The sequence below is a fragment of the Vidua macroura genome, chromosome 12, assembly GCF_024509145.1.
Source record: "Vidua macroura isolate BioBank_ID:100142 chromosome 12, ASM2450914v1, whole genome shotgun sequence".
Lineage (NCBI taxonomy): Eukaryota > Metazoa > Chordata > Aves > Passeriformes > Viduidae > Vidua > Vidua macroura.
This window is the reverse complement of record NC_071582.1, coordinates 11979896-12033584: the sequence shown is the minus strand read 5'-3', so window position 1 is coordinate 12033584 and position 53689 is coordinate 11979896. Positions and strand designations below refer to the sequence as shown.

Below are 53689 nucleotides of genomic sequence, written 5' to 3'. Positions count from 1 at the left end.
AACTGTTGATAGCACTTGCCACAAAACATGTGTGGGTAAATGCAATATTTTTGAGGAAAAGTGTTAAAAGCACATCCAGAAGCATGCTGGTTGAATTTGACAATGTACAGAAGTAATCACTAGTCCTACAAAATATTAAATATATTTTTTTTTCCCATAAAACCCAATGTCTTGGCACCCAAAGAATGGCTGTAGAGCTTACTGCTTGCCCTGGGTAAAAGTCTTATATGAGTTTATAATCTACAGCTATTCCTCTTAGAGACATTTGTAATACACTGACAAAAACTGATGATGCTTTCTGAAATGCCTCCTTTGGTGGACTGATAACATTTTTGTTTATTTGTGCTTAAAGATGCAAGCAAGACAAGCAAGATGCAAGCAATATGGAAATCCTATTAGCACTTCTTCACACAGTTTTGGCACAGCTTAGGATCAGTGCTTGCCTCCTAGATCATGTTAGTCCAATGTCTTCATCTACTTTTTTAATAGTGGTTATTTGCAATATTTCTGTTCTTACATATTTTTTATTATGTTGTAGATTTAATACAACAGGTGTGACCGGATGCCTTAGTAATTTTGTATCAAACAAAAAACATTTTTGTGGTTTAAACTTTAGATGTTTAGACTTTTAGTTTTAGGTTTACTGAAAATTGAAAAGAAAAATCAGTAATAGGCTGAGAGACTTGCAGGTATCTGGCAAATGCAAATCAATCCCTGTATTTTGACAGCCTGATGTTGAGAATACCCAAAGAAGCTGCTTTTGTTTCTCTCAGTAAAAGCTAAACATTCCCCCTGCAAGTTTTTCCCTTCAGTACTTCTGCAAGCTGAAAGAAGTTCCTATATGCTTGTGGAGCATGTTTCAAATTAAAATCCTTGTATGTTTTACCTTTGTCTAGTTGTGATTTGCTTTGTGGTTTTAGGAGTTTTAAATCCCTGCATTCATTGTACTGAATATTTTTTTGTTTTGATAGAAAATTGTTCTCCAAGTCTGGAGAAGTCTGTTTCTCCCAGAATAATCTATTGCAGTGCTTCAGGATTCTTTGTGGTCATGGTTTCTCCAGAAGTTTAACATATAAATTAATTTCAAGTGTTCTTATAGCTGTTATTATCAAACAAAAAATCTGCATATGCCACAAGTAGAAAAATGCAAGTATTTTACTCATGCAGCTCAAGTGCATCAGCTGTAGGCCCAAGATTACCTTTTCATGTAACTTTAAGGAGCTGTAGTTGAGTGTATGAAGAATTAGTTTAGTTAGCAGGTTTATATCATGAAGCTCAAAATAAACTTTTAGATTAAATTGACTGTTTATTTTACTTTGCTTACTTTGTGTAATGGTGCTAAAATTTATAAAAGGTATGAGTTTGGAATATTTAGGTTAAGAGCATAAATCAAAAGTGTGTGGGTTCTGTTGCCTCAGATGATCACTATGTTCTTTATTAAGAAGAGGAGGAAAATATTCCTGTGGCAGGAGGCTGTGATTATGTGCACTGGCTTTAGTTCAGTGCATCACTTAGATTCTGTCTTAATTGTTGGCTGATAAACTTAACAAATGCTTCAGATAATGCATGTTTTTCAATGCTGTTCTGAATCAGGAACTACTTCAATATACTCAAAAGTGATTAAACACTTAGAAGTTGTTAAAATGTTTAGAAGAAGGATGTGTTGGAGTAAGAGAGGGCACTAATTGAGGAATATGTGTTTTGGTGCTGCTCCTTTGTGTTGGCAGTGCCTCACCTCAGATAACTGTGAGTTTGACAATGTTGTGCATCACTATTTTGCTCACAGCCGTGTCTGAATTTATGTAGGTATCTTTGCCCTGATTTTTCCCCCTTTGAAGCCTAACCAAGAGCACTTGTTTGACAGAATGGCAGATTTTGTGGCACATTTTCTTCTTGTTCCCAGACATGCTAAAGATGCTTTTTCTCAGGTAAGAGTACCAGTAGCATTTTCATTGATACATGGTAGCTGCTGCATTTTGGCACATGAAAGTATTAATGTGACACATAAGCCAATGTACCTGCATCCAGATTGGCAGCTTTTGGCTCCAGAAGACAGAATATAAGTACCTGAGAAAGAGAACAACTAGAACTGGTGATGAAAAGCTAGAAGTTATCATGGGTGGTCATTAAAGAGATTCTTTTTTTGCTCGTGTGAGTATGTGAATAGCAAAATGAAATTATTAAATGATGTGATTTTTAAAAACTTTTTTTCCTCTAACTGAAGTTCATTGCAATTGTGACAGTTCACTTCAATATTTTTATATTAATTTAAAAAATTACAATATGAAATCTTCATAGACTTTTTAGATATGGTGTTATTTTGTCAGGTGTATCCTGATTGGTTGTCACAAGTCATTATGTTGCTTTTTGGGCAGTATTTCCTGAATCTATTAAATATTTTGATGATGACTTTAAGGAGGGATTGGTAGAGTTAGTTTTTCAGTGGGTATCAGGCTAGTTTTTTTTTCCTTTCCCTAAGGCATATTTTGTCCAGAGTACCAGCTGTGCATTTCAGTGAGAATCTGTTGCCTTATGTGTGTAATGCCATACATGTATACATACACAGAAAATGCAGAACTAGAAATACTGATGTCAAAGCTAGCTTTTTCTGCTCAGTAATAATAATTACGATGATTTCTTAATACTGATTGTAGGTATATAAATATGAATAAATATTTTAAAACAGTACCCTGGAAAAGAATCTGAACAAACTATCCATGGCATTATTTCTCCTTAAGAAAAACAAAACTGAATCAAACATCTCAAATTTTTTTGCAAAAGCAACTGTTTGTAGGTGGCCTTGAAGGTATCTCTCTATAAAAAAAAGCCACCTTTTACAAATATTCCTACAGAATTCAGACTATACCTGTCCTAGAAATTTCTATGGGAAGTAGTATTATATTACCATTAAAGGAAGTAGTATTATATTACCATTAAATACCTGCATGTTTTGACAGTAAAAGTTTATGATTTTTAGATTGCATATGTCATTTGATATCCATTCCAAAACTTAGATTTAGAGCAGATTTCTATCTTTAGTGCTCATTTATTTAGATTTCATGACAATGTGGATTTCATTATCTTATATGTTGAAACTGATTGACAAATGCAAAAGAAATATGTTTTTGAAGTAAATGTAAAATACAGAAATATTTTCTCAAAACCCTTCTCTGTGTCAGTCACCGTGTGTTGGGCAGAATTTTCTTTTTAGTTACAGACAGAGAAAATTGTATGTAGAAAAAGATCACCCTGAAAAATTTAATTTAGAGAAGGTTTATATACATCAAAGTTATACATGCTCCAAACTCCTAAAGGGCCTTTAACTTGGAAGAGCTGGATAAGCCCACAGCATTCTCTGTAATGTGTAACCACTATAAACAGATAATGGAAGGATTTAAGTGAAATTTAGTCAGACCAGAAAAAATCCCAGAACTCTAGGAGACCACTGCTGTGGCACAGAGTCTGTGTCTGCATGAAACTTACGGTGTGGGAGCTGTGTAAAATTCGAGTGGAATGAAGACTGAAAACCACAGAAGAAAGTAAATTAAGAATTGCTGCGAGAATAATTCCCAACCTCAACAAAACATATGCAAATGTATTAAATTACCAGAACTGGAACAACCACAAAGTAAGGATATTCACCCATGTGCAAACCCAAGCAGAAGCAGAAGGGAGATAGCAAAAACTGTTCTGGTTGACTTTAAGTATATGAATGTAATTATTTCAGTTAACAGACTTGGATCTCATGCTTAAAGTTGACAGTGGCATAAAAACTTGTACATTTGAGACAGGAAATAAAGCAATTTTAATTTAATTTGGGGATATTCACAGGGTGGTTTTCAAAATTCACATAAACATTTTTCTAAATTAATTTTTTTTTTAATTTTAGGTCTAAAACCAAGGAAATGTGTGTGGAATAAATGGAATCTCAAAAGACTTAAGGCTGCCACAATAATTTATACTAGTAAAGATGCTACTGCTAAAATACAAGCTGGTGCATCTGCCAGTTCTGCAGCAGCCAGTCAGTATTGTAAATATTTTAAACACATAATCCATGTGACCATAGACTTGGAATGAAGCTTATGGTACACTGCAAAGTCTTAATTGTCAACATAAATTGTTACTAATACTTTCAGTTTGTTTTGCACAAACCCAAAATGTTAAAGCAATTAAAAATTAAGTGTGAACTTTGATCAACTCTAAACATATATCTTGCTAATATATTGATAAGTCAATTTGATTAAGCTGTGAACAGTATTACAAGGTATTTAAAGGAGCTGCTGATAATCCATCTTGGTTTGATTTGTCAATTTTCTTATACTAATGACAGCCACTCTTTTTCTACTCCTTTCTCTGGTATCTGGATCCCATTTTCAGTATGTCTTGTATTGTAGCCTCTTTTACCCCCTTGTTTTTGCTGTCCCGATGGATCAGACCTTGAATTTTATTCTTTCGGTCTAGCCGTCTCTTCTTTCTCATGGCCAGTGTTTTAACTTTTCTTTTCAACCTTCTTGTGTTGATGTTGCTTCTAACTTGCTCTCTTTCTGAATGTTACCCAGCATTTTTTTCCTTCAGGGTAGCCAGTTTCTTCTCTCTTCTCCCTTTCTGAAATTACTGTTTTCCTTCAAGCATCTACAGCCACAATTTTATGCAACCAATATTCTCTTAATCCTTCTTGTCAGTCTGCACCAACCACAACCATAACTTTTCCTATCCTTGCCTTTTTTCCTCCTTAATTTGTTTTGTTTTCATGGGCTCATGTGCTTTTTCTGGATTTAGGTCGTTCCCCATTCATCAAGGTAGGAAAACCTTATTTTTGTTGTGAAATAATTCAGAGGAAAATAACTGAGCAAAAACTTGAAAGTTTGCATTCCCAGTTTTCAGTGACACCACTCTGATATATTTTTCTCTACAATTAGTTTAAATGCTTAGGAAAAGATGGTGGGCTGTCTCTTGTGTCTGTTAACATTAAGGAGAGGAGGTTTGGAACATGCTGTACTCAGAATCCTGAATTAATGAGGTACTGCAGACACATCAGAGGATGGGAACAGTTCTGTCACGTGCCATGATTTCCACAAAGCTTTCTCTTGTAATGTGGATGTGAAAGAGCTGTGTGAGTCTATCTAAGCAAAGAGGAGAGTTCCTCTTGAGACCTAGCTGAGGGATTTAGTGTCTACAAATGGGTATGGCTGTATAGAATCTTTGTATAGATGGCCTGTGCACAGTTCACTTAATAAAGTGAACTATCTTACTGTCATTGTGTGTTGCCTGTTAGCTTTCCTGAGTAATTTTCCTTTTTTACTTTAGTGTTTCTTTATAAGGACAATTAATGTGGTTTCTTTAAAATTGAAAGTCTGTGTTACTCTCATCAAGTTACAGTCTTGAAAGTAGATTCTTGTTTACAGAATCCATTTTTTATGTGTTGCTCAGTTTGAAGTACAGTGTTTAGAAATAGAAATGTATCTGTGTTTTTGAACACAGGAATGTTTGGGTATTTTTTTAAATCCAAAAATCTAAACCCAGTGGAAACATTTGCCTGATTTTTATAAAATCTAGTGGTTCCATTCCAGTATAATCATATTTCCTTTTAGAGTTTGGTACTTTATTAGTATATAGAAACAAGAATATGAAAACAAGTAGAAAGTGATTATTTGTGAAGCAGGGACAATAAATCACCTCAGCTGTTGATTAACACTTCTGATCTCAGGGAGCCTGTTTTAATGACAATAATTTTGAAGTCACTGCAGCTGTTACCTTGATTTTTTTTTTTGCCAAGATATGATTTTTTTTTTCCTGTGACAATATAACAAAAGGGAGAGGCCTTACTATTATAGCCCTTCCAGTAGTGATCTACCTTAGTCTTTCAAAGTGCTCACAATTTTGTATAATAATCACTTATTCTCTTTCATGGCCACTGAGAAGTTAGTTACTTGTTAAGATCCACTTTTGTGCCTCGGTTTTGGTGAAGTCAATAGGAATGAGGTGCACAGGCAAGTTAGCTGAACTCTTAATGTATCTTACAGAGCAATTGAGTGTCCATGGCTTTCAAATGTTCCCTTTCCACTCCAGTCTCATCCCATTTTTCTGTACTGTGGAGTAACATCAGAGTAACTCAAGAAGATATAAACAGGCTCACCCTGTTTGCTGGGGTGAGCAGAGACACTGATCTGCCTGTGGCACAGGGGTGTTCTGGTAGCAGCAGAAGTCACTGTGAATGTGGGTGCAGACATCTGCAGCTCCTCTGCTGCCCTGGTGAGATTAGTCAGGTAATTTCCTAAACCAGGTATTTTGTGTATGTTTGATGTTTTAGCAGTGCATACCAGACTCAAACTTGTTCATCTTTCTTATCAAATAGGACATTGAAAGTGGCTTGCTGAAAGTTATATAAGAAATCTGCAGCAGAGTAAAGTTTCAAAGGCCAGTAGATGAACCCTGAAAACTCAGCAGTCACTAACTGAGGACTGAATTCTTGTCCATCAAAACTGGTGCTGTCCAAGGTAATAGTGAATTTTGTTTATGTTTGGACAGCCAGTTGTAATTGTAAAGGGAATTAGTCCTGAATTCTGATTAAAATTATATGATATAACATTATAAAGAACATTTCTAGGGGTAGTAAAGAAATTACTAGATTAGCTGGAGGAAAATGAGGTGAATCTTCTGTTCTACTCAGTGCTGGTGACACCACACCTGGAGTACTGTGTTCAGTTCTGGGCTCTCAGTACAGGAGAGACATGAACAGAAGAGAGCCCAGGGAGTGGCACGAAGGTGACTGGGGGCTGGTGCATGTCTCCCATGAGGAGGGATGGGGAGCTGGGACTGGTTAGCCTGGGGATGGAAGGCTTAGGGGGAAACTTAGCAATGTATATAAATTCCTGAAGGGAGGGGTGCAAAGAGACCCGAGCCAGGCTAACTTCTGTGACACTAACCCTTATGTGACAAATTTAGGCATCTTCATTCTAATTCCTCTGCTTTTCTGGTTAGCACTGAAGTAAAAGAATTATTTTCATGGGAAAGTAATTTCATCTGAAGTGAGTAATTTTGTTTTTCCTTTTGTATTGGGTCAATCTTTTCAAGTGCCAGGCCTCTAAATAAAAGAGTTTCCCTAATGAAACAACCAATCTTGGTGATCTAGGATTGGCCTTCCAGGCAGAATGGAAGAAAATCTCCCTTTTTAGGCCTGGAATGTAAGCAATTATGGAATTTTAGTGTCTGGAATGCTTAAGATTTACAAGCTAGCTTTCCTCAGACAGGTATTGGGAAGTTATTTACAGAGCTCAAGACTTCAAAATTAAATGCGAATTGTTAGTTTTAATACTATATTAAGTCCCCAACCCCCAAATATTGAAAATTAAATTTTGCTGATTTATGAATTTCAGTCTGTGGTGTTAAAAAGCTTTTTTAGAAATTTTGCTGGGACAATATTTATAAAGTCAGTATAAATGTAATGCTAAAAACCTTGTGCAACTTTTTGAATATTTTTCCCATCTAGTTTCTGCTTTGAGTACAGTCCTAATCTTCAAAATTATCAGCATAGAGAATTTAGCATCTTTTCCTCTAGTAAATTCTCCTTCTCTGTTGTATTAAGTAAATGTGCGATTTAAATAAATGTTACCATTTAAAACTCATATAGTGATATAAACAATTGTACTTTTTTTTTTTTTTTCTTATTAAATGTTAGTTAAAAAGACTTATTTCTAAGTGTGGATCTCACCTCTGATGATGACTTTTCCTACTTTGTGGAAAATCATCTAATGTCACTTCCTTTGTCTACATGTTAAATGTTACTAAATCATTGTGGTATTTGAAAAATTAGTAGTGAGGAGATAGATTTCATAGTCTTATGAAATATTTAGACTACTCAGATACTGGTCACTGAGTGCAATGAAATACTGATGTTTTTATTACTTTATTGATTTAATGTCAACTTACATCTTGCTTCAGCTTATTAAAAGAGAATATACATATTTTCTTCAAAAAGTAATTTAAAACACAGACAAGTGTATTTTAATAGTCAATTGATCAACCATTTAGTAACGTGATTATTACAGATGCTATGCAGAGCCATGTTTTAAGGTACCTGCAACAGAACTAGAAGTGAGACTGTATTGTACCATATAATATATTTTAAAGGTCATGGATATTGTCCAGTTGTCATTTTTATTGTGTATGAAATGTATTTACACCATTTTGTATACCTTTAAAGACTCACAAGTTATGAGACAAATGTGTAAGTATCTCCCTAATAAGGAAATGTGTTTTGTGTAGTCGTTTGAAGGGATTGTTTCAAGAAAAATAGCTTTGTTGTGGAATCCTAGACTCATTAAAATAGGAAGAGTAGTACTGCAGGTCTCTTGTCCAATCTCCTGCTAAAATTAGGGCCCACACTGCTTGTACTGGGCTTTGTATTTTAAAACCCTCCAAGAATGGAGATTCTGCAGTCTCCTCTGAGATTCCTCAGTTGAGGTTTGCTCATTTGTGTCCCAGAGTGTTTATCAGCAGTAATACCAAAGTAAATAAGTAAAACCTTTCTAATTACAGCTGCTGTGTAGTGGAGCAGTTTCTGTGAGATGTGGGTGGCTGCTGTGACCACAGGAGTTGTGTTTCCCTTCTAAGCCCCAGTCTGGACACACTGTGTAGTGTCAGTGGGAAACAAAGAAAAAAGCTCCAGCAAAGCCAATGCCTCTGAAGGGAAGGCAAAGAAATTACACTTGAGGTTGGCTTTTATTACCCATTTTGCTTGGGTCTTCTTGAACTTTTAGTATTATACAGGTTAGAAATGAGCCGTTTCCAGACTTGTGTATCAGTTTCTTTATGTATAAGCATATTTCCCTCTGACATGGTATGTTGTATGTTGGTGTTAAGATTGCATTGGATTGCGATGTAATTGATGTAAGAGGCTTTTGTGAAGATTTCTGACATCTTTCTGAATTGCTGTTAAAATCTAATAGATTCTTATTATCCTTGTCTTGTAATAGTTTGCTACTGGAGATCATCACTGTAAATTTTCTGATTTTATTCTCTGGTTTTAGCACTAAACTGATTTTTTTTCGAGTCAGTATTTGAGAATAGATTTTCTAAGATAAAGATACATTGACAATTGCTCAGTTGTAAAGACATATGAGTGTGGTACTGATGAATTGCAGCATTTGCAGTCAGGTGTCTTTCTGGGAACAATTCCCTCACAGAACACATTTCAGCTGTGACAGCTGTAAAACATGAAGCAGCCTTGGCTTACCTGAAAATGGTGGTAACATTGTGATTCATTATAAAGCATTTAGCAGTAAGGGCTAATTACAATTTGGATTCAGGATTTGTTCGACTGTATTTCTATGTTCTTGAATTACATAATCAAAAGATTGTTTAAAAGAGCCTGTCTGCATCTGGTTTTAAGATTTTTACACATATATTTATATATTAACGTGCATACATACATTTTAATTAAAACTTCAGTAAAGCTTTTAAGCACAAACAATCCTAATGGGGTTTTGTTATTTTCATTTTTATTTCAAAGCTTCTGCTAACCTAGTTTAGATATAGAAACTTCTGCTAGTATGTTAATGTTGATCATAAGTGTGAGCTTTGTTTCACTGTTACATATTCACAGAAAGTAGTGCAGGGAGGTATCAGCAAAAAAAGCTTCCTTTATAGTAAACTCAGTTGTGTTCAGTGAACAAGTAATAAATAAACTAGCAAAAGCACAGTGAAGGTTTACTGAAAGAGCTGTACTGACACATTTTTTTGCATGGATCTGTTTATATCTTCTTTGATTTTTGATTTGCTAATATCATAATTGATTTTCAAATGGCACTATTTGTTAAACAAGATATTTTTTTTTTAAAGAAGTATTTGTCAAAGGAAATTGTTGCCATTTTCTGTGAGTGCTCTTAAAATGAAAGTGTTTCACGTGGGAAGAAATGGTTGACTCTAGACACTTGTTATTCAATGCATAACACTGAAGCATTTAAGACCATTTTTAATTAACTTGACTCTATCCCAGTCACGTCAGCTGCTTTAGCTAGTTTTTAGTGATCTTTATCTAAGTGCAATTATCACAAACCCAAGAAAAAGTGTAGGGAAACTGAATTAAATTATATAAGTCGTAAGTCAGGTAGGGCTTAGTTGAACACTTTCATAGGTAGAAAATTAAGATGTCTTTTCTTCATCAGGTCACAGTGGTTTTAGCTGTAGTTTAACTAGTCACGCAGGCTTGCACATATTTCTGTATCTGTGAGTGGAGGTTCTACCATTTTAGGATTATTTCCAGTGCCTGCTGGAACTGTAACCTTCTTTTACCTGGATAACTCTGAGCATGCCAGTAATTCAATTATCAAGAGTATGTGGCATAGATTTTTAAAATTTTTGCATTGTTTCTTTTGAGATGTCCATTGTGTGATTTGCTGCAGGCTGTCATTTTTGTCTGCCATCCAATGTATGTTGGCAGGAAGGTTGTGTACTAGGCTTTGTGTCTGGTCACAGAAAAAAATTCATGCATCTCAGCCAGACCATTTTGTTATTCCTTTAGAATTAAAAGCATATGAAACAGATGCAGCTTAATAAGTATCTTTTTTTATAAATAACATTTAAATAACTTAAAACAATAAAGTTCAAATACAACTTAAAATAAAGTTTAATGCTGTAACAACAGAGAAAGCATGTATAAGAATGGAAAAACAATATTGAAAGCTGTATGCCCTAACAGGAATTATACAAAAGATAAGATATGTTACATAAAAAACCTTAATATGTCTGAATTTTTGCTTCATTGCTATATAAATTGTTAATTTGTGAAAAGTGAGATGAAGTACATTATTTATTCCTATTTTTATTTTACATACACTATTTGAAACATCTTTTAGAGCAGCATTAGGTATTTGTTTCATTAATAGATAGGAACATTTTGTGTTAGAGTAAACTTAATTTGTCCAAACTAACTCTCTTATCTGAATACAACAATAAACATTTACAAGATTATATTTTTTTGATCATATAGTTTATGTATAGGATATGAGTTTCTTGGGGGAAGTATTTAAAATACTGCTCAGCCTCCACATTTTCTATTGACTTGATAATCTGACAACTCATTCCAGCAGCCTTAAAGTCTGACATATTTTACACAACATTATCATCTGCTTATTATTATTATAGCAGCCATATTTAAGAAGCAGATAGTTTTTTAAATAAAATATTATCAGATAATCAAGTAATGACTTATTCTTCAGGGTAAATTAATTTAAGAAACTACCCAGTTACAATGACTAAGGTAATGATTGTACAACTCTTTAGAATTTTTTACAACTTTTAGTTAGTAAATCTGGTTTTGTGTATATTTTCAAATCTTTTTCATGTAGTCTCTTAAAAATAAACATAAATGCGCAAGTCCAGCTTGTTCAGTTTCTCAGTAGTATTCCAGCCTTCCTTGGTATCTTGTCAAACAGTCTTCTTAAAATGAATCTTCCTGCTGGAACTAGTTCTTTATAGATAATTTGTGATTAGGATATTGCCAGAGGAAGAAAGTGGGATGCTCTGTGTTCTTTCTTTGTTTTTTTACCTTTCATTGGAACCCCTTTGTGGTTTAGTGTAACAAACATCTCTTTTCCTTTGTGTGTCCATTTTGCAGAAGCATATGTGTTATAATGGTTTTCTTCAATCAGTTCAATGAAGTTGCAGTCCTCATTGCAGACTTTCTGTTGAGAGTAAATAATAAAATATGGTAAGGCAAGTACAAGTGTCTTTTAAATACTTGGATTAGGGAAGATGGGAGAAGAATAAACATTATAGAGCCTGCATATTAGGACTATTTTAATAAATACATTTGGCCTCTGAAATCTGAGTATTGAATATTCTAGCTTTGTATATTCCCCCTTAGTATTCCACATTTTGGAGAATTATATAGGGCCTAATCATTGAATTTGTTAAATGGACATAAAAGTCTAATATGGGATGCATTGGATAAGTCCAGAATGTATTTTACTTAGTTAGGAATCTGTTTTACAGAAAACCATTCAAATGCTACATCTCAAAATACCTCTAAGATTGTAGGGATGTACACGTAAGAGAAGTTTGCATCCATACCTTTCCATAGAGTCGCCCTGACTTGTTCATTGCCAGAAAGTATTCACTTTCCACTCCTTTGATTGCCACTATTCCAACTGCCACCGTTCGGATTTCTAGAATACCTGCAAAGGTACACAGCAAGGGCTGTAAAATGGTTGGTTGTTCTCCAGTTAACTCAGAAGGTTTCCTTGAACTAATATTCTGTAGTATTTCCATGTTTATTGAATTTATTCTTGGAAAACAGAAAAGTTGTGTGTATTCATGTGAAGAAAGGGCTAGACTTTAAAAATTCCCTTTGTGATCACATCTGCATAAAGCCACTTTAAAATTGTATAGTGGTAATTTTTAAGTATATATTGAAGTTGTGATGTCAGCATAAGTAATTCCTCTGTTTTCAGAGAATCAGTGTAGCTTAGAATTAACAGGATCAGGGTTTCATTTGGAATATGTAGTAAGCCATCAAGGTTCACAGAATTTGTGTAAAGCCTTTATTTTGAAGTCTTGTGTAGCACATCATCCCCTTGAAAGAGTGTAAACCTTAGAACTTGCGAGTGACAGAAAACAGACCACAGTGTCTTAAATAAGATAAAGTATTTGCTTGACCTTTGTGTGCTTTTATGACTGATTGGAGCTGTAAAGATATGTGTATTTGAAAATCATTAAAGGCTGCTCTGAAGCTTATTTATTCAAAACCAGAAAACATTTAGTGTCATTTTCTATAACCTGATTTATCTTCATCTCATGCTGATACATATCAGCAATACTTTCTGTAGTCACTACGATACATTTATATTACCTGCACCATAAAAAGCATTCCTTTGTTAATATTAAAAAAAAAGTAAAGACAGGGGATTATGCAAGTTATTAAGGAACACCAGGTTGTTTTCAAGCTTAAATATTATTGTTTTCTTAAGGAATAATTTAGAGTTATATATCTGAGTTTGAGCTATTTCTTTCAATATTGAATCACTGACAGAACTCTGCCATAGCAACTGCACTGTAACTCCTTCTCCAAAATGGGCTTTTTCAAAGGCAGCCAGCTTGAGGCAAATTGCAAGAGCTAAGCATGGGGGAGACAAGCGAGGGAGGTGGGAGAGAGGCATGTGTTAGATTATCACCTGAATTTGCTCTTTAACAAAACATTTCCTTTTTTGCCCTTTCAAGTTGGCATTGACTTTTCACAGCCACACAGTAATAGTTTTTCATTAGTTAGGTTTATAAGACAGGCATTAAATATCTATGATATTTCTCCTTCCCTATACATTTTTGTCTCTTCTTGTCCTTTGCTTTCCTTCATGTTCTGTTTTGCTTTTCTCCTTGATATTACTGATGTATCAGTGGTAGAACATATGGGTATATTTTTCATCCTTTTTTCTCTAGCAGATCAGTTCCCTCTTCTCATGGTGTTTGCACTGATGGGCATTTAACTCAGAGTGTTTATAGTTCTGTACTCCCCTATAATGCTAAGCCATCTTTTTCTTAAGTAAAGCTTTTAGAATTCTTTGACAAGTTCCACTCTACTGCAGGCATAGCAATAGTTCTAACAAAGGATAATTTGTAACCGAAACTTACAAAAATTATATTAACTATCATTTAAATTTCACTTTAGAAAAACCACAGTGAGGCTAAAAAACAGATGAACATCTGCATTTAGCCTAACAAAGAACATAACAGTTGAAGGGATCTCTAGGTCATCAAGTCCAGTGCTCTGCTAGCCTGGGAATTGCATCAGATAATTCTTTTCATAAACTTTGCCAATACTAAATTGGAGTTGTTATTTCTTTGCCCCCAGTGTTTCTGCCGAAGGCTGTTCCAGAGTTTGATTTATTTTAATGGCTAGAGACTTTGTAGTAATTTGCAATCTGCATTTCTTCAGTGACAGCTTATATCCATTTGTTCTTTTGCCTCTGTTGGCCATTAACTTAAGGAGAGTTTTTAAAAAAAAAGTCTATGTTTGAGTTTTCTATTTATACAGAATTTTAAAAAATGAAAGATTTAAAATTACTTTTTAAAACAAATCATGCTAATAGGAATTGAGATTTCCTTGAGTAAGCTGATGTTGGCTGACATTGCAGTAGTAGAAATCTTACTACTTTAAAAAAGGAAATGCCAAAAAGTTTTGTCCAAAGCAATATTATTATTGTTACAATTTTTACATTATTTTTTTAGTTTTTTCTTTTTGCCTGAAGTAGATTGTGACTAACTTGTTGGAGTTACTTTATTTTGTTTTGGGGTACTTGTTTTTCTACTTTATTCACAGTTGAGACATCAATGTCTTTCCTTGTGTTAAATGAGAAGGTCTATTCTTACATGCTTCCTTTTGAAGTAAAGGTGTTTAACCCTTTCAGTATCTATTAGTGAAAAGAAAAAAGTTACCAAGCTAGGATGGGAAAGAGAAAATTCCTTTACATAGATTGTTTCATTGACATACTCTTTTCATACTCTAGTAATCAAAATTACTTTAAAGGCATGCTTAAATTAATAATAATATTTAATAATAATAAAAATAAGATGTGGATGAGGAGAAATTCAGAAGGCCAGGCTTCAACAAGGTCTCAAATGTCCCTGATTTCAAAATTAAAAGGTAAACTATCTTCTTCAGTTGCTTTATCTAAAGCATCCCCAGAGAAGTTTAGAAGAGGTTTAAGAGAAGACTTAATATACCACAAAGTAACTGGGAAAGAAGTCAGATTAAAGCCAGGAAAAGAAACAAAAAAAACCAAAACCAAAACAAAAAACAAAAAACAAAAACAAACAAAAAAAACCAAACAAACGAAAAAAAAAACCAAAAACAAAACCAAAAAAAACCAACAACAACAACAAAAAAAAAAAAAAAAAAAAACCAAAAACCCCAACCCACAAAAACAAACAACCTAGAGATGGGCATCCAAAATTGAAAACAACTGTACTTCCTATAAAATCAGCATGAAATTCCAAAGAATTTTATATGGTTGTATGGTCAGTGTATCAAATGTAGCTTAAAATTCCTGTAGTGAATGAAGTTTCCTACAGAGCTGAAATTCCTCTGGTGTATGTAAAAACGTGCAGCAGAGATGGGCTATAGTTTGTCTTCAGAAAAGATGCGTATGGATCGTGGCAGCAGTCTTTGGAACCACTTGGGGCAAATTAAATAATACACAGTTGATATCCAGCAGGGAAAAAAAAAAGAAAAGAAACAAAACAAGCCTTTAGGCTGACACAAGAGTTTCAGTAGGTGAAATATGTATCGGGTTTTGGAGAAAATTTATGTCATAAATGAGGTGAGTTTCCTGGCATTCTGGTGTAGAATGCCAGTTCCCAGTACTTAGAAGCAGACACTTTTATGTGTAGACTTATTCCATAACCATAGCCTGAATGACAGGACAGTACCTCAGGCTGGAAATTTCTGCAGAAAAATGGCATTTAGTTATATGATTGCTATAAAATTGAGCACTGTCACATGAGATGATTCTTTTCTGGCAAGTAGCATTTGATGATTTTGTTTTTATCACCTGATATTAAGTGTCTTTTCTGATTCAATGAATGTTTTCAAACCAGCATTTTCATCTACTTTTATTTGTTAGACTCCTTTTTGCTTTTACAAAACAAATCCAGTCTTTGCTTTTATTGCTGCACAGTCTGTTTGCAGACTATATTAAAGTAATTTCCATCAGTATGCAGGCATAGTTGAATAGGCAGTTTCTTTGTGTTTGCCCGTAATAGCTTTTGATAAAAGTATCTTATCTATAACAAAGTAGCAGGAACCTTGTGATTTAGTAAAATCAGGGCATTTCTCTTTACTCATTTGTCAGCTAAGAGGCTGAAAGAGCAATTGCAGCTCTGGCTCCTGAGAGCTGTAAGGAATCCAGTAAGTGCTGCTCATGCTTGAAGTTCCCACGGGCAGGTATAACCTCTCAGGGGGCTTTTGGAAGAGAAGGGGCAGCAGAACCACAGAGGGAGATCTCTTTTCATGTTCTAGGGAACTGACCCAGTATGCCGGGATTGTTCAGGAACATTTTGGGAAGCATAGGTGTTCAGTCCCTCGTCAGCTGGCTCCTCGTCACTCCAGACATTTCATGTGTTGCAGGTATCCCCTCAGTGTCTATCACATGAGGTTTCTGGTCACTGCTCCTCAGTTTGCCAGAGTCACAGTGTCTGTGGACATTCATTCAAAGAGACATTTTGGCATCCATTCTATTTTTCAGAAAGCTGACAGCAATTTCATCCCAGTACTTTTCTGTTCTGCCAGGTACATGTGTTGTGAGAGCACGTATGATACAAACTATCCAGCACTTTATTTCTTGCGGCTCTCTGTGCAGTGAAGTTGGAAAGAAGCAGTCTGTTGCTGATTTTTAGGGGTAGGGAGGCTGGCACTGACAGTTCAGCACTTGTGAGGAATGTGTTTGTGAAACACTCTTTCCTCAGCAGAATTGTCTTTAAAAATAAAGTATGTGAAATCTTAAATAGGGACAGAGGGGCAGAAAAGACTTGGATGGAAAATGAGTCAAAACAAAATGTAACTTCTACATTTCACTAACTTGTGTTTCTCATTAATTGAATTTGGAGCACATATTTATGAATTCAAATGACCTTTCCAAATGATTCAAGGCCAAGGAAAATGATCTCGTCTTTGCTTAGAACACACTATTTAATGATAAATAATGTAATTAGTTCTTTTGTTCTGGCAATTAATTAGTTAATGTTTTTGCCTCTTAAAGCCGGAAAATATGGTTCATGATGGTCAGTCTTGAAAAACCTTCATGATGTTATTGGTACATGTGTGCATTTGGTAAGCCAGCACAGTAAATAGCTGATGTATTACACTTAAATGTTTTTCCAGAAGAATCTTATCAGTGAAATGAATACTTTTATTGGCTAGTTTTGAAGTATTTTGTTTCAGGAAATATTTTTCTGTCTTTTTTTTTTTTTAATATAGTGCCTATATTGTAAAGTATTTATGCAGTTTAAGTTATTTTGAGTCTTAATATTTTTAAATGGATGCATTGTGAAGTTCATTTTTAGGTAAAACAATTTGTGTGCTGTTTCTCAAATATAAAACCTAACAATAAAAGAATTACTGCAAATAAAGATCTTGATTTAAGGTATTTTGTAATATGACTTAATTTTTACCTTTCCCTAGTATTAAATTAAAATGGATAGAAAGTAGAATTTGCATTGGTATTGAGTACTTTCTTAGGAAGAGAATGAAGGAGTTTCATAGATGGTACCTCGCAGAACTCCTGTTCATAAGCTTTTTAAGTAGAAATAAATGTACAGGTATATGTTACAATATGGTACAAAGCAGGAGATTTCTCCACACCAGGAATTTTCTGTCTGTGGATGTGATTTTAATAAATAATTAATTAACAGAATACAAGTTGGTACATACATTCACTATCACTTTCTTCTGTCTTCTCCTTGTGATACTCAGAATTTTGATTTATGTCATAAACACATATATGTTGTTATTTACAGCACAGAAGGCTAAAAATGTTCTTCAGGGGCTTTTTGCTGTATCCATGCGTGCATTTGCTGTGCATGTGTAGAGTCTCTGAAGCACTTTAAATATGAATATGGCTGTAAAAATGATCTGAACAGAAATAATGGATCTGTCAAGGATTTTCAGGAGAACAGTTGAAGCTACTGCTTCAATGAAATGCCAGACATCTGGATATCATGGAGAAATATTCAGAGCACTCAAAACTCCTGGGTTTGTCCTGTGTGTAATTTCCAAGCAGGAAAAATTGTAGTTGTCCAAGGAAACATGATTAACGATAGAGAGGTATTCCTTGAGGACTTGCTGCAGCTCGATGTTCAGCATCCTCAAGCAGCAGAATTTGCTTACAAGATTTAGCTTGTGTACAGAACGTTTGATTAAGCTTAAGTAGCTGATGTTTAATTACCCTTTTGCTTTAATTGGGCACAAAAAGGAGGCATAGTGTATTAAATACAGGAGCCATACTGTATTAAAATCAACTAAGTGCTAAACAGAAATCCATTAAAGTATTTTTGTACTCCGTTAGATTTTCATTTTAAATTTCCTTTATTTGACATTGCCTTATCTATAAATGTCCCCACTGTTTTCCAGTCACACTAACTAATTGATACATGCATTGCTAGATGCAACAGATTTATGATAAACCATTGTCCTGGTGACACTCAACAGCTGACAGATAAGTTATGGAATATGAGCCATGTCAAGGTTTATGAAAGAAAGTGATAACTTGATAACTCTGTGAAAACAGTACAAAAAAGGCAAGGTAAGAACCAAACATAAGAGGGAAGATATAACAGGGAGCTAAAATAATTGTTTAGAAATGCTTTTATTTTACATACAAGATCTGTTCTTTGCATGTGTACTTGGACTTGTGCATGTTTACCTTTATTGCAGACAAGGAAGGGGTAAGCCAAGTTCCACTCTTAAGTCTGCATTGTTCAAAGTATTTACACAGTTTCTTATGCATCATCAAATGTATAATCTGCCCTTCAACCATGGATGGCCGATACTATAGTGTGAAGTGAAGAGTGTGGTTTGGACTACGTTTGGAAATACACCTTCCTTTTTACTTCAAACTTAACACATTTGTTCTGCAGTGGGAAATATTAAAAGCCATAATACCTATTTTTAGTCATTTTTCAAAGTGAATAAATGCAATGTAATGCTCATCAGTAAAGTGCTCATCTGTAAAGTCTACTTCCCCTAATTACTGTAGTGAGAATTTCTTTGACCCTATTGCAATTAATAATTGAAAAGAGAAATACCTTAAAATTTTAAAGTATTTTTCCTTATTGTACAACCTGTTTTGCCTCAGTTTTGTATTAACTCTCTGTTAATTTTGCTGAGTTAGGAGACAGTTTTATATATCAAATGCTTCATTCTTCAATGAAAGTGGTGGCATAGTAAGAATTGGTGTAGAACGTTTTGCCTCTAAATTGATGCCATCTGTTGAACATTAGCTATTCAGACCACTCTATTTCCAATATTTCTATTGATTTGATCTTCAGAACCAAAGGGTGTGACATTTTTCACTAAAGTAGATTGCAAAGTTATGGAGCTTTTAAATTTAGAGGTGTGACTTGTGAATAGCAGTATGTAGTAACAACTTAATAACATGCTGCCCCAGGCATTCCTTCTCTTGGGAATGTCTCATTAAACTTATTAGAAGTCTTTACTTCGCTGATCTCCACTGCTTTAAATAAATATTTTCATGATCAGCCTCCTAGACAGCATGTAGTAATTTCTCATTTTTGCAGGAAACTACATTTCCCTCCAATAAAAATTGCCCTGAAGCTGAACATATGGTTATAATGAAGAATAATATTATTTTTTAGAATTAATACTGTCATGTAAAATTCAAGTCTTAATCCTCAGTCTGAAAAAGTGCTCTCTTATTACAGCATTAATAATTTACTGATATGAAAAACGGAAAAAAAGAGTGGAATGACTGTTTACAAAATGTAATTGTTTCCAAGCAGTAATAAAATTAATGATTTAATACTTTAGAGTTGAACTTGTACAACAAATGCTTTCTCTACAGCTCAGATGAAGGCTGTTTCTAGTATTTAAATATTTTGTGCCAATTTTACTAGAATAAATGATGTTTTCAAGCTCTGCAGACTTTCACAATATACCAAAAGTAAATATAAAATGTTGCTTATTAAACTTTTCAAAGCAAAATAAAATATATCCAACTAGATAGAGGTGAAAAACTTCCCAGATTCAGTTTCAGTGTCTACAGCTCTTTTGAGTATCTGAACTTGGAAAATTCCACATAAGACCACAGCCTCCTGTTTTTCAAATTCTTCCATAATGCAAGATTCTTTAAATAGAATACTTTGTATTTTTTTTAAAAAAAATGTTACTATGCTATGTTGTGTTTTCATCTGGTAATGAGCTGTGCTTGCTCCTTTCCTGAGTTAGTGATCATAGTCGACATAAAATTATTCATGTCATTTCTATAGAAATTTCTTCTTTTTTTTTCTGAGAAAAAAAGGAGTGCATGTTAATGTGCCTTTTCCATGTACAAGTATTTCATTCTCTGAATTATGTTCTGAGGAACATTAAATCCAGGTGCATTTCCTATATATCACCTGTATGAACTGGCTGCAGGCAATTGCAAAATCAGCCTAAATATAACGTGGCAAGGGTGCTGGATTTATTCAGCTAAACGGGGCAAAAATAAATCCAACATAGAACCTGCTCTTTTTATATGAACTTTTCCCTGAGCTCAAGGCCTTGCTGTTTTGTTCTGTGTATTGTCTCCAGCTGTTCCTGTGGCAGTTTTTTTGGTTCCTGAAACAGGCTTGACAAGAGGAAGAGCAGAGCCATATTCTGGGGACAAACTGAATCTAAGAACTGCCTTCCTGTGTTCTTTGAGGATAACTTAAAATTATACATCTTTGAGACAAATCACTAAAACCAAATTCCTGTAGATTGATCATAATGACATTCTGCAATGTGTTATCAGTTAAAATATATAGTACCACACTTTTTCAACAGTGAAAATGGTCCCAGAAGTAGCTAATAACCAAAATTATTTAAAATAAGTAAAATTCAGAAAGTGGGTGCACAATAAAGAAGGTGGCTGCAGCATTCCAGAGCTTGAAGATATCCTGAGGGGCCTATGGCATAGAAGCAAAGAGTTTTAAATGGTTTGAAATTTTAGACAGTCAAATTTTGTTTCACGTAGTTAAGAGCTCATTTCAGTCATAAACACTGCAATCTCTATTGAAGAGAGACATCTTTTCCCACTCTCAGTAGTTATGTAAAATGTAGGGCAAGCACTACCCTACTGCATAGATTTTAGTTCCATTTCCAGATCAGATCTGCTATTTTGAGCTGGAACAGCTGAAGTTGGATATCTAAATATATCAATTACAGTGTCTAGAAGAACACAAGCAGGCACTACGTAATTCCTTCCAAGGTACAAAATGCAAGAAGCTGCTAAGAAAATTGTACTAACCCTTGCTGCCTCTCAGAGTGGGAATTGATAGAAACCAGCTGGCTCACTCCTGCCTTCAAAACACTACTAGACATATATTTGTATGTATGGCCACTCAAGTTGTTCTGGTTTGCTGCTGACAAATAATTTAGATTTAGTTGAACTTTCAAAATCTGTATAAGACCAGAGACTAAATTATAAACTAACAGAAGGGGAAAATTAAAAACCCCTTAAAATCAAAACCAATCTAATAATCTAATTCAATTCTGATAAATAAATTAGGATTTTGTAGCAGATGTTTCTCTTATCTTACTCAGTAGATGGATCAAAATGTGTGTCAATTATCCATTGTTGCTTTTTCAAATAGCTTAGGTAATTTCTTGTCTTAATTTTGCCTACAGAAATTCATTTCCTTCTAATTACACCCTGTTTTTACCAGTCTAAAATTTAAACTTGACTGAAAGCCTGACTTTAGGGAAATCAGTAGAATATTTGCCATTATACACAGGCAGCAGTTTGAAACCTCTCTGTTTACATGACTAGGTATTTGTAAATGTGTAATTGTTATCCTTAGTTGTTACCTAGCTTTACAATCTATACCAAAACTGTGAGAAACAGCAGCATCAGCACCAGCAGAGAAAATTGTTCCTCTGCTACAGGACCAGTTGCTATTACCAGAGCAAATATACTGTAGGAGCTGCAGCCAAACTTCTCTTTTATTCTGTATTTATTTATGTGACGTTTTAATCTGCCTTTTTAAATTCAGCTCAATTAACCAGTTGGAAAATCTGGACTTCTTTTCAGTTTTGACTGCAAATGCCAGGATGTAGAGTAACCCTCTTGAATCTGGTGATAAAAGTATCCATGCACATTCTTACTTTTGTCCATTTGCATAATATCAGGAAGTCAGTGAGAAAACTATTTCAACTAGAATAATGTAAACATTTTCTATTTTCTAGAATCCACAGCCTTTCTGTGCTTTGCTTTATTTGCTTTAAATAGGAGTAGTGACCTCACTTTTCAGTGACAGTTACTTGTACCCTGAAAGTAGAAATCAGAGCTCTAGTACACACATTGCAGTGTGTTGAGAATAGTATGATGTTATATTATGAAAAGAAGTTATCAGTCATAGCTAATGTAAAAAAGTAATAGAAAAAGAAATAAGTAGTGAACAATTAATAGAGCATAGGATTAGCCAAATTATATGGTATTTCTTTAAATGTTTAATTAACTTTAACACATTTTTAGTATATTGTTGGTTGTACACAAGTTTCCCATTGCTTTTGTTCTGATTTTTATATCCCCATGTGTGAATCAGCATAGTTATATTTATTTTAATTAAATTATCAGTTTATATTAGCTAAAGATATATAGAGGGAACATAAAAAAGGGTAATTATGAAGTCAGAAATCTGCCTTGTTTTCTTACCCAGTGTTCCTTTGCGTTATCACCAAGGACCCCACGTAAAGTGTTCTCAATTAACCAGAGCATGTAAAATATGGTGGAAACAACTTCACTTCCTTTCCTTTACCTTTACCTTTACCTTTACCTTTACCTTTACCTTTACCTTTACCTTTACCTTTACTTTTCCTTTTAAGTAAGGAAAGTTTCTTGTGGCCCTGAGCTGCCTAAGGAAGGATGTGAGCTCTCTTGTGCCTCTAAACTGCAGTACTTCATTTTCTCAGCTCTCAAAGCACATGGTTATGCTGTATCACTATAAAGTGACTGTTTGTAATAAAGATATCTGTGACCAGTCTGTTAAAGGATTTAATAACTTAAATTCAGATCCATTCTGGCATCCATATTGTTATATTGGTAAAATTTCAAATTTCCATCTCTGATGATAATCAACCAACCTGTTTGATAGACAACAGTGCAGTGCATTGGCATAAGTGTAAAGACATACTTTTCTCTTGACCTTGAAACAAATGGCAGATTTCATACCATTCAAGCATTAGAGAACAGCTTCAGTCAGGGGCCTTTGAGAATGTTCCACTTTTCAATTTTTTCTGCTACAGTTTGTTCTTATATGTAGTGGTATCATGAAAGTTTGATGAGCTCCACAGAAGTGCTACATAAGCAACCTGTAGCAGAGTATATGGACCCCTTTAAAATCTGGAAAACAGCTGGTGTGTGAGTTGTAGATATTTGAAAACATGCATTTCAGTAATGGGCTTGAAAAAGGACCTTGTTCAAGAAGTCAAGAATAAAATGTTTTAAGGAAGCAGAGTAAAATGAGATTTCTTCCATAGGTTTATAAAATTAGATGACTCAGGTAGTGGGGTTTTAATATAAGAATCTGGACTGGGTAGCAGATGCTGCATGTGCAAATAAAGGGTTTGCAGCTCTTACATTTTTGTTTTGTGGTGGATTTGCATTAAGCTTGCATAATTCTGTGATTGGCAGACTCAGTTTGACAGCCTTTTTTGAGTCTGCATTGTATTTATGATCATTTCTACTCCTTATGGTACTATTCTCTCCTAGTGCTTGCAACAGAAAAGAATAGTGACCCCATAACATTGAACTTAGCAGGAAATTTTTGAACTGCCTTGAAGAGTACAGTTAAAAGAGCATGGGGCTTGGCTGTGCCCATAGTGGTATGTTCTAAAATATATAAAGAAAACCTGTTCTTAGTAAAGGATTTGCTATGCTTTTTGCTCTGACTGAAACAATTATGGCTATTCCAAGCACTTAAAGTGGTGAAGAAACCTTTTCTTTCTTTGCATAAAATATCTGTAACTTCAGCTGTATTGCAGCAAAGAGCTGGGGAAACATTCCCAAATTTACTGAGATGATGGTTGTTTTTTACCACACAAAATAAAACAAAGTAATTCTGCTATTCTTAACTTCATCTTTTTGTACCACCTTAATTCCCCCATGAGTATCAATATATTCTTGATTCATATGTAAATGCAAATGTTCTGTGGTGGGAAAAAAATCTCTCAAAATGAGATTATACTTATATATTCACTATAAATAATGCTATCAGTTTTTAGTCAGGATAGAATTGTGAATCTGTACTTTTAATATAGGTCAGAAAAACCTAGAATAAACTTCCAGTTATATCTTTAATATGTAAATATAAATTTGCACATATATTTGAAAAGTGACGGCTAACCATTTTTTGAGTATCCTAAATCGGGTATATTCTGATGTACTGTGCTTTTCAGACCATATCTTAAGTAGAATAAATAGCGATAGCAGCATTACTCCTACATAGATATCGGTAAGATAGAGAAGTCATTCTGACTTGAAAGTCAGGAAGAGATTAATAGCGGAACAGGAATTTCATTTTTCTTTATGCTCAGTATTTATTACCAATGTTATGAAACAGTATCTTAAAGTAAAAGCACATGGATTTGCAGAAGCAATAGTTATTGTTTGCCATATTTTTAAATAAACTCCTCAGCCATGGATAGGCATCAGTAACAAAACTTTTACTGATTTCAGTAGAGTCAGACTTTTACAAATGGCATGTATTTGTCTCTTTCCTAATATGGGTCTTTCAACTCTTGAGCAAACTTTTCCTAATGAATCACAGGGTTAGATAGCTTTTCCACTAGTCAGTAACTTAACTCCTCCACAGCTGTGCAATATTCTTTACTTTCAACAGCAGCTATTTAGACCATCAATGATAGTTTTCCATAGTTCATCCCTAAGTCAGTATGAATAGAAAAGCCATATTTTGACTTTTTGTTGGAAAGAGCTAATGCTGTACTTCTTGGCAATTACTTTGTCATGTTGATTACATCTCTGTGTTGTTGAGAATTTATTTCAATCAAATACCATGCACACAGAGAAGGAATTGTTTTTTTCACATAGAAATCGAAGTTAATGAAACAAATATGGCACAGTCTGACAGGGCTCAAATCCGACCTTTTTGTACAATACCACCTGTGATGTAGATTGCAGCACATGTGATTACAAGAGATGATGTATATAGAATTCTTTAGGAATCCACTGACAGAGGCTAGTTTGGGGTGCAGCTGCCAGATAGCTCTTAAGAGGAAAACAAAGAAAGGAACCATCCCGCTGTGACGGGTCTGGTGTTGGAGAGTAAACTCGGGAAATGAGCACTGTAACAAACAATTCTCCTTGCTAAGCTCAGTTCAGCTGAAAACACCCAGAACTGCATTGTTGAAGTACGAACAAGACAATATAATAAATTGTGATCCAAAATCCTCAATATTTACAGTGTTGTACACAGACAGAAATATTCTTCATTTTCCTAAATCACCTTAAAAGAGAGGACCACCTTTGGAATCTGGGTAGTCTACTGGGGAAATAGTTTGTACAAAACTAGTATTTATTCTATTTTCTCATACATCAATAAGGATACCCTAAACAAAATTATGTCACAGACAGAAAACAGTGAACAGCAATGTGAAGAGGAAGAAAGGGAAAAAAGATTTTTGTAATGGCAGTCATGATTTTAATTGAGCCCTAGCAGGAGAAAAATGTCTTTATCTTATATATACAAGATTATCACTTACCAGTGATTAGGGCAAAGTCAGAAAACATGGCTTCTGTTAATTGTGTCTCACACAGTTGCATAACAGTGGCAACTTGCGCATTTTTGTAGATACCACCTAAAGTGATTTATAAGTGTAAGCACCATATATATGCTGTGGTGTTTAGGCTTAAGTATTGCACTTTTTTAAGGTAGCTTGAAGTGTCCCTTGAGTAGTTGTCAGCCTTTTTAGAGAACTGTCTCTGGGTTGTCTACAGATCCTATGTGAAAAGGACAGTGTACAGATACGTACTTGTGTTTATGGAATATTTTGTTATCTAAGAAGAAAAAGTCTTGTTTTGACAAACATAGGAGTGTATTCCATTTCAAATGTTGAGCAGTTCTGAATAATTCTCCAATAATTTCTCACTATAATTATGAGAAATATATCTTTTATCATTAGATCATTTTCTGCTTAAATGATACAGCCATTGTGCTTGTTTGTTTCTCTTAAATAATCTCCCTGGATCAGAGTTAGGCTGTTCATCACCAAACTAAATTAGTGGGCTTTGCCTTGTATGTTATGAATAATTTGAAAATTCTCCTTTTGGTCTAATGATAATTTTATGGTTTTGGTATAGACTGGTTTTGCTTCCAGTGTTCCCTCTGGATGAAAGTGCAATTTCAGAAGTTTTAATTAGAATGTGTCCTAGACAAATATGACTAAATTAGAGGAATTCAAATTCAAAACACTGGATTACTTAGCTAAAAAATCAACAGAGCATGATTTCTGCGAAATATGTGGTAATAGTTTCCTAGAAAGATGTGGTAATTTTTTTTCTTTAATTTTGTTGCATGATAGTTCTCTTCAGTAATATAGACTGAATTTCCCAAGTCACATAAGGGTGCAATCAGAAATGAAGTCATGCAAAGTAATTTTAGTTTGATATTTGGTAAAGGAGGTTGGGAGCCAGTTTGCTAATATAAACATTCTGATTGAAATTGGTGTATAATAATCTAAAAGCTTGGTTTTATTAATAGCTGTGTTATTTTCATTGCTCAATTTAAAAGGCATTTAAATGGATGACTGTAAGTGGCCTAGGACTCTTGCTATTTACTTTATAATATGAACAGACTCTCCTAAGGCTACTCTCAGAATTCATGTAACATTTGATTTCCTTTGTACTAATAAATATCTACTACAAAGTCCAACACAAATTCACCCAAATATGTGGCTGTTGCACTGTTAGTAAAGTAGAAGAACATGCCAGACTGTCTTTCACAGCCTCAATGAGAAAGCTTTTCTGGCTGCTGAAGCAGATGCTCAGAGAGAATGCTCAGCTCTGTGAAACAGTGCCAGTACTGATGGGGTGGCAGGATGCAAAACAGCAAGAGACTCAAAGCACCTGTGTACCTGATTACATACTAATGAGAGGAAGGAGGGCAGAGCCAGGCCCTTGTAGCTGGCCAGCAGTTAGGAGAGGAAGATTCCTTACAGGGAAGAGGCTCTCCATCCATTTCCTGCTGGAATTTTTGCCACTGTTCTTATGTTGTCCTTTACCTAGTGTGGTATTTCATTTCCTGAACGGATGAATTGTCTTTTTGAAATTATAATTTGGGCATAAACATGTTTCTTTCTTTTTTTTCTGACTGGTTTGCAGTCATTTAGAGTGCTCTAAAGAACTTGCTTGCCCTGGGAATTATGTACCTTTTAATTTGCTTTTGGTTTTCAGTCTTTGTTGGAAACACTGAGCGGAATCTCCACGCTCAGTGAAAAACGTAAGAAGTTTGGTTAGAAGTGTGGAGCTTATTGAAATGGGAAGAGTGGCTTTTTGTCACCAGTTAGTTTGAAAATACTTGTATACAATTTCAGTTTTGATTAGTAGCAATGTTTGCAGGCAGAGTGCTGTGTGAGTTCTGTCACATTTGCAGTTCAGATGTGGTCAGAGATGTACATGGCAGAGAATTCTTTTTGTGCTATGTTCTCGTATGGTATTGCTAAGATGGTGTTGAACTAATACAGGCACTCCTGCTGTGTGTGAATTCAGCTGGGATGACTCTCACTGGGCGCAGGTATTTGTCCCTGTCCATATGTAAAGGTACTACTACAATTTTTTGCTGTAGCATTGGGAAGCAACATGGCTGTGATGACTTCAAGACTTCTCAGGTGCAGTTTTCCCACAAGCAAACATAAAGGGCTGCTGCTGAGGGAGATCTTGTGCTGGCCTTTCCCACAGGGTAAATCTCTCTTGTTGTAAGGCAGCTCTATCAAGCAAGTTCCATTATTTGAATCATTCTTTGCTGGATTTACAGAGCTAGTTCCTTAAATCCTTGTAAAGTGTCACCAATAAGCACTCAAGAACTGCTTAGATTTCTGTGTATCATCTTGCACATTATGTGCAGTCCCCAAGCTGCCTGGGCTATTCCAAAGGAAATAAAATAGCTTGGTGGAGTTAAAGTTGCTTTTGAAAGCTGGTGAAAGTTGCAGTTTCCTATTGTGTTAGTCCTGACTGCACTCTCCAGGATTCAGTTATCCTTTCTGGTTTACTTCAGAGTTTCTGTCAGGGAGTACAGCTCTTGTTTCCACAAGGACCTACACAAACATTGGATGGAATCACTCCACTGTTTTCTGCCTTCTTCCCTTGACTAGATCAGCATTCTCTCCCAGATCCATCTGCTTAGTGACTAGCTAGAGAGCCTCAGCATTGCCACCCTTAGAGTTCATGTAGACCACTCAAAGGGCAAGTCTATCATCACCATATAATGTTGTGAATGTGTTATACAAGAAGCCAGCAAGCTCTTGCAGCGAGCATTTCCACACACCTGGCATGTAAAACTCCACATCTGCCACTGCATTCCAGCTGTGCACACAAACAGCCACTGAACAATGGCACCAGTTCACCTGAGCAGCTCAGGGACTACAGCCCAGATTCACATACAACCTCTTCTAAATTTGATGTTGATTGTGGTTATTTTTCCCTCTAATATTTTTCAGCTCTAGATAATATGTATGTTCATCTAAAAGAATTTCTGTGTTTAACAGTCATAAAGTTGTCCTTTTTTTTTACTGTGAACATTTACTTTTGGTTGAAATATCAAATCCCATGTGACATTTAAAGGTCATAATAAAACATATAAAATTAGCAAGGTTATTAAGGAAAATATGCTTCTTTTTAACAGTTGGGGCTATTTCTTTCTACTTTGAAATACAATACCTTCTAGTTAGAAAAATATTAAAAACCCAAGGTACCAAAATAGCCAAGGACAAGTCTGATCACCTTCTTTTTATAGTCTATAGCACCTCCCAGTGTCTACTGACACATTTAAAAGGAAGCAAGCCAGCTTACCAAAAATGGAAGTACTAACACTAAGAAACACCTTAAAAAAAAATCCCCCAGGTTATGGGGGTATTCAAAACGTGTCCTCACTGAAGAGATGGATATGAGTGGTGTGTGTTGATGCCTGTTGAAGTCACTGTGTTTATCAATGCCATGGAATGGTCATGTTTGCTGTTTCCATTTATAGTTTTGAGTTAATCTATCCATATTCTGACTGGGCTTAATTTTGAAAAACAGGATGCAGAAGGAAGTTTTCAGTGTTTTGAACAGAGTATCTAGACCCTTTATGAACTTCATCCTGGTTTTGTTCTTTGTTTCAAAAGCTAAATAATAGTCAAAGGAGCCTATTGATTGCATTGGTATTTTTATTGCTTCTTTGGTGTATTTTCATGAAGTTGTGGGCCACATCTTGAACATCCACTTCTAACTTTTCAACGCCAATTGTTACAAAGAATTTTTTCCATTTGAATAAATGATGTCATGTGTTATGAAGGTTTTAAAGTGTGAAAATTCAGTGCTATAATTGTTAATCTCTATTATGTTACTGCCATAAAAATTTTTATTATTAACTTTTTATTAATAATGTTTCTAAGTTGCAAACACCAGAAGGCTAACTTGATCTTTCTTTCATATCCAGATTTAAAAATAATGTCAAAGGTCAAACAAGACAATTGAAATACAGTTGCCAAATATAGTCATAGACAGTCAATTATGCAACAAAAGCAGTGTGCCACCCATGAAGAGTAACAGCCTACATTTGCCTAAACTTACTCTGTTTTGATGAGAAATGTATTCCAAAATATACTGCTAGTTGACAGATCTTGTAGTGTGGAACAGTGTAATTACATGGTTCAGGATGCCTTGGTCTTCCTAAGCTTTAAGGAGGATGGGGAGGAAAGCTAACTCTGTTGTATATTCCAGGAACCTAGAAATCTGAAACAATCACTTTCAGATACTCAAAAAATACAGAAAGTTGGAAGCTTTGAGGGGGTTTATCTAGATTTAGGCTTTGTTTTGCAAGACTCACTGTATAAAGAATTAAATTTTATACCAAATTCTATTTGCCTGTATGGAAATTGCTTCTTTAAGATTCATCCGAGTTCTGTGTTTTTCTGTCTAGCTACTGACTTCAGGACTTTTTCTATTACTCAATTAATATTCTATTATCAAATTATTTAATATTTATAATATTAACACACAATTCTTTTGTGGTATGGAAGTTTTTTCACTAATACTTTTAAAATTTCTTTACAGAGAGGTGAATATTTCTTTTTTATAGAGGCACAGAGACTTTGAAGAATTTTCCCAGAGTCTGTAAGCAAATTGCTCAGAAGTTTGAATTAGCCTCAAGTCTCTTGAGTCTCAGGTCAGGGCCACTTCAGCACATTTTCTTCAGGATGGAGCAATAACATACTTAATGATACAACACTGAATTTTTTGAAGATTCAGAAATTGTAAACAATGTAGGGGGGAAAGCTGTGGGGGAAAAGGAACTGCAATTTATCTTTATATGTATACTGCAACTGCTTCTGCAGTTGGCTGCTAAATTTGATTGATTGTTCTATAAAAGTGCACTATCTCTCATTTCTGATAAATTTCAGCATTGAGAGATACAGAAAAACTGCCAAGTCACAGCTGAACTACGAGGGTGTATCAAGGTCGAAGGAGTCAGTAGGGGCAATGTGTATAGACTCAGGTTTTTTCACTGCTCAGACTGATGTTAGCTCAGTGTTGAAGCTCCCCCAGGCAGGCAGTGTTGGTGTATGTTAACTGGTGGAGCTGCTGCCTGGGCCTGAGGCCAGAGGTTTGAGTTTTCCCCCACAGAGCTTATGCAATCATTTTTGTTCATGAGTGAGAAGAAAGTGAGTGTAAACTGCTACCGTCTGGCTTTACACATATTTTTCAGCTGGCAAATGCCTAAGAATAGACAAGGTGATGAAGATTCAGGAAGTAAATTCAGAAGTTGTAAACAGGTTTGTGTTCTGTGGCACTCCTCTTATACTATGCCAGTTTTGAGCAGTGATCTGAATGTTGATAAGTGAGACTGAAGAAGTTTGCTGCAGTCGTTCAAGGCTTCACATCCTGCTTTCTTCTCACCTCCCCAAAGGCTACACTCACCAAAAAACTCAATAAAAGCTGTCAGACAGCTATAACTCAGCTGCTTCTCTTATCTGCATCTTTGCTAAAACCCATCTTCATCAGCCGTTGAGGGTGAAAACCAGGGATATTTGATAAGGCATAGGCTGAGGGATAGGCCTAGATCTCTCTGCTGGCTGACACTTGAGGGTACCCCCAGTGCTAGACAAAGAACTGGAGAGGCAGCAGGGGAATCTGCTTTATTAGGTTTGATTAGTTACTGTGGGAGAGAAAGTCATCCTTGGTGCTGTGGGTTAGGTTTTGAGAGGATATGCCTATATTTCCATTTGAATTAAATCCTTCTGTTGCGATTTGAAAGATTAGCAGAGTACTAATATGAAGCAAAACCACTTCCATGTTAGTGAAGGTTTGTGTTCTTCTGGCACCAAAGTGTTGGTTGAACCACAACCTCTTGAAAAACCAAGAATGCAGTTGCAGAGACAGACTTTCTGTTTGTCTGGAACATGTATAACCCTTAACTGCATCTAGTCCATCAATACCTGTCTTGAAATACCTGATTTTCAGGAGCTGAATTGTCTTGGCTCATCTATGTAATATGTATTTAAGCAACAGAAACAAAATTTATACAGTAATACAGCATACTTATATTTCTTTTATGCTAAGGAGCATCTATAAAATGCTAGTGGAAATAATTCTAATTTCTAAGCAAGTTGGAATATTTAATCACTAAGATGTGTATAAAGTGTATTTTGTCATCAGTTAGGGTTTACATTTGAGCAAAACCGAGTTGAAGTTCATTTAATATTGCTGAAAACTTTGACTTGTTGGACTCTAATCAAAATAGAAGTAGTTTTCCAAGATAAAATTATAATCAAGATTTCAGCCATTTTATGTTAAGATCTCACTAGACTACTTTCTCTACTTTTCCTTTGGTTGGCTTTACCCACTGAAAAAAATGAGGAAATAGGCACTTTCTGGGTTTAGAGCACACATGGAATATGATAGGATCAGACATGTTAGGATTCAGGTTCCGGGAAGGCTTTTCTAGTAACGAAGAGACCCTTTGAAGTCTTTAAAATGAGATTCCAAAGGCAACAGAGCATGGAAAGTCCTAAAGCATCATCCTGTCATAGTTAAAAATCCTCTTGGATAGAGTCAAAATAAACTCTGAATTTTGTTGCCTTTTTCTGAACAAAATTAACTAAATCTGGCAAAATTCTGAAATGCAAACTAAAATGAAGGCAGGAGTAAACAGTGATAAAGAGTGATTTATTTTTCTATCAAAGATGAAGTTAGCAAATTGCCTTGTTATCTCCAAAATTTGTTCAGTCAATCTCACATTTTACAATCATGAATTCAAAAAGTGTGCTTTGTGTGCACACTTAGATTCTTTTCCTTGAACAAGATGCAGAACTTGTTTTTTGTTAAAAAGGTTCAGGCTTTGGCAAGTTATCGTAAGTTTTTGTAAAAGAGAATTTTTTTTTACGAATAATGACAGATTTTTCTGGGTGACCTAACCTCTTGGCTGCTGCCTAATTCTTGCTTTAGTTTTTCAGTGGGTGACTCTCAGTTCTCCCTCTGCCATTTAGTTTTCAGATTGAAAGCAAAGCTGTCAGGTGCAAATTGATTTTCCCTACTTAGTGGAGATCACTGTCCTCTGATTTGATTAGTTCACTCTTGAGTTATCACCTTTATGTCCACCAGAAGGCTCTACTGCTTTCTGAAATGTGCACAGAACCATATTCTTTGGGTACCTAACAAGGTCAGCACTGTTGTAAACAAGATTTGGCAATTTCCTTGCACTGAGACAGCACACACGTATTTCTATAACTAAGCAATTAAAATCTAATGTTTTTTAGAAGGAAAAATCTGATAAATACAGATTTACAATTAATGAGTGAAGATTTGGTTAAGTATTTAGTTCTGTTGTGAAATTTGAATCCACACACATTTAATACAGTGGCTGTTAACTGAAAGCCTTAGAAATTTTAATACTTTCACTATTTGTGCTGTTACTTTCATGGTATGTGTGTGTGTGTATATATATTTATTCTGTAATTAGAGAAGTTTGAAATACAAAGACCTTAATTCCTCACCATCTTGGTGTTCTTCTAGTTATAGTTCCAATTGATGAGAGAACCACTGTGAATTTTGGCACTTGCCAAAGTTGTGATGAAGTTATCCTTCTACAGACATTTCTCAGTGTGAAGATTGTTCTTCACAATATTCATGCTTCATACCTCATGGGCTGAAAAGAAGTAGCTCACTTGAGCTACATAACTGTCACGACAGTTTCCTTCATAAAGCTAAGTTATGATAGGTAAAATTATGATTTTTTTCTTATTTTAGTAGCACAAATTAGCAAATTCAAAAGGGAAAATAAGTAATTTATTATGTAAGTGGAAAATTGGGATAAAATGAGAAGAAACCTCTTGGAGCAACACTTTTCATGTCCATTGATTAGTTTGACTACAGCAGTTCTGGCATTCCATCCTAAGAATCAGGTTTGATTTATCTTTTACTAACTTTCAGAACTGGAAATCATGACACAAGAATGTTTGGACACACAGAAGTGCATCCTTTTCATCTGTACAGTTTTAAAATTAAGCTTTTCAGAGAACCTGGATAAAAATTGACAGTTTAAACTTGTAATGTTTTTTTTTTTTTCCTTAGAGAAGGTGTACTAGTCCAGGTGAGCATTATTTTTTCTGGGTTTTTTGTTTGTTTGTTTTGCTTTTTGCCCCCTCATATAATTTTCTTTATGGTTATTGATTTTAGTAGAGAGCCATAGGCACATCAGAAAGGCTGTTTACGTCTTCTGTTGAACAAAGGGTATGACAAAAAGTGTTCCCATAATATTGCTACCATACTAATTTCTTTAGTTTCTGAGAAAATCCAGATTATCAGTGTTTACATTTTTCTAGTCCTCTTTGTCTATATTTGCCTATCTACTTGTGCAACAAGAGCGTTTGGGTGTTATTCCTTAAGATACAATAGATAAAGTAGAGTATTAAGATGGTGGGAACTTCCTACATCCTTCTGCCTATTTAAAGATAGTTCATCATGGTGCACATCAGTTTGCAGATAACCATTACAATTTCATTTGGTTTTTCTCATACTCATTGCATTTACCAGAAAAAGGATTGGGGTTTTTTTTTGGTTGTTTTTTTTCCACTGCAATGTAAGGGTTTAGTGACTCAAGTTTGCCTTTCTGTAATTCATAATAGTTAATTACCATCACTAAATTATCTTGAAGTGTTCAGGAAACTGCAAGAGACTACATCGTTGGCACAAGAGGATGTGGTGTTCTGTAATGGGCTCACTACAGAATGTTTAAAGGTGTCATTAATGTGCTTAAGCAGAATGGGATCCTTCAGAGAACCTCTGCTTGAATTTGGAATAATGCTAAATTGCTAACGAAGTTTTACTTAAGCATTATGGAACTAAAAAAGCAACTCTGTATAATAAATAACTTAGCTCTAGATGCTATCATAATGTGTTTGTAAATAATAACAGAAAAAAAATTGGGTATTCTGAATATTCACTTATCTGCATTAATTCAGAAGAATCAGTTTCAACAGCCAGTAACATTTTTCCAGTGATTTCTTATGAGAACAACATTTCACTTCAAAACTAGTCCTAGGGATCTCTATTGTAGCAATGCCCTCCTGAAACTCAAAGGGAGTCTTCTTGAATATGGACCAAATAATTTAGTTGGCTGCTGGCCATGTGTTGTCTTTCAGAGGAATATGGTTATTCACTATGTAATAGTGTAGGAAGAAAGGAGACATATGGAAACAAATTTTAAATGAAACAGTAACATTAGTGAATGCAGTTTTAGCCACACAAGTTGCCAAGCACTTAATGTAGTCATGAAGCAAAGAAATAAATGATGAAGCCCACTAGCCAGGCGTGTAGCACACCAAAGTGCTGCTCTGTTAGAAAACAAGCACTCAGCTTCAGCTGAAGGCTGAAACACACAGTTCTTGAAGTTTGATTTATGGGTTTCTTTTGCTGCTGCTATTATAAAAAGCACACTATTATATCCAACAAATTAAATCATTTTTAACAGCATCCTTGGAAATATATTTGTCCTTTTATTTGTCTCTAAGCACTAGACCAGCATGTCCCTGGCCTCTTTTTGTTATAATCTTGTTTTGAAATATGCAGTATAATCCTATGTATTTTCCTGTTGCATCTTAATAAAGTAATGCCTTTTCAAGCAGATGAATAAACAACACATTTGTAAGAACACAAAAGACAAAGTGGCAAAAACAGTGACTGTAAAAATTGTTGTCTTCAAATATTAATCAAAGATTATATAGGTATTTATGTGGAAAATACATATTAGTACAACAATTCTTTTTCCAATTCAGAATTTGTATTTGGTACAGCTCCATAAAATATTGTATGTCCATTCTCTCTAGATGAGTCATGGTTTTAGAAGAAAGGGGGAGAATATTTTTTCAGCATCATGATCATTGTAATAATGAACTGCAGAAACTATAATAAATTTTGTTCCTGGCTTGGCAAACTATCTAAAAGATTTTGCAAGAGAGTTTACATAAGTATTTCCATTGAACTTTCTAGTATTTCTATGTTTTAATTGTTAACTCAAACACACCAAACTTTTAGGTAGTTTGTGCACTATATAAATGTGGTTTAATGTTTCAGGAATATTTTATGAGGAGAGTTGGTTGTTATACATTTTCGTACATGCAACCTTAGTTCACTTGTTAAAATAGGCTCTCTGTTTGCTAATAGTTCCCAGCTGTAACTAATACATTAACAGATCTACAATGCAGTATTTAAAATGACGCATTTCAAAATCAATAGCAAATGTCCTGCTGTACAATTAATTGGAAAACTTGTTTTACACAATGGTCAGTACATGATACAAAACTCTTTTGGAATTATGGTAAATCAAGGGATAGGAAATAACGATGTGTAAATTTCTAAAAACTTAGGAAAAGCAAAAATATTACTTACTGTAGTTGTTGTTTGCTTCTCTTGTCCCTTTCACTTTGCCTCGTTTATCAATCCTCATATACCACTGAGTTCGACAGAAAAGTCTTCTCACTCTTACATCCCCCCCTTCCATATAATCATAGCTTCTGGTATGTCGCTCAGGGCTGGAACAGTTCACATTTGTAGCCATTTGCTCTGGAGTCATGTCATTGCAAGCTAAAGATATAGTGCCCATTAGAAAGATAATGTAAAAGTATGATCTGTAGAGCAAAATTGGCAGGATCCATGTCAGTATCCATTTGTGCATTATAGTGCAGTGTTCTGGGTGTTCATGAACAACATAATGAAAATTAAATCTCAAGTAGACTGTTGCTCTTAGGTCACCGACCTGCCTTCTGTCTTTATGAGTTACAGATTCATTTAAGTGAGATTGCTCCCTCTTCTAGAATTCTGATCGTTATTCCTTAATAGTTAATGGCGAAATAGAAGAGCTTCTTAAATATCTCTTCAGTCAGAATATCCTTTAAAGACACAAGTTATAAAAACCTTTGTTGTTGTGACCTTCTTTACTACTTGAATTTGCTGCTTGCACTGAAAGTAAAAGATCTGTGAGAAAAGGTGCATGTGTAAGTCATTATGCTCAATTGTTACAAACATGCAAGGATACATTATGCTAATGAAAAGTACTACACAGAAATACATGACATACTGAGCTCATTTTAAAAATTATGCTAATGCATGTACAATAGATATATCTCATAAAACTTTCTACATAACCAGATATTTACACTGATTGTAAACACAGTTCTCTCTTCAGTTTTAAGTCCTTCCAAAAATATCATATTGATTCATTTCAGTTTTCATGCATGATAAAATTCTCCTGATTACTTCATACCTATGTATTTACTATTAGCACAATCTATCATATAACTTTTCTCTAGTTCAGGTTTCAAAACAGACCTCATGGCTTTAGCCCTGTGTTTTTATTTCTACCCTTTTCAGATTATTAGTAGAAACAGTTTTCTTAATTATTTTTTTAACATCTAGCATGTAGAAATAAAAATAAATTATTAGCTATTAGAAACTGTTGAATAATCTTGTAAAGGACAAATAACTTACTTGTTCCTGTTGATAAGAGCTGGATACCCAAGTACTCCATTTCTGTTGTCTCCTTTTCGCAACATGAGACACTCTACTGTAGCTACAAACTTTCTCAGCTCAGAAAGACTCCACCAGAATTATAATTGTTTCCATAAATCAACAGGCTGGAGAGATGGTGTGTATGTGCTTATGCGTGCGCGTGCATGTGTGTGTTGAGCCTGTTCAGTCCTTTTCGATAAATACCTTTGCTGACCTCACTTGGAAGCAATTAGAATTTAACCAGTCAGCTGTCAGTTGAATGCAGGAACAAAAGTAAAAGGAGACTTGCATTGTATCGTGTCCAATGGTCATCAGAGGGAGCTATGTACATAGTTTATGGTTTAAATCTCCAAGAATCTTCTTTCTAAAAATGTATATTTGGTGCTGCGTGGATAGAATTGCTTCACATGCTATTTAGTGTTTCTGTGTTCTGGTTTAGGTCAGTGTTCTCTGTCCTTAAAAAATTCCGCCTCCTCTCTTTTGTACTCACATGCTTATCTCAGTGTGCTTTCAAATCTCTTCTGCAGTCTGGTGGATTCATAGTCTGCTTAGTGCCTTTCTGAAGTATATATGAAACATGGGTCTGTTACATACCGTGGAGAAGGGTGTGCTGTAGCCCTTAGAGACCATGAGGTGTATTTTTATACCATGGATTTGAAAAGAGGGACCACTGCATTGAGGTTTTATTTGGTCAGCCACTAGGTGAAAATGAGAAAGTATATTTGGATGTTTCAAAGTCTGACATTCAAACACAACCTTTATCAGCTTGAAGGAAAAATTGCTACTAGGGAACAGCCTTTCTTAGCATATGTAGTTAGGTCTGGAAACATGGAAAGATGTAAGAAAACCCCTAATACTGCACACCAAGCAATGGGCTTAAAATCTAGAGAATGAAAATAATGAGTGGATACACCTGGTTTTCTGCTTTTGTATACCTGTTTCCCTCTCTGACACCAGCCTGCCCATGCTCCATTTAACCCTGAAATACTGTTGAGTTTCTGGTGAGTGTATTTGTAAAACACATTGAAGCAAAGTTTTCAGTAGCTCTTTATCCTTTTTAAATGCCCCACTGTTGATGTGAACACACCTCAGTCCCTTTAGTAAGTAATATCAACAAGAAAAGTTTGGAATGAATCCAGTTATTAATAATAGTTTACTTATGTTTAATAATTTCTGCCTAATAATGTAATGCAGTTTATCATTCCATGCTCTTATCCCACCCCCATTCCCTTTCACCCTCTTAATTAAAAATTAAGTGAACTATAGAAGCAGTTAAAAATCCCAGGGAGTACGTATGTGCCACCTTGTGGTGAGGGGGACATGAGTAAACAGGGTGTTTCACTGGACTGATCCAAAATTAACAAAAAGGCACACCAGGCAAATTTGTAGTACTCAGCCTTTCCTATACACAGAGGAATGAGTAATTTCCTTCCTTTACATCAACAGCCTCCTTGTCAGCACTCACATTGATCAGTCCCATTTGTCACTTGCTTTGCATTCTTTTTAAACCATTTTCACACATAGTCCACAGTTGATAGATTTTTTCTTGTTATCTCCATTTCAGCATAGTGGGCTGTTTTCTGTGTTCTGTAGCTCAGCCTCATTTTCCTACTTCAGCAAGAGACTCAGTATATGCACCTTTCTGATATGAAAGATGTGCTGCTGAGGGCTTTCAAAGGCTGTGTACCTGCAGCTGATACACAAAGAAGTGGCTGTCATTAGTTAACTCTTGTAAACTGTGATCACAGCTCTCTCCAGTTTGACTTCTGTCTTGTCAACCCATGTCACCATTCTGACAAGGAGTGGGGACTGAAGTGACTTATCCCAGTTGTAGCTTTTGCAGTACGTTTGCTGGATTTATATCAGCATGTTCTCTGACCCATTCCACAGTCTGAATTCAGAATGATAGCAATGAAAAAAATTCATGGTATTCAAAAGGCTTATCTCTTGTGTATTATAAAGAAAGCAATCAAGGATAAAAGGTAATCTGTGTTTTACTCAGCAAAATAGGATTCAAGTAGAAATGTTTTTGTAAATATTCTAGGTCTTTTATGTTCAATAACAACCTGCACTTTCAGATCCATACTGGTTTGAATTTTTCTTTTTCCTTGCCAACTTACTGTTCCTGACAGTTAGTACCAGGAGAAAAAATACATACCTGAGGTTTCAGTTCCAGAAAGCTGGAGCTATTCATGGTCCAGGCATAGGCATGTATTTCTCTTGGCTCTGAAAAAATAAATCACTTGCTGTAAGTGAGTTTTCTTAAGTGGTGCCTCACTTCAGATCTCTGGAAACTTCTGTAGTTAAGAATAAATGAGAAGTGGCTTAGATAAGGCACTAGCTCTAATTTTAGTTGGTGAACAATGCAGTTACTCTTTAATTATTGCTGCTAACATTCATATCCTTGTATTTTGTAATTATAGAATAATATCTTTCCACTGTGCTTTAGCTGCAGTCTTTCTTAATTACATATGTTTATGTCTTGCTATGCAACAAGTCCAATTCTGTATCTTTTAATGAAGGTGTGTACATCAGTCTTCTCTGCATGTGTTGCCAAGCCTCTGAATGGCCCGACATGCATCTGATGAATCAAGCATAACTAATATCTCTCTCAAATTGAATTGGTTTAGGTTTAGAGAAGATTTAGCTTGACTGACACTTGGTATTCTATCTGTTTAACAAAGTACATGCCCAGATATTTGGATTACAATCCCAAGCACATCTTTAATAATATATAGAAATTTTCCACCTAAAATGCTTGTGATTTTCTGTTTCTTTGGTGATGTGTTCAGGTTTCAGGACCACAGGAAACGTGGAACTGTGCAAACTGCACATGCTGTAAGCCATCCTTTAATATTTAATGCATGCATTGGTGCTTCCTTCCTGTTGATAAGAGTTTTCTGCAGCATTGTTACAGTGCACTTGCTGAAAAGGAAAGTGGAAATTAATTGCAAGCACTTTGCTTCTGATTGTAAAGATTGTTCATTGGTCTCCAGTTAAAATAGAACTTTATATAAATTTTCTTACATAGGAAGTTACTTTTTCCCTTTTTCCTTACATAGGAAGTTACTTTTTGTCCTTTCAGATGAAAACGTGAGCACAAGGTCCCATGCTTTCTTCATCTCCAGGCTGGCCTGCTGCAAATTTATTGCCCAACTGTGCCATTAGGTCATGAATGTGACTTTTAAAAAATCTCCATTTTGTCCAGTTTGTCCTTAGGGCAGCACATCACTGCTAGGAAACTTAATCATTCTCTTCCTCCTTGTTTCCTGATCTATTTAGAATTTGCTTTAGAACATCTCCCAGAACTTGCAGAGTTTAAGACAGTAGGAAGATAAAAATCTCTGTATCTGACTTTAAACCCAAGATCTTGGGTTTTAATGCCCTGCAGCAATAGCTAAACTGGGATTGGAAGGTCCCAGGGAAAAATACCATGGATGTGAAGGTGCTAAATATTCTTGTGGTTCAATCCTTATCCACAGTTTCCAGGTCTCAGAAATCAGCATCAGATCAAGGCTGACTGTTATTACATGCAAAAGATACAAGAAAAGTGCTAGAGTTTGAGCAAATCTTTGATCAATGTTGCAGTATCTGAGAGACACAGCAACATGTGTGGAAAATAAACTCATATAACGAGGTGCTAAAAACAAGAGAGACAAGGAATATTGCACCCCAGTTTGGACTTATCTTTTCAGGTTGTAAGGCTGAGATTAAAAACTCTAACTATGAATCCTTTGTCTCCCTGACTATAAGAATGTCTTTCTGGTTTTGGTAACTGGTATGGGTTATTAAAATCATATTGAAAATACAACAGCAGTTTTTTCCAAGCAATTTTCAAAACAGATCTCTTCAACATCATTCTTTTTTTTTTTTTTTTTTTTTTTTTTGTTTGTTTTGTTTCCTCCTATTCATCCAGATCATATTGAGCTGATTTAAATCTACAGGAAAAATTGAATGGGATGTGGTAGATACTTGGGAAAAAAACCCCGCTCAAACTATCAAATAGTTTGACTACTACATAACTAATTCCTTTTCTTTTAATTAGTTACAGCAAATATGTTTTATATAGCTTATTTTAGGGAAAACAAAGACTGGGAATACCTTAGCTCAGTCAATAGTAAACTTAAAGGTAAATCCATCTAGGCTTTTTTTCACTTGGACAATGGAGTATCATGATACTGACTTTTGAAGGAGATAGAATAAAAATAGAATGCAACGACAGCCAGATGAGTCCTTCCTTTCTGAATGGAATAGTTATGTTAGATCTTCTTGTTATTCATAGCTTAATAACCCTCAGCCTCAGGAGATTCTACTTGTGGTGACATCAGGACACTCAGGCTATGTTTATCATAACCTCACATCTTGATGCAGGACTGTAACAGTACATTTTTGGTGGAAATATAAAAAATAGAGAACTGGTATGAGAAAATACTGAGGAGACCCATTTGGTTAATCTTATTTATTACCAGGTATGATGTTCAGAGGTCTCTCTTCTCTTTCTGAAGTGATCCATACATTTGTAGCCAAATTTTTATTTTACCAAAATACTTAACCATGCAGTGATTTCTTCTGCCTGACTTTAAGTATATTCTTTTTCCAAAATAAATAACTCGTAGCATCTTTTTATATACACAGATGGTTGGATAAGAACCAGCTTTAAGACCTGGATTTGTGGAATCCATGTGCTTAGAGTCACCTTCTACAACTGTCTCCAATTAAATAGGTGTGATACATCCAATATCTACTGCCTCTGTTGTATACTGTAGGTGTAAAAATGCTCCTGTGATTGATTTCTAAAAACCTGGGCTCACATATATACACACTGTACACTGAAACATTCTTAATGCTGTAAAAATACTCAAAAGGCACAAATTCTAGCTATCCATCCCATGCATTCATCGGGGGGGGGAAATCATGAGGAGAACAATTATGATAAAACCTAGTCTCTGTCATAGTACATACACACTCAACCAAACCCACGTTTATCAAACTAAGCTCTTGGCATCTCCATATAATTCAGTGAGTCCAGGATTTCACCCAAGGTTTAATGTAAATTCCTTCTTTATGGTTCTCTATTATTTATCAGTGTTGAAATTTAACTTGACATTTTTTCAGTGGCTTTCTCTGTACAAAAGGCAATAAAGCAGGTTGGTACAATCAGTGCATCAAATAGAAAATAACAAAAGGTGGGACTGTGTATGGCAAAAATGCTACTGGATTACTACTGTGTATTTATTATTTTACTTTGAGAAACAGCTGGAGTAAGACCTTGCTAACTTTCAGCTATTTATATGGGCTATTGTAACATGTGTTCTAAAAGCAAAATAACCTATGGGGAAGCTACCCTATTCCCCTGTAAAGCTGGGGTCCTTGTAGAGTTCAAAACTCACCAGTTGACTCAGAGTAAGAGCAATTCTCTGTAATGATTGCTTTATTTATTACCCATTTGTCAGAGACAGGGACACCACTTAGTCCCAAAAATGTAAGGTTTTCCAGCTGTTTGCCATTTGAATGGTAGATAAGCATTTGCTAAACTGAGGGAATCTAATAAAAGGGTGTCGTTCCTAGGGAATCTGTGTTAGTAATTGGCTTACAGAGTGAACTCCACCACATTCCTTCACTTTTTCCATTCCCTCACTTACTGATAATGAAGTCCATGATATCCTACTAATTCCTATGTAAATTCAGGCCAGAATAGTCATTTCATAATCTGGTAAGGGTGTGAAAGAAGGATGTGAAGTGCTAGGATCTGAGTGCAGTTCAGCATATCAAGAGCAGGGTTACAACGAGCATGTCAACATCATTCCTGAGGCATCTGGTGTGGGCATGGACTGGTGAGCCAGTTTTGCTAATTAAAAAAGGAAGAAAAGAAAGTGTCAAAATACCTTTGCATTCAAAGGGCAAATTGAGGCTATGTCAAAACTGCATTTTCTTTCAGAGCTCCCTCAAGAGAGTTACACAAGAAGGGACACTATTGATTTCAAACTGGCTGTAATTTAAAGATGCCTAGACTGAGGGTTACCAGATAGTGCTGTTTATTTGCAATATGAACCATCCTGCTCCTCTGTACGTATAGTTCTGTAGATTGCAGGAGTGATCCCTTCTTTCTGGGAATATCTGTGCTTCTAAGAGTTGAAATGCCAGTGCAGCTGTTGCTCTGTTAGATGATTATTTACCTGGCTTGTGGCATCAGCAAGGATTGAATTTTGTCAGCGACTGATGAGGGTCAGGCATTGAAACAGATTGTTATCAGACTTGATGTTGTTCTGATCTGCCTTCCAACTCCTGCCTTACTTTGCTTGTCATAACTATCACATTACTAAAATAATTTCTACCCTTTTAACAGTAATGCCAGTTGCTAGTTTTTCATAGCTTTGACAAAGACTGTCCATTGCAACTAAAGTATTGTCCACAAACCTAAATATTACTGTTCTGTGAAGCTGGAATGTGGAACATTTGGGAGGTGATAGAAAGAGTGGGGTAAAGAGCTGTGACTGAAGAATCTGTGTATTCCTTCCTCACCCATAAAAGAGGAGGGAAAACTTGATTCTCTGATAGGAATTTGTCTAGTGTAGTGGTAAATTCCCTTCATCAGCCTTTTATGATATTGGGTTGAGTGCAGCATCTGTTTAGTTTGAGTACCTCTTGCATCTCTGTTACCTCTGCCATGCTTGACAGTAGGTTATTGCAACAGAGGTCTTTTCTGGAGTAGAAAACTTCTATTGACATGACTTTGTGAAAACTTTTTTCACACTGGCTCTGTGTATTGGCTCCAGTGCTGAAGTCACTGTGCTAAACTCCATCATGCTGAGGTACAAAATGTGGTAGTCCCTTGACACTGCAATCAACTGAGCAAGTTTTTGTGGGTTTTTTAATCCAGTTATCTGAAAGCTCCAGAATAAGCAGATGAAAATATTAAAGGGAAGTTACTGAAAAGCTGTTTAAAAAATTTTTTTGACATGCAGTTTTTTGCTAGTCAACCACATTTCAATAAAATTCCTCTCTGAAGATCATGCCTTTGTTTGTTTGTTTGTTTCATAGCATTGTTAGACGTGAACAATAAGTTGGCAGTGTCTGGTATGAATTCTTGGTCTCTAAAAAGTCTCTGATGAATGGTTTATCAAATTGAACATGTGTTCTATAATCTTAAATTACAGATTCTGGTTTTTTTCCTCAAGTAAGTGTTCTGTGCCCTTCCCCATTATTCCTAATGGTGACTAACACTTTTTATAGCTTTTATTGATGAGAAACCTGTGGAGGAAAAGACAGCTCTCTCAACATGTCCTGAAATTTAGGAGCTTGTTACAATTCTGACTCTTCTGTGAGGATTGTGAGGTTTTATCAATAATCCCCAATACCAACATGATTTTGACAGCCATTACTTCAAAAGCAAAAAAAGGTATAGGAGTCTCACGTTATATAGATGTGGAAAAAAATGTCGTAATGCAAAGAAGGATTAGCTGTGTACCCACACGAGTTGAAGTAAGGCTTCATGAAAAATGTTAATTCTGGTGTTTCCAAAATTCTATGTTTGACTTTATGATCTTAATTTTCTTCTGATATTGGAGTAATTGATAGTTGTAATTGCTGATTTACACAGTTGGCACCAGCATCTCAAATGTAGCTGGGAATGTCTCAGAAAAGGGACCTTTGTTCCAATACCAGTCTTTCAACATTCACTAGTGCTGCTTCTCAGGAAGGTTATTGTCTGAGTACTCTGTAAACTTCTGCATGAAGGCAGTGATGGGTTTCCTGAAGTATCCCAAAAGGGCTGTTAATGTACAAGGAGGTGCTGTCATGTGGAAGAGAATGGAGAACCAGCCGTGGCAAGAGGAAAATTAGAAGCATTATAAATTGTGGAAGAGAAGAAATAATGGACAAAAATTGGTGAGCTCTCAGGAAGAGGGAGAGAGATACAAGACAGAACAGAGGAAAGTAAGGAGATCCTAATGTATGCAGTATGTCAGAAGAAATGGGAGCAAGCAAATAGGGGAGCCTTGGAAGTCAGTTTGAGAAGATACAGAAGAGATCAAGGAATTTCTCATACAAATCCTCTCTTCTTCTCTCTGTTGCTTTTTCAAAATATATCTAAGAGAAATAACATAATTTGGCAAATCAAATATGTATTAGGCTGTAGTGCATGAAATCTTTCATTTCAAAATTTGTATTTTGGCCTTGGTAACCTGCAGCGAAGGACTTCTTCTAGGGATGGAATGGTTACTGTACCTGCATGGTCATGAAGCTTTGTTCACCCAAAAAGTAAGATGCTGATAAGTTGATAAGTAAGATGCTAAAAGAGATAAGTTATTTCTAAGTTATCCCTTCTACCTTTATATGGTGTGCTCTTTCAAGTTTTGCAGTTCTGACTGTGTGGCTTGTGCATTTCCCATTGTAAGTGACACTCAGCTGCAGCAAAATGGCACTACTGGGACAGTGCTCATTAGAATTGGTGCTGAACAGGGCTAACCCAGTCTCTCTTCTAGTTCTTTTGAAAATAGGGTAGATATGTGAGAGAGAATTTTTTAAAATCTATTTTTGAAATGATTATTTACCCAATGAAGAAATCCCTTCTCAATGCTTGCGAAAGGAAACTGCCACCCTCTTCACTGGTCTCTGTTTCCTGGCCTAGATGTAAAGGTTCAAAGGGAAAAATATGGCTTCATTAGGGCCACACTATCTGCAGTAGAATCTGTGATGTTGAGGAGTGGTCCTTTATTTTTCTTTGTGGTTTGTGATCCCTGTTCCTTTGTGACTCAAAATTTTGTTCTTTTTTATTCCGTGTAAAGAAACAGATGGTCTACTCTGCAAAACAGTGCCATTAAGTCATACTTAATCTTCAAGATTGCAGATACTGGCCTGCATTTAGCAGAAAAAGAGCTCCCATCAGGATTGGCACAAAGATTTCCATTTAATGCCTCTCTGGAGTTGAAGATTGATATGTAGGTTCCAAAAAATTATCTTACTTACAGTCTAGTAAACCAAAGCTGAGGTCTAAATGTAAATTAGACTTTTTCCTGTGAGCTTTATTTCTTGTGGATTTATGAGCAAAACTGAAAATAGCGATTTTTCTTTGTTTAGTGTTGGCCGGTACACCCGGTTTTAAGATAATGGTGCATTGGAGTATAATCAAAATAGGTGTCTAAAGAACTAGATTGCTTCATGTTTCTTAGGGATTTTTTTTTTTTTTTTATGAAAGAGGAGATTTCTGGGTTTGAGTGTTTTTCAGTTCCTACCCCACCCTTCTACAAGATACGTACACTCTCCCTCTTCAGTTTCGAGAAACACCCCCAGGGCATCCTTTTTATTTGAATTGATTTTCTAGTTGTTTATCTTTTTCAATCTGGTCATGAAAAGCACATCTGGTTCCTATTTTAATCAGTATTCCAGTGGGAGCAACATCATATTATAGAAGGCTAACAATGCTAAAATAATAATCTGTAATGATGCAACTTCTGGTAATTTAAAACTGTTTTATCCACTGTTTGTAGAAGTGTGTTAATGATGTTGGCCAACTGATCTCTTTGTAGATTAAACTCACCCTGGGTCCTCATGACAGAGAATATCTGACATCCACGTAGGTGAACCCTTCGAACCGTCAGCAATTCCTGAAGTGTCTGAGCATTTCAGTACTTACAGACAGTGCAAAACTGACAGTTGTGCAAACTGAAGCAATCACTTGACAAAGAGGTTGGGTAAAACAACCCCAGTGCTGGTTTAGATATCTTTATTTCTGCCTTTTATTTGACCTAGTTCTGCCTCTAGAGGTGACAGAGTTGGAGGTCTTGCTCTTGTTTTTCTTCACTTTGTTAGTGGATTCAATACTCAGCATATATGGTAGGACCGCCAGAAAGCGACAGTGGTTATTTTATTACAAAGCTGTGCTAGCACATAAACTGAGATGGGCTGCCAAACCACCTTCAAGTGGTAGGACTTGTTTTCTGTATTTCCTGTCTTGGTTTAAGCCAGCAACCAAGAGGGGAGACTTCTACTGTTTCTCTAAGTAATGCATATTTAGCAATTATGGAAAAGTGAAGTTTTGTATCTCTGCAATTTCCACAGGGATGGTCCAGCAAATCAGCTACCCCCAATACTTTTGCTGACAAGGTGTTTGTTGAAGTGTGGACCTCTCAGTCACATTCATAGTGGCATTGCCACTTTAAAGTGTATCATTCTGAACCCATCTCCAGACTAGAATTCCATAAGATAGCAAAATAAACTGAAGAGGCTCTCCTTTAAAAATAGCTTTGAGAGGTGGGCAGAACATACTCCTATTTGTTGAGAAAGAATCCTCTGTTATCAGAGCTATCTAAAAATTTCATTCAGCCTTCCAAATATTTATTGTAATCATCTCTTTGATATACACCTGCTTCTACCTTGGTTCTTCAGCGAAGTTTCTTAATGAAGAAGGTTGTAGCATATCTTAAATTGGTATGATCAAGTAAGGAGTGGTATTCCTGACAGGATGAAAGAATTATACATTAATTATTTTAGAGACTAAATTTACAAGTGATAATTGATAGTCGTGACCTTCTTTCTCTTCTAACCTGGTGTTAGGAAGAGCTAAAGCCCAAAATGAAAAGAAACATTAAAATTTTGCAAAATCAGTTTTTAGATAGGAATGGTTATGTTTTGGAGAATAATAACTGCAGACACTGTTAGTGGAATCCTCCTAAAGGTCTGTGTTCTTGGTAAGAGAGTATGGAGAAGATGTGCACGTGAAACTCAGCAGCAGGTCTCTCTAGTTCTCTAAGAAACTCTGCTCTTAATTTATCAACTTATTTTCCTATTTTACGACAACTGGTTAGTATCTTAACACTTCCATGGTTTTATTCTGTAGAATAAAACAAGCCATTTTCTTCATAGTTCTAAGAGAATAAATTATATAAAACATCAGAGCAAAGCAATGCAATTTTCAGAGGAGCTAAGCTTTTGAAATTCTGTGTCTGAACTTCTGTGAATGATCTGTGCTCAAGGTCAGAATATCAGGTCAGGGATATCCAATGACTGCACACTAAAGCAGGGGAGCTGTAATATCTCTCATCACTTAAGTTTTTGGTTTGCATTTTTAAATAAACCAGGAACAAGTGCAGGGTATATATAGTATCACAGCCTTATGCTGGCAGAGGGAATCTCTTTGCATAATTTTATTCCAGCATCTTGAAATATGGAGTTCGTTAAACTGGTGAAATGTTATATTTTCAGCCACCCATTTACAAGAGAGAATCTCCAGAAGATTATCAAGTCATATTCCTTGCTCTCACTAGAACTTATGCTACATTCCTGGTTGGTTTTGTGAACTGGATTTAATTATTTGTTTTACTTTTTTCCTGTTTGACACTATGTAGTTCCAGAATTTAATCTGTATTTTAAAAACCATTCCCATTTTTAGAATGTTTCATTTTGAAAGGAGTTTCTTGAATCAAAAAATATTTTTCTTTCTATTGAAGGAGGGGGTGGAGAATCACTGTACTGTCCCTTTGGCACATTTAGATTTCCCTAGTAGCCAATTTCAAGCTGTAGATACTGAAACAAGTTTCCAGTCTGGGTTGTTCTTCAGGTTGTAGATGGTGTGCATTGTTTCTGATGTTGAAATTGTATCCTGAATACAAACCAGATTTGTCTTACCAGATCCTTGGTTTAATTTTTTTGTGGTCTCCTTTAAGTGCCTCCTCTAGTATGTTTCTCATATGTATCACAATTTAAGTTCTATATAAATGCTTTCAGAATACTTGAGGAATAACTGTAAATAATGAAAGGGAAATAAAGCTTCCTATATGTAGATATATGATTTCTGATATTTGGTGGTTTTCTTCAGAAAAAGAGTTTCCTGACTGTGTACCCAGAGCCATATGCAAGCAGCAGACATTCTGGAGAAATGACAGAGAAGGTCCTTGTAATTTGATATCATAGCTGGGGAAAGAAAAGTACAGAGACGAGATGTACATTTTCCATGGCTATGAAGTGATATAGTCATAGATCTTGAAGTTAAGTGCAGGTGGCCTCATTACAGGAAGTTTTAGAATGAGATCAACTGCTTGGGCTGTATCTCAAATGTGCATTTTGCTTTCTGGTTTTCCCCTCTTGTCATCATATTTTTCCTTTTCTTGGTGCTATTTACAGAAGAATGTATCTGTTCGATTTTCTATGTACATGTACTTAGGAACAGCATATAAATTGTTAAATAAAACACATTTCTAGAATGGGATAAAGGCTCAGAAAGTTATGAAGTCATGGAACTTCTGTGACTTTTAAGAACTATTTTTATGTCCCATCTCACCCCCAATATAATGCTCAGCTGGTTGCACCTCAAGCATGTAGTTTTTCCCAGTTCTCTTCTTGACTTCATTGTCAGAGCAGATGTTCTTTCTGCCAATTTTTTTCAGAATACTTCCCCTCCTTTTCTCCCCTATGAAAATAATTAGCTCCACCTATTTTGAAAAATGCTACTGTCTTGTTTATGGATGCTAGTTCAATTTTTCCTTTGGCTCAATAAATGTTTGTTTTCCTAAAATTGTTCTTTCTGTGTACATGGTGCCAATTTGGAATTATGCTGAATAAATGAGTAAATAAGCTGGATGATAAGTAGAAGACATACTAAAAGAAGTATTTGGTTTGCACTCACTTTCTCCAAGTAGATATCATGAAATATAAATTTAGGGCTAGTTTATAAAGCAAAATTTCTCGTTTTCTTAAAGGGCAATCTATTCATAAATCAGTGGCATACTACAACCTTTTCTGTTTGTTAATTTTCTTTCACTTTCTCACTACAAGAAGATAGTGGATCACATAATTCCTCTGTTCTGAAACAGAAAACCCACCTGACTTCAATGATTTTCCTTAAAAACTGATGATGTGATAAAGTCACTCTATTTAACATCCAATATTATAAGATAAGAATATTAAGAGCAGCTTTATTGTACAAAATGAAAGCAGATAAATTATCTCTGCTTTATCAAAGCTTTACACGTTCTAGAAACAGATGCCTTTTTAAATCAATACAAAATTCCTAGATATTAACTTTTCAAACAATAACAGCTGTTAGAAATCAATCCCTTTTGATTAACTACTCTTGGAATAGGCCAGATTTGTTTTAAAATTAAACACTATCACAGAATGACTTTTTAAAATCAATGTATTGTTTTCATACTCAGTCCAAGGAAATTCATGTTAATTCAGAATTCATTGTATATTTAGCCCATATTTCATAATAAGGGAAATATTTTATAACCTAAGTTGAAATGTTACTTTTCCTCACAATTTAAAGGCTGTGTAGTGCAGCTTTCCTATTTAATTTTTTATGGCTATTTTACTCTATTCACAAGAGTGAAAAGGGAATTAGGGCTGGTATGGATTCAGTCAGTTGTATTCCTTGATAGATTAAATTTTTCTGGCATCTTCTTGAAGAAATTAGTCAGTTTAGGAGTTTAACTTGGACTTTCTTTTTAATTATTATTTTTGATTGCAAACAGATAAATGTGTAAATTAAATATTTGGAAATAAAGTTTCAAGTTGTAGAAGAGTGCCTGGTGTCAGAGAGCTGGACTCTGGCCCGATCCTCTGCCACATGCCAGTGTACACATGCAATTCCCTGGCCCTCTGCACCTGTTCCAGCTTTTTGCTATTCTGAGAATACATTTGTGTGTGTGGCAAGGAAGCTGCTTTTTAAATGGAGATGGATTTCTGGTGCCTCTGGGCAACAGTAACCATTGTATTGATGTTACAATGGTTAGCATCATGCTTTCCCAGTCATGATTCATTTTAAAGGAAGAAAATTAAGATTCTTCCTTCCTTCCTTCCTCTGATGTCACTGCAATTTTAGACTAAAAGGGTTTGGGAATTTGGATGTTCTAATCTATAAATTAATGGTACAGTTTAGTGAGCAGTACTAGAGATAAGGACCAAAGCTGAAATGATATTCTATTCATAACCCTCTTGCAAGACAGTGATTTCTATTAACCAAAACCAGCTTCCTGCATTTCAGGTGATCAAAAGGAAGATGCAGATTTACATAAAAAAGAGGAGAATGTGTGCTTTATTGTCCATCTTGGGGAGTACTGCAGCTCTAACTTTCCCCTCCACTTAGAAGCAGCAATAGCTGCGTGACTGCACTAATGAAGTTGCTAATTGTCACTGCCAGAGATACTATCATTTGCAAGAATGTAATTCTTTGCTGATTAAATTGATTACAATGCTTTTGTTTTACTTTGACACTGAAGACAAGTACAATCCATATTTTATTTGACACCTCATACTAGATTCAAGAATGGGAGCCAGTAAAATACCTACAGAAGTACATGCTGTCTTTGCTCAGATGTTGAGTCTGTATCCAGAAAATAATTGTGTGTGAACTAAAGTGTCAGACCCTCAAAATAATATAATCAAGTATGATTAAATTTGTGTTTAACTTGGATGCTTCCTAAGAGAGCATATCTGTAATAAACTCTTCTTTTGGTGGTGACTTTCTAAAAGGACTCAGATTGCTGTATTAGTGACAATAATTATTAATGAAGGATTAAGAACTATAAATTATTTCCTGGCATTCAAGCAGACAGGGAGAAAAAAAGACTTCTCATTACTGTGCAAGAAATACAGAAGTGTGGAAAATCTGGTATTATATGTTGGCACTTTCAGGAAAGAAACATTAAGTAGTTTTAGGTATTTGCTCTAAGAAAAGTAGATCTCAGAAAGATTTGAGTTCCAGTTACTGCACCAGTTCTTTTCTGCTTCCATCTTCAAAAATCGGGGAATGTATTAAAGTGTTACCAGGTTCTCATCACCTGATAGTTGTTCATTCAAAATTACTGTAATAATTAGAAACAGAATTTTAGCTCCTTCCTTTTTCTAAGCCTTCAATAGCCTCAGAGAATAGAAAGACCTTGGAATGTTTCATAATTTAATGAAAAAATGGAAGCAAGCTGAATTCCTAAAGCCTCTTGGAAGTTGCTCTTTCACTCAAGAGTCTCTTGAAATCTGAGTGGCAGTAATGGGAAACAGAATTTCTGTACCTGTTTTTTGAGGTGTGTTTTTTTTATGTATGCATATTTGAATGACCAAGATATCACTTCCCACTTTCCAAGATGCCCATATAAAAACTTTTGCCACCATGTTAAAAATGCATCTGCTTTCTCTTGCCAGTACTGTTCCCGCTTTTAGTCAGAGGGTTACCTGCAGTATTTAATCAGAAATAAATAAACAATACACATACCTTCTACCCCTTTTATTCTTCTATCATGCAAAAATATGCAAAGCACTTTATATAGATTACTTCATGGCCAATAAGAGAGCAAATTTATTTTCTAATTTTTTTTATTTGGACTTACCCCATTTCTGTACCCTAAAATTGCTGCTCTAGATGGCTGAAATATTTTGTTAGTACCTCCCAAGCTGAAAACAAAGAGATACTTTTTTTTCCTGCCAGTATGCAAGTGCTGCTTGGAGAGGTTCTGGAAGCATTCATCTGCCGTGTAATCTCTGACAGCGCACACAGTGCTGGTGGAATTTCCTAGATAGGCAGGCAACACTCGTTTGCCTCATCTCATCAAAGGAGAAGGGAAACTTGACCCATCAAAATTGTCATGCTTTTTTGACTAGGTAATTATAAATAAAGCCTCACTTTCAGTTGTTAATAATTCCTCATTTCTTACTTTCATTTGTGGTTATTTCATGGCATGCTGCAATAACTAATGACAGCCTAGGTACTTTTTTTTAAATCAAAAACAGTTTTAAGAGTTAAATGCTTTCATTTAAGTTGGAAAAATCCCAGCAGAGAAAAAGCTTATATAGTACAATTTGTGCATGATACTAGAGCAGACTCAGAGTTCATTCTAAGTTTCTGCATGCTAAGCATCTACTGAAATCAATGACAGCTGCACATGAAGAGATATTGCAGAACCCATCCACAGTTTAATGATAAATAAATAGTAAGTATGAGATAATCTGACAGGACTTCATTTTAATTAGAAAATTTCGGTTCAGAATTTGGGGTGAAATTGTACCTAGATTTCCATATGACTTTCTAAGATATGAATTTACTCGTGAATATGTCATGTACAACAGGATTGGGTACTCATCTCGAGCAGTTTGCTCATGTGGCTTTTCCTCTACACCTTCAGTTTATAAGTCTATTTTTGACATCACCTCTTTGTACATATGAGATATTTTCAACAAATTCCTCTGAAAATTTATTATAGCAAAAGTGATATTGTTTCCAGCTGTTTCTGTCCAGAACTGATATTAAATACTGGAAGATAACACAACCAGATCACTTTCTCTATCAGACTTTGACACTAGGTCATGGAAATTAATAATGCTCAAAATGTATCTCAGATTGAAGCTGGAAAGGCCAGTCAGAGATATCAACCAGCAGCAGATGTTAAAGCCACACTCTGATCCAATTATTACCTTGCACTGCAAAGGAGGCAAAGTCTTCTGGAGGGCAGTCACAAGGTCTGGTCTGTCTGGGTGGCCTGCATGTCTTCTCTGCAGCTGATCTAGTCCGAACATCACTCAAGATGCTTTCAGGTCATTCAGACAGGAACACATTTCATTCCTTCCCACCACACATTAGGTTATTGGTGAGATAAGATGTCAACAAAGACACTGAGTTAATACCATCAGATTTGTTTCAAGTTTTTACTCGTACTGCCATATTTTGTTAGGTCATCACATAGCTGAGGTCAAGTTTCCATACTGTTTCCCAATTGTGTGTGGGAGATAAGCCT

The 53689-nt window shown here is 35.4% G+C and overlaps 1 protein-coding gene across 2 annotated transcripts; it reads right to left on the bottom strand.

The window, feature by feature from the left end:
• Positions 1–10638: 10638 nt before the first annotated feature.
• On the bottom strand, positions 10639–37088 carry FGF7 (fibroblast growth factor 7). Of its 2 annotated transcripts, none has more exons than XM_053988807.1 (4): positions 36948–37088; positions 35850–36434; positions 12073–12176; positions 10639–11684 (listed from the first exon to the last, which is right to left on the bottom strand). In XM_053988807.1, exons 2-4 carry the CDS (start codon positions 36133–36135, stop codon positions 11490–11492), a joined length of 585 nt encoding a protein of 194 aa, XP_053844782.1. In that variant the 5' UTR covers positions 36136–36434; positions 36948–37088; the 3' UTR covers positions 10639–11489. The 2 variants fall into 2 exon arrangements, with proteins under 2 accessions (XP_053844782.1, XP_053844783.1); XM_053988808.1 differs by having other exon boundaries at positions 35850–36419.
• Positions 37089–53689: the final 16601 nt, after the last annotated feature.

What these genes read in the sequence shown, in the direction of transcription:
- FGF7 (XM_053988807.1), bottom strand. Translation starts at nt 36,135, where the DNA reads ATGCACAAATGGATACTGACATGGATCCTGCCAATTTTGCTCTACAGA. An exon ending in AGAAGCAAACAACAACTACA is followed by an intron (nt 12,177 to 35,849) that starts GTAAGTAATATT and finishes GTACCTTTGCAG; the next exon opens with GTATTCTAGAAATCCGAACG. An exon ending in CAGGGCGACTCTATGGAAAG is followed by an intron (nt 11,685 to 12,072) that starts GTATGGATGCAA and finishes TACTCTCAACAG; the next exon opens with AAAGTCTGCAATGAGGACTG.